At 37.7% G+C, this 72,089-nt stretch overlaps 2 protein-coding genes and 1 pseudogene across 3 annotated transcripts; 2 read left to right on the top strand and 1 right to left on the bottom strand.

The window, feature by feature from the left end:
- The first annotated feature begins 31,498 nt into the window (after nucleotides 1–31,498).
- Nucleotides 31,499–34,419, top strand: LOC110733891 (annotated as a pseudogene).
- A 2,451-nt stretch (nucleotides 34,420–36,870) lies between these two features.
- On the top strand, nucleotides 36,871–37,959 carry LOC110733890. 2 transcript variants are annotated; one of them, XM_021913966.1, is made up of 3 exons: nucleotides 36,871–37,195; nucleotides 37,381–37,410; nucleotides 37,545–37,959. In XM_021913966.1, exons 1-3 carry the CDS (start codon nucleotides 37,081–37,083, stop codon nucleotides 37,715–37,717), a joined length of 318 nt encoding a protein of 105 aa, XP_021769658.1. In that variant the 5' UTR covers nucleotides 36,871–37,080; the 3' UTR covers nucleotides 37,718–37,959. The 2 variants fall into 2 exon arrangements, with proteins under 2 accessions (XP_021769658.1, XP_021769659.1); XM_021913967.1 differs by having other exon boundaries at nucleotides 36,878–37,195; nucleotides 37,384–37,410.
- A 4,158-nt stretch (nucleotides 37,960–42,117) lies between these two features.
- On the bottom strand, nucleotides 42,118–46,189 carry LOC110733889 (ferritin, chloroplastic-like). Its single transcript, XM_021913965.1, has 8 exons — nucleotides 45,771–46,189; nucleotides 43,747–43,830; nucleotides 43,572–43,632; nucleotides 43,357–43,444; nucleotides 43,153–43,214; nucleotides 42,768–42,833; nucleotides 42,595–42,658; nucleotides 42,118–42,446 (listed from the first exon to the last, which is right to left on the bottom strand). The coding sequence occupies exons 1-8, from the start codon at nucleotides 46,067–46,069 to the stop codon at nucleotides 42,412–42,414; spliced, it is 759 nt and encodes a 252-aa protein (XP_021769657.1). The 5' UTR covers nucleotides 46,070–46,189; the 3' UTR covers nucleotides 42,118–42,411.
- Nucleotides 46,190–72,089: the final 25,900 nt, after the last annotated feature.

The raw sequence follows: 72,089 nt of genomic DNA, 5'->3' as shown, positions 1-72,089 counted from the left end.
AACAACCGCTGGTGTCATTACTGTCTACGTGTCACTTTTTTAATAAAATTTTTCCCGCCTAAATGCAAGGATAGTTTAATATTTTTTCCCCCTTTTTTGAGCTACCCTATTTAACATTGCTTTGAAAATTATATTCCAAGATTCTATAGTGATTTGAATGTGTTTATGATATGGTAATTTGATTGTGTTTTTATGTATTTTTTTTAGAAAAAGTGTTTTTATGTAATTTGATTGTTTGTTGATTACTTAATTTTGTGGGAATTTATTTGAATTTTCCCTTTTTAACACGGTTTTAAATTGAATTATAAATATTGGGTTTTCTATGCATATTATGACTTTTGCAAGTAGTTGTTAAAAATAGTTAATAATATATTTTGATTGATTTTCCCTAATTAAATATGAAAATGATGAATTTTGGGAATTTTGTTTTCATATTTAATTATGAAGTAATTAGGAAAAAGGAGGAAACAATTGTCTTCTTTCAATATCTTAACCCATTCAAAAGTGAAAACCTTCAAAATTGGTCAACATCCTTGAGGAATAGTGATATGAGTCTTAAGTCCATGAATTTCACTGGACATTTGGGCAAAATTTTAGCAATTGCCTGCTTGAAATTCATTTCATGCATTTGGTTTTCATTTGTTGAGTCAGCAAACACTTTTCCCCTTTTCTCCTTTTCCATCACTTCCACTCAATTCTGGTTTTAGTACTCCATATTTCATGATTTTCATCTTCCTTTTCTTTCTCCTCTCTCTTTTTCCTTCATCAAAGCATCGATTTCCATTGAAGCAAAGTTTTTTCTCCTCCATTAGAGCTGAGTAAGAACTTCTTATGTTTTTTTTGTCAATGATGAACTACGAGTAACAGTTTGGATTATTGAATTTGATTTTTTTGAATTTTTATATAGATTATAATTATGGAACTTAAGTTTGGGTTTTTGAATAAAAGATTATTTTTGGGCTGAAATGGTTGCTTCAATGTTAGATTAATGGAGAATGAAAAAAAATGCCAAATTTGGTTTCCTCCATTATTAAAGCGACTTTGAGGTAAATCGTCAATTATCAATTTCATTATATAGGGTTTATCTTAAATTTATCTGTTAGTTTAGTCAATTTAACGCACTCGAATCATTAATCCAGATGTTGCAACTTTGAGAAATCAATGGAGGTTTGCTATAAGGTATACAACATATGGCATTCTCATGCTTGGGGTATTGATATTCTTGCAGGCAGGGCCTTCTTTGCTCTGGGTTGGATCATCAAAGGTGGTAACCTTCTTCCTTCTAATGATGTTGATATTCATAAAAAAAATATGATGTTTCTTCAATTGCTGCTTGAAATGAAGGAGAAAAATGATTTTCTGGGGTTAGTACTTGATCTTGGTCCAATTTTGTTTATGATTTTTGTTTTTTGTTTTTTCTTAATTTGTCAATTGGAGTTTTGTTATCCAGAGTATTTTATAGAGGAAATGTTATTTGGGGCATTTTAAATTGGAAGCATCTTGATTTATTGTGATTAGAGTAGGGTTATGTGATGTTTAAAATATTAATATAACGGGAATGTTGTGTTGTTTGCTTGTGAGATTCGTGAGTTAGTGTGAGATTTAGTTGTGGTATTTAATTTAGTTGTATTTCGTTCTAATCCTATTCACAACTAAAAAAATCAGTGCTATTTTGTATAAAATTTTAAATTCACTGCTACATTGACTATATACTTGTATTTCTTACAAGCTTCTGCATGCCCACTAATTAAAAATATATATATATGAGGAAGAATGAGTAGAAATGTGTAGTAATCTGTTTTGCAAAGTTCATATATGTTCCATACTTTTTTGGGTTCATATATAAATCTTCCTCTGCTTTGCCCTGGACCAACAAATTGGTAGGCTCTTTGTGTGCATGGGGGTGACTATTGTTTAAAGATTCTGTTCATAGATAACAAAGAGATGATAGAATTAGTGACTGGGTGAGACAATAGTGAGTGCACGCAGTGTGTACATGTCTTGTAATTGTAATATGAAAGTTATTGGCTAAATTCTTGTGAATGGCTTAGAGAGTTTTAAGCATCTTTTTATGCTTTAAAGGAGTTGATTTAGTTTCATCTATAATGCTTGGTTGAATGTGATACCTTTGCGGACATTATCATACCTTATTCTCATGCATGCAAGACCCATTAACGTTACCTTTCCCTCAAAAATGACAAGGAAGCTACACACAAGGCCAAGCTACCATCTATCTGAATTTGCTTAAGATGTTGAAATTTTCCCCCAAACACAATAATAGGTTGAAAAGATCAAAATCTGCAAATGAGAACTGAACATAAATATAATTAATAAAAAACAAATTTGCTAAAGACACAAAGAATTCAAAGTATGGGCTGGTAATGGAGCCAAAAAATTATAAGCACCAAGTCAACAATACTTATTAACAATATGCAGTCATCTACCTGAGTAAAATAGTAATTTTGCAATTTCCTCCATTAATAGGTACTACGAGTGTTACCATACTCAACTGCATCACATGTATTTACAGAAACTTTCACATCTATATACAACCATGTCAAGGTTTATAAGCACTAACCTTGCAAGCCTTGGTTTGTTGGCCAAGGCTATTGAGAAAAGAAAATATCTTTGAATTTATTCTGATGGTAGCAGACTAGCAGTAAAAAAACTCCAGTATTCTCTAGCTTAATTGTTGCACTTTCATTAGTGGAATAAGTACGAGCTGCACCCACTTTATATTCTATTCTCTAATTATAGCTCTTTGATTTATATAATTAGTGTGAAGGCAAGCCAATCCAAGCCTTTGTGTAAGTTCCTCTCTTTTTCTAGCACAAGAGAAATTTTTACCCCACAGAAGACATGGATTGTGAACGAAATAGATAGCACAACTTTTTTAGTTGGGTGACTTGTGAATTCTAACCCTATTCTAATTTAAAATTTGTTTTTAACATCCATGTCTTCTGTCGTTAAGTGACTTGTGAAAGTTCAGGGTACCCAAATACCCAATGTATATGTGTAAACTAAGTTACTCGGATACAACATGAAGGTTCTAATATAACGATCTTTATGCAGGTGAAAAGGGAAGTTGTCGACATTGTTCCTAGCTTAACTAGGCCTGAAGATGGAATGCAGTCCCTTGCCCAATATTCCAACGTGGTTTTGCAAAAACAATCTGACATTTTGCGGGATCCCAAGTTGAGGTTGCTTTCTCCCTTGACTCTTAAGTCTTTAACCTTTTTCTTTGATCCTCTTTAGAACTAAAGCTTTCTTGGTGTATTGTGAAAGCTAAATTATGGAACAATGGAAGATACCTCTCCAGTAGTTTAGGAGATTACATTGAAGAATTAACCAAATTATATAATCTAGAGCATGAGTCCACTTCTGAAATACTAATATGCTCATGTTATCCTCTATAAGGGTATACACGGTCATTTTTACTGATTAATGTTGAGCTATTTAGGGAGGATTATGAAAATGCATAATCATAGTGTTATAAATCATATAAAGAAAAAGAGCATAAAAATAGTTGGGAAAATGTGAATAATCCAGTTGTTAGTTTTTGCAAACAATGATATCTTATTTGCTGCTCTAGTCATTGTTGTATTTGATTTGATTTCTTGATTCTCCATGTTTCATAAGAAAAGATTTCAATGATATTGTCATGCTTTTGATTTCTTGATTATCCATGTTAAATTTTGATCGAGTTTCTCTAATTTTTGGTAAGATCTATAAGCAGAAGAAAACATGTATGATAAAGCCATGTTGTGTTTTGGATTGGCCTAGACCTGAAGCCATCAACAACTGATGTTACCACCATATACGTAACTTTTTGCATCTATGGACTTTGTTATGGATCTGCTTATTTCACTCTTTGATGTCCATTGGAATCCTTATATATATATATATAATTGTTTTGGTGCATAAAATGTCTTAATTATATTTTTATATACTATCATGCTTTAATACTGCATATGAGCATATGAAATGATCAATCATTCAAAAGAAAAAAAAAACGATGATGATCAAAAAGGGCAATTGTGAGAATTAGAATGATGATACTGCCTATTTAAAACTCCTTTTTGATTATGCTATACTATACTAAGTAATTCTCGTAGCCCACATTTTATAATTTGACTCTTCCACAAATATGTCACTTTTCTTCTACCAAAGATAAAAAGGAAAAGAAAGAAGAGTTGCTTTTCATGCTATTTCCAATAAAGGGTTGAGTATGACAGAGGAGTCAACACTTTTTCTTTGGATGGTATGGAAGTTATATGCATGTTAATGTGACTTTCTGGCATGTTGGGAGCTTGCTCATATATGATTACGCTATTGAAGTGACACTGCCTACTAAAATTTGCTTGTAATTGTGCTGATTTCTGGTTTCCATATGTTTAGGAAGCCAAGACAAGAGTTGGGTTTAAAGGACAAATTGAGAAGAGGCAGTAGGAGAGAGATGAATTCCAGAAAATGGCTATCGGCAACCAGGTTAGAAGCCTGGAAGGCGGACACCCACCCTTCTTATATTCAAGCCCTTTTCTGACACTGATTTAGGGATAAGATTTGAGTTTCTCTATTTTGATGTGAGTATTAGTGAAAAATTGGGGAAACGATTACTCATACTTTATCGATCGGTAATTGAAATTAGCTTTACCTTAAGACTTTCTGTATATGGTAACAAAATGGCTGATTGTAATACCCCATATTTTAATACGTATTTTAGCTTAAATAAGTATTTATTAAAGTATTTAAATAATTTGAAATGAATTATTTATGGTGTTTTATTAATTTAAAAAGAATTATTTTAATTAAAAGTTTATTTTTAATTATTTAACAATCTTGAAAATATTTTATTTCATGCTTTGGAAATATTGGGGCATATTATTTTATAAAAAGGTAACTTTTAAGGTCAATGGTATTTAAGGAAAGTCAAGATACTAGTTTGAATAGGAAATGGATCACTAAGGGTAAAAAAGGAATTTAAGTTTAGGAGGGTTTTAGAAAGGGAGTAGAAATACCCATGACATGGACAAATTAAACTTTGCCCAAGGTGGAGAATACCCAAGGTAACACTCTCTTTCTCTCTCCTCTTATTTTCTCTCTTTTTCTCTGATTCTCCCCTTCCCCTTTATTTTATTTTTGGTTCATCACTACCCACACACACACCACCACCAGCACTCGCCGGCAGCAGCGGCCACCAGGCGGGCGTGGCAGCAGCCGGCCTTGTGGTCGTGCGCCGGTGGTCGAACAAAAAAAAAACTTTTGTTTTAAATCCTAAGCTAGCCTTTAATTAATTGTTGTTTTTGGGTTTTGTGATGATTTTTATGATGTTTGATAATAAGTATTTTGTATATAAATTTTCAGATTTGGTTTTGAATTAAAAAGCCCCAAATTATAAACTTTAGGTTTCTAGGTTTATGTATATTGATGGAAATTGTTTATGAGTGATTTAAATCATTGAAATAAGTGTTTTAAAACACAATTACAGCAATTTTGAATGATTTAATAAAGCTGAAATTTTTATATATAAGCTATAATTATGTTTCTTGAAAGGATTTTTAATTACCCATTAATTGGGAATAAAAGTAAGGGTTTTAAATTAAATTTCAGCTTGTTTTACAGGATTTATGAGTGATTTAAGGAGTGTATATATTGCTGGAAATTTGTGTGGAATAAGTATTAATGCCTCTTTGTGATTTTTGTTTGTAGGAGGTTTCCAAGTGAGTGATTTTATTTAGTCATGGCGATTTTGAGATCGTATTCAAGGTACATTCACGTACTTGGTAATTATTTGAATATGTAGAAGCGTGCTAGGCTTTGTTTAATTAATTCCAAGTAGTGTCATGATAGGTGTTGGTTGGAATTCGTTGATTGGATTGATGTAGGTAAATGATTTGTGATGTATGAATTATTTATGATGAATTGGTGATTGGAATTAATTATGTTGGCATGTTGAATATGAACCACACTTTTATCATTATCATAATGGAAGGCATGTTTAATTAAACTAAATGTTTAATTTGGTTTGGAATATGAAAAGAAAATTTTATTATGGTTCATATAATTTTTATTGATGTTATAAGCATGATGAAGGAGTTATTTAAGTGTCTATGTACATGAGGATTAAATTATATTTTGGTGCCTAAGTGCACTTAAGGTGTTCTAAACACCGAGGGATAGGATTTGTGGTGCTTTATGCGCTTAAGATGTTATTTAACACTGAGGTAGTTTGAAAAGGATTCAACATTTAATTTTTGTGGTCACTAATTATTCAAGAATTAATTGGTATGTTTGTTTGCTTGAATGAATTATAATGTTTGATTGTGTTATGGTTTGATAATCATCACCAAGTATAATAACATGTAAAGCAACGTAAAGTGAAAGAGATTACGCACCAAAACTCTTGGAACGTATATACCTTGAGTATGAACATATGGGGGGAGTTATACGACTTTATATTTGACCATAACTTCTATTGGGAGTACAGGACGCTGTATATTCCTTTTTTATTATGCGCAGGAATTTCGCCACTTACGAGTGATTCTTTTATACTGGCACGATTAGCTCCCGTGTTAGTACCTCTTTATTGGGGCAAGTTAAGGGGAAAACTCGTTCGATGCGTAATCAAATTAAATGGACATCGGTATTTGTCTAGTTAAGTGTTGAATGTCTTGTATGCTTGTTTACAGGTGCAACAAGGTAAGTTGTGTGATGATAGGATGAAAGCGTGTTAGCGTGTTTTTATCACGCTTATGTACTCAGCATTGCTGATTGTGTGTTGTATGTTTGTTTGGCCTTGTCTTTACCTTGGCCCTACGACGACCCATTTCTAATGGCGAGTAGTGGGGACAAGTAGAGAGAAGTTTTTCAGGTGATGAAGCATTTTCATGATGGGCATGAGTGAAGAGCGAATCATGCTTAGTTTTTATAGGAATATGATGTGTTTTATTTGCTTTGAATATTATTTATTTTATTATGCTCATGAGACTAACGTAAAGGTTTTCAGTATTGTTCGGTTTTAAGGGCCTACAATGGTTCCAAGTTGTAGGTTGACTTTGTTTGACTTTACTTTCTTTTGGTTTGACTTTTAAGTTGACTTGTTTTGAGTAGTTTTAAGAGATAGTCTTCCGCTGTGTGTCTTTGATATTTGCCTTAGCCGTTTTCAAGGTGGCGGTGATGTCTTAGATTTTCCTATTTCGTGTTTTAGAAAGAGCAAAACAGGAATTTTAAAGGAAAGGAATTTCTAGGGTGTTACATTGATAATAGTCAAATACGAGCTATAATTTAAAGGATTTTTAGTGTTGTAAATGTTATTAAATCTATTAGGGTACCTCAAAAGATTGGAATTTCCACTATTTTCTTGGATGTGACTGATGATCTGCATGCTAAAAATAAATTCACAAATCCTTAGATGAATATTTTTCTATTGATTTTCTTTCAGATAATTGAACACCAAGATTATTTATAAAATTTGTTTAATATAATGCAATGATGATGTATGAGAGGTAAGGTGAATGAATATGCTTTGTGCCCTATCTCTCAATCTCTCCTCCATTGAAGTAATTGAATTCTCCATTGAAATGGCTTGTGACTTTGTGAGCTTTCTCTCCTCTATTGAAGGAGCTTTTGAGGTGAGATGTTTATTAATCAGCGAATATCAGTTTCATAATATAGGGTTTATCGTTGATTAATACCAAGAATGAGGCAGGGAGAGGTCATGAGAGTTTCCCGAGGACCGTTTTGCCCCTCTCCTTAGATGACATTGGTTACGGTGGTTGTCCTTCACCCAGACACTATTAAAACGGTCTTCGAACCATTGGATGCAGAACCTTAGCTGCTTTATCTGTCTCTGTAAGCTGTGATTGTAACTTTGCTTTCTGCATGCTTCTTGATCTTCTAACCAAAAAAATCACCAACCATTAAAGGCTATGATGAGTGTACACCATTCAAAGTAGTCAAATGTCATCTGGGTTTGGAGAATTTTTCGATGTTTTGGGTAATCTTTTCTATTTGGCTTAGCAGAAAGATCAATTGTTGGTTTATTCTATACGAAGTACTATATTATTTAGCTTGGCAGAAAGATCAATGGCTTGGCAGTTTCTTTTTATGCTTCTTTTGCCAGAATCCCCCTGCTGGCTATATAAAGGTCAAAATCCTATTCAAATCATCTATAGCTATTCATAATTTGATAACTTTGAGAAATATTAAGTGAGATAAATGTTTTCTATTTTGCAGAAAGATAAGATCTAGGCTGCCGAGGTTTTCTCAAAGATTTATGACCCATTTAGGCTGGAAGACGAGCTTGATCTGCTTGCTGTTGCTGCTGAGGAGGAACGTAAACAAAAAGTTGTCAGTATTATGGGTGTGTTCACAATTAAATAAGTTTAGCTTGCATTTCTTGTTGTTAGTGGGGGGCTTCTTGTTAGTTCAAATTCAATTGTTGAAGCATGTTGCTTCCATTGTGCATTACTTTTTCTTCTAGATCTCATTAATATCCTATGAATAAAGATGAAAAATTATGGACTAATGATGGTTTATTATCTGAATCAGAAAAAGATGAGAATTTTGAGAAGTGGGATTTATAATGATACGGGTTTAAGACTCTTTTTTAGTGAAAATAAGATGATAATGGAAACTTATATGCTAAAAAAAGGAAAAAGGGAATGCATGGTTGATGCAAAATGTGGTGATTAAGGAAATAAAAGTGGAAGTAAATGATATTAATGAGTATAATTATGTAGAAGAAGGGTCAGACGGTCAGCACTTGAGAAGAAAAAGGGGTGCTTTTTGAGTTGTTCAAAATAAAGGTTTTGGTTTTTACTTCTTGACACTTAATCAGCAAAAAATACAGAAGGTTGACAACAACCTCGGATGGCACCAGTTTTCCTTCCTTCTTAAAATTCCTGAATAATTTTTCTATCTAGCGGGAAGATTCTCAAATGAAATTTGTTACCATGAAGCAAAATCACCGCAAAATAATGTTTAAACAAAAAGTTTACAAGGTCTAATCTATTGCAAAAAGACAAATTCTTTACTATCATAATCATTGTTTCCATGGAGCATAAACACAACAAAATAATGTGGAATACGAAGTAAAAGTTAACAGCCTCTAATCTACTACAGAAAGACAAATTCTTTACTATTATAATTCCAAGAGCACGTAATTTAATCAAATAACTAAGGCACATCTGAGCTTAGTGTGATTATGATTAAATTATAGTTGTAATAGGAGTGAGTTAGTGATGCTTGAGTTAATTCAGATTTCTTGCCTATATAGTCAAAAGTATTGATAATTTTGGGAGAAATTTTGCTATTAATTTTATTACCTCTTGTTCTGCTAAGATTGGGGTACTGTTCTAAAAAATAGGAATTATATATGTCAATGAATAAGTGAAATGTTGAAGTTTGAATCTATTTAATTGTTGTATTTGTAGTGATTAGGGGATTTTGCTCCCACCAATCGGAATGCGCCACGTGGACCAATCAGGTCCTGCCAAGTGTCCCCTAGTTGGAACTGTCAGGGCTTGCCACGTGGCATGCACTTATTCGTCCACCTTGGACCTGTTATGTCACGACATGTGGCATACTCCATGCCTAATGGATAAACCGGCCACCCAGGCCCAACTTCCGAGGGAAGCCCAATCGGCCCTAGGTTAACCTAAACCTAGGATGGGCACGTTTCCCAAGGTTATAAATACCTCCCTTAATCCTCATTAAGGGGAATTACAAAAAAAGAACACGGAAACATTACGGAGAAAACACATTAATTACACACAGTAATAACCGGCTGATCTCGCTAACCAAGCAGATTACCTACGTTAATCACTCTCACCTAGAGAGACCTAATCACTTTAATTTCCGCATTAATTACTCCTTAATCAGGTACTAACTTGACCGTTGGAGGCGGAGCTCACAGGAGTCTCCGTTATTTTGCAGGTACAGGCGTCCGGTTCCAGTCTCGGAATTGTAACTCTCCCGCAGGACATCAGAAAACCCCGAAACATTTGGCGCCGTCTGTGGGGAGAGTACTTCTGAGATGGCATCCAAGTCTGTACCGACTCCTGAAGAGAGGCGTCCCCTAGACGATCCTCAAGTTCAGTCGGACCATGATACCGAAAGTGAATTCGAAGTTGTAGCTCATACAGCTTCAGACGGGACCCTAAGGGCCCGACGTACCCGTCATACCGAAAGGAGGGAACGGGAACATCTTCAAACAGGAAGCGAGCCAGCAGGCACACCGCCTGTTCGGCAACAGCCGACTGATGGGTCTGCTCCCATCACAAGGAACGAACTCATGACCTTCATGAGGGACTTCAAGGGAGAGATTCAAGAGTTGATCAACAAGAAGCCGCCTGCTCCAGTCAAGGAGCAGTCGGCCAAGAAACCCTCCACTTAACTGAAGAGGAAGCCAGTTCAAGGGCGAGAGGCGACTCCTCATCCTAAATCTAGGAAGCGGGAGCCACCTGCCCTTGATTTCACAAAATTCCGTTATCCTACAGGAAATAGGAAACCTGTTCGTCATATTCAGGCGGACGGGTCGAAGCAAACATTCACAGATGCTCGGCTACTGCTAGAGCAGAAGAAGAGTGACCGATTGTCAAAGTCGGCCTCTACTTCAAACTTTCAAGACAGTTTGCGAAGTGCCTCGATGAGGCATACTCAGTCGTACCATGAGAGTCAGTCATGTGGCACCTCCCGTCAGTCCGGCTTTCATAGTGACCAGGCGGTACCAAACTTACCATTTGTGCCGCAACAACAGTATTTTTTGCAGCCACCTCCGTTTGGTGGACCTGCAGCAAAAAACGTCCAACCTATGGACTGGCAGCTACGGTTGCTTAGACTTGGTGAACAGCCGTCGGCCTTCTCCAAGGAAATTACTGAAGCCGCTCAGCCGGCCAAAGTGAAAAATGTACTAGTAGGCGCCTATGACGGCACTACTAACCCAGAAGACCATCTGATGGCATTCACCAACCTGATGTACCTTCAAGGGTTGGATGATCCCACTTGGTGCAAGTGTTTCCCAGCGACTCTCAAAGGAATCGCACAGCAATGGTTCGGCCACCTGCCGACTGGTTGTGTAAATAGCTTCAGGACGCTTGCTTACTTATTTGCCTCCAACTTCGCCATGAACATCCCTGCGAAGAAAACGACCCTTGATTTGGGAACAATTCAGCAGGGCGAGAAGGAGGGGCTTCGTTCTTACATCAGGTGGTTTAACCTGATGAGAATACAGATTCAAGGGTTACCGGATGAGGTAGCTTATACTGACTTTTTCAGAGGTCTCAAAGACGGGTCTACCTTCAAATTTGATTTGGTTCGAAAAAGGGTGGCGACTCTTCAAGAGGCCTTGATTGAAGCAGAAGCCTATATAAAGGCGACTGATCTTTGTACGATAAAACAGTCGGACGGGAAAAGGTTCGACAAAAGAGAAAGACGACAGAAACAGTCGTCAAACAAAGATGAGAAAAGAAAAGAGGTCTGGGCGGCTGATTCCTCTAAACAGCCGGCCCAGAAAAAGAAAAAAGAATTCAAACCATACTCCCCAAAGTATGCGTTTAACAAGGATAACCAGTTTATCCTAAAAGAAATCAAGGGACGGATCTCAATTGAGAAGCCGGTCCCCATGAAGGGTTCTGCAAACAACCGGAACCAAGATAAATTCTGTGCTTATCATGATGATGTTGGTCATCACACCAATGACTGCATCAGTCTCATGCGGTATCTAGACCGCCTGGCTGAGCAAGGTGATCTTGACACTTATGTCAAGAAATCTACGGGGAACACTTCCTCAAAAAAGCAGTCGGCCAAAAAGCATCAGCATGCCGACAGCTCTGATACAGATGATGCAGTCGTCTACACCATTGCAGGCGGCTTCTCAGGAGGCGGCCCCACTATTAGGGGCAACAAAGATAATATAAGGCGGTTAGATGTAAATTCCGTTCACCAAGAACGGCCGTCCAAATATACATTTCCTGAGATTGTCATCACTGAAGAAGATCTAGGAGGGGTAAGGGGGCCGCATGACGACCCTCTCGTTATTGAATGTAAAGTGGCCAACCAGAGAGTTGGCCGAATCCTCATAGATACCGAAAGCTCCTCAGATCTCATAAGTAGCAAATGTCTGTCGAAACTGAAATATCAGACTGATTGCATACATCCGGCCTCCCACCCTTTAGTAGGGTTTGGAGGAGGAGTCGTCCACCCACTGGGACGATTAGATTTACCCATTCGCCTGGGCGAAAAAGGGGAAGGACGACACATGGTAGTCCGGTTCCTAGTAGTAGAGGAACTCTCGGCCTACAACATGATTCTGGGTCGACCAACCCTGAATAATTCCAAGGCTGTTATAATCCCGTCTCTTATGTTGCTCAAGTTTGAGAGGGATAATGGAACAGTCGGCTCCCTAAGGGGAGATTAGAGGATGGCCCGAGAGTGCTATCTCTCGGATGTTAAGCCCACTGTTATGGCCACTGGGTCAAGTGGTGAAAAAACAGACCTTGACAATGTCAAGGAGAGTGCGCCTGTTCAAGAAGCAGGCGGCAAAAAGAGAAAGGCGTCCCAGACAGGGGCCGCAAGAAAAGCAAGAAAATAGCAATCATTGGCAGAGGAGCGGCCGGATGAGTTCCGCCCTCAGCCGGCTGGTGAGCATGCGGACCTGATCTTAGACGACTCACGTCCTGACCGAACAGTCAAAGTTGGGACGACTGCTCTGAGAAACCTTGGTGACGACTTTCACAACCTATTGAAAGAATACAAGGACATCTTTGCATTCGAAGTCCATGAAATGCCAGGCATTAGTCCTGATCTGGCGGTACATAAACTCGCCGTGGATCCGAAAAAGAAGTCGGTACGGCAAAAGAAGCGGAACCATGGCGAAGAAAGAAGTCAGGCGGCAGCCGCCGAAGTTAAAAAATTACTTGATGCAGGGTTCATTCGGCAATGTTACTTCCCAGACTGGGTTGCAAATGTGGTGCTTGTTAAAAAGCCGAATGGCACCTGGCGAATGTGTGTAGACTACACAGACTTAAACAAGGCGTGCCCCAAAGACAGTTACCCTCTGCCTAAAATTGATAACCTGGTCGACTCAACAGCCGGCCATGCCTTGATGAGTTTTATGGACGCCTATTCTGGTTTCCATCAAATTCCTTTATGGAAGAAAGATCAGGAGAAGACGGCCTTCGTCACTGATCAGGGGTTATACTGTTACACGGTCATGCCGTTTGGTCTTAAGAATGCCCCGGCTACCTTCCAGCGAATGATAAACACTGTGTTCTTTGATCAGATTGGGAGAAACGTCGAGGCATACATTGATGATATGATTGTCAAGACTAAACTTCAGAAAGATCATCTGTCGGACCTCCGAGAAACTTTCGCCACACTCAGGCGGCACCATGTCATGCTCAATCCCAAGAAATGTGTATTTGGAGTTGAGTCTGGGAAATTTCTCGGATTCCTTATCAATCAGAGAGGAATAGAGGCGAACCCTGAGAAGGTGCAGGCGGTCATTGACAAGCAGTCGCCTCGTACCATCCGAGAGGTTCAGAAGTTAACAGGTTGTCTGGCGGCCTTGGGAAGATTTCTAAGCCGATCAGGCGACAAATGCCTATACTTTTTCCAGGCAATTAAGAAAAAGGCAAGGTTTGAATGGGGGCCGGATGCTGAGGCCGCCTTCCAGAAATTAAAAGTTCACTTGCATTCCTTGTCGAGGCTAGTCAGCCCTTTGCCCAAAGAGGTTCTCTACATGTACCTGGCCGTCTCTGATCATGCGTTAAGCGCTGTTCTCCTTGCTGAAAGAGACGGCTGTCAGCTCCCGGTCTACTTTGTCAGTCACGTACTGAAAAATGCCGAGTTGAGGTATCCCCTAGTGGAGAAATTTGGTCTTGCACTCTTCATGGCTGTTAAAAAATTGAAGCCCTACTTTTTGGCACATGCAGTCGTCGTGTATACAGACCAACCTATCAAGCGGCCACTGACCATCATGGAGTCGTCAGGCCGAATGATCAAATGGGCCATAGAAATACAGAGCCTCGAAGTTACTTTCGAGCCTAGAAAAGCAGTGAAGGGGCAAGCCTTTGCTGACTTTATTGTAGAGATGACTCGTCCTCCTGACTCTCAAGTTCCAGACCAAGTATGGAAGGTATATGTGGACGGAAGCTCTACTTCAAATGGTTGTGGAGCAGGCGTTATATGTCAGTCGCCAGAGGGCGACAGGTACGAGTATGCTCTACGCTTCAGTTTTCAGGCTTCAAACAATGAGGCAGAATATGAAGCTTTACTAGCCGGGATCCGCATGTGCAAGGCGGCAGGGGCAAGAAAAATAGACGCCTGTTCCGATTCACAATTGATAGTGAGTCAGTACAATGGCGAATACGAAGCAACCCATCCGGCCATGATCAAGTATTTACAGGCGGTCCGACAAGCAGTCGGCTCCCTTGAGGATTTCCATCTAATCCAAGTGCCGAGATCAGAAAACAACCAGGCGGATGCACTGTCGAAATTAGCATCATCCGCCTCCTCCGATACTCCTCGAACTGTTTTTTGGGAAGTAATGGAGAAGAGAAGCATCGAGGAAAACCCTATTGGAATTCTAGACAGAAGCTCAACCTGGATGGATTCAATCAGGGCATATCTGACAAATGGTACCCTGCCGGATGATCCTCAACAGGCGGCAGCACTGAAAAAACGAGCCACCTGTTTTGAAATGATAAAGGGAGAACTTCACAAGAGGGGGTACCTTCAACCCTTCTTAAAGTGTGTTACTCCAGAAAAAGGACGAGAGATACTAGATGATCTTCACTCTGGTTACTGTGCTTCTCATATAGGCGGTAGGACGCTTGCTCAAAGGGCAAGGCGGCAGGGCTACTTTTAGCCTACTTTGGAAGCAGATGCAATGGAGATGGTGAAAAAATGTGACAAGTGCCAAAGGTTTGGCAAACTAATTCACCGTCCGGCTACTGACCTCACTACCATTCACAGCCCACTACCGTTTGCTAAGTGGGGCATGGACATTCTGGGTCCATATACGCCTGCTACAGGCGGAAGAAGGTACATACTTGTTGTCGTCGACTACTTCACTAAATGGGTAGAGGCGGAGGCTGTAAAGGGAATCAAGACGAAAGATGTAATTTCATTCATTTGGAGAAATGTCATCACTCGGTTCGGGGTTCCCATGTCTATGGTTTTTGATAATGGTCCCCAATTTGAGACGCCTGTTCTCAAAAGCTGGTTGGGTGATCAAGGAATTGCAAACTACTTTGCATCTGTCGGCCGTCCACAAGCAAACGGCCAGGTAGAAGCCTTTATTAAAATCATCTCAGACGGTCTCAAGAAAAAGATTGAACGAGCAGGCGGCCTATGGGCGGATGAACTACCACACGTTCTCTGGGCCATTAGGACGACTGAAAAAGGGGCGACTGGAGAGGCTCCATTCCTCCTAACTTACGGTGCGGAAGCTGTTCTTCCAATAGAACACTACGAGCCGACTCTTCGACTAATGTTATATGACGAAGAGGCAAACTGGGAAGCCATGCGCCTGGCATTAGACTCACTTCCTGAAAAGAGGGGCAATGTTGTCTTGCGCCATGAGATCTATCGCCTGAGAATGACTAGATCATACAACAAAAAAGTACACAGGCGTCCACTCAAAGTAGGGGACTTTGTACTTAGAAAAATGGAAGCAGTTGGTAGGGCTAATGAGTCTGGCAAACTAACTCCCAACTGGAAAGGACCCTACCAAATCTATGAGGAAGTCAGGGACGGTACCTACCGTCTGGAAACACCAGACGGACAATCGTTGCCTCGAACTTGGAATGTAGATAATCTTAAGAAATATTTCTTTTGAATGATGTAAATAGTCAAGAGCTACTTAATAAAAGTGCACTTACTATTCAATTTTGTACTACGAGGGGCATGCCGTCTGTACCTTTACAGTCGGCTACTCTCCATTGAGTTTTTCACTCTATCTTCAGAGGGGCATGCCGTCTGTACCTTTACAGTCGGCTACTCTCCATTGAGTATTTCACTCACAATAGGGGCATGTCGTCTGGGCATATAGTCGGCTACTCTCCATAAGAAGATGGCCGACTGGTTCCAAACACATAGCCACCCCCCTAATACTTAGCTAAAAAGATTAGGGCCTGGCCGACCCTGTGCCTAACAGGCGGCTACCCTCCTTTTACTTAGCACCTACGTTCACCAAGAACTTACCAAGGCCACAGGCCGAATGATCAGACCAGGCGCCAAGCCAACTGATCAAATCTACAAAACTAATACGACCTGTCCCAACATCATAGCAGGCGTCCGACGGCATCCCTCCGGATGAAATTCGTCGCAGAGAGCAGCTCCCTTTTGGGTGGAACATTGTTCTATAAACTAATTACACGGCACCTATACGACTGTCCCCAAGGGCAACCACGTAGCCGTTTTTGAGACAAGGATAACTCTATCACTAACCAAACCAGTGGTAGCAGTTGACATCTGAGTCAGATGACCGCCTGTATTACTTGGGATAAATGCAGGGGGTACCTCTTGAGTTAATAGCCAACAAACATTGGCGAATCAAGGGGTCTAGCCGGCCTACGCCGCCTGGTACCTCTACTTCTCAAACAAAAGTGACGGCGACTGAGTAACTCCAACGTTAACTCATAGTCACTCCCTCAAATTTGGTATGGAACCTAAAAGGTTTGAGTCGTCCGCCTGTTTTTAACAAACAGGGGCACTCAAACCCCTATTCCTACTAGGTAACCTATTGAGTTAATAGCCAACAAACATTGGCAAATCAAGGGGATCAGCCGGCCTCCGCCGCCTGGTACCTCTACTACTCAATCTAGATTGTGACGAAGACTAAGTAACTCCTATGTTAACTTAATAGTCACTCAAACTTAGTATGGAGCCTAAAAGGTATGAGTCGTCCGCCTGTTTTTAACAAACAGGGGCTCTCAACCACTACTCTTGCTAGGTTAACAAATTATGAGTTAAAAGCCAACAAACATTGGCAATAAAGGGAAACAACCGGTACCCGCCGCTTGTTATCTCTACTACTCAGTTCCTTGGCGACTAGGTAATACTCTATTTACTTGGTCAGACCACTTTCCTACTTGGTTAAATTTACAATTGACAGGACCGCTTGCCTAAAAAGGATCCAGAAAAAATAGTTCGAATACTGATTGGATAAATGGTCGACTGATCGTCTATCCTGGAAACAGAAAACCAGTCGTCCAGGGGCATAGGCGGCGTACTAACTCTCCGTACCTGTCTGCAACGTTCGGCCATGTAAAAGAGTCGGTCTAGTGAACAATTGGATATTAGATATGGAATACTTAGACAAATTTGAAGCAAGACAAAAATTCATTAAAAATAAGCCGGTCATTAAAGACCAGCAAAATATTCAAAGCCCCGGCCCCCTGGCCGGGTAAATACAAAGCAAACGGCACGCAGGCCGTGGAAAGAATACATAAAGCTTAAGAAGGGGGCAGTTCAGTATTAGCAGCTGCCGCCTGGTCAGCACTCTTCTTGCTGGACTCGGCTTCAGCTGCATCCTTTTTTGATGCCTTACCCCCAAGCGGCAAAAGCGCCACTACCGGCTCCTCCTCCTCCTCCAACGCTTCCCCCAACGCCTCTTCTTCAGCAGCCGCCAGGATCTCTTGATTATATGTTTCCGAACACTGGCAGTACGTTCTTTCCCAAGAGGCAAAGTCGGCATTGGGGAAGAGGCGGCCCCAGGTCATGCGCTGGATTTGAGCGGAGTCTTCCATCATCTCCCGGACCAGCTCTTTCTTCTCTTGCTCGGCCTTTTTCGAGAGCTCTTGGGTAAGACTCTTCTCCTGGGTCACTAGGCGTTCCTTTACGCTGGCCAAGGATTTCTCCATGGCTTCGTAAGAGTACATTTTCAGGCGAAGAGGTTTCAGCTCGGCCTTGAGATTTGTGATGGTCGCCTCCAGCTCGTCATTCTTCTTCTGGGCCGCCTCTAACTGAGCCCGAACAGCAGCGGTAGCCTGCGCCTGATAATAAAGAATATCAATGGTCAGTACTTCATTTTGGGCAATTTGAAACATTGCCTTATCACAGTCAGAGGCGGCCATAGCTTTTGCAGCCTTTACCTCTTTGTTCTTCCGATCAAGCGGCTTGCGAAGGCCGTTAACTCGGAGCAGGGCCTAAGTACAAAAAAAACAGGCGTCAGTTTCCAAACAAAAAAGAAAACAGGCGTCCAGAAATTCAAATACTCAAAAATATGCTAAGTATACCTCAGCAAGGACCCCTGCAATCCCGTCAAGGTCAAGGGTGCCGACACCCCTGACCGCCTCCCTTTCAGCTGGAGGAACTGCCCTGATCATAGACTTGGCCATCTCTACCAAGTCAGGCTCCTAGGGGCCGGCTGCATCAAGCATAAACAAACGGATTAGACTTAGTAACAAAGGGAGCAAGTCTAAAATTTACAAGGACAACTTCATACCTCTAGGCGGCCCAGTTGGAGTTTTAGAGGAAGTGGCCGGCTGTTTCTCAGCCGCCACCTGTTTCCTGGCAGAACCAGGAGAGCTCCCAACAGTCGTCTTCCGGGCCTTGGGGTCCGGCTGTTGAGAAGATGAAGCTCTTGGAGCACCCGTCTAAAAAAGAAGAAAAAAGTCAGTATATGCATAAACACTCCAAAAAGAGGGTGAAAGGTTCGGAGCTCACCAAGGGTGCCCCCTTCTTGGGGGAGTCGGTCGAAGCTTGTTGCATAATAGAGGCCCGCAACATGGCCGCCGCAGTCTTGGAGGCGGTGATTTTGCTCATGGCGTCAGCTGCAAAAACAAACAGCAAAGTTAATAAAAGATAAACAACAAATGTATTGAACAACAGAGTATTCGACAGGCCGACTACCTCTTGAGCACCGACTGCTGAGGCCGCAGACGGCCAAAAAGTACTCGTCATAGAGCCACTTGAAGCTTGGGACGCAGTGCAGAGGTACTTGCTCTCGTACCCCTGAAGTAGAGTCGACCCTCGACTCTACTTTAAAGAGTCCTCTATCAAGGATCTCTTTCTTAGCCTTGGGGGGAACAGGCGGCATGCTACGGCCGCCTGCAAGAAGGGGCGGATTCATGTTCCACCTATTGAAGCGCTTGTTCTGCTCAATGTCGGAACTCTCAATGATGAAGAAGGTGCTCCGCCAGTCCTTCCACTTGTTTGCTTTACCTCTTGTCATGAGGTAGCCCCTGTGGCTTGTCAATTGATACCAGCCGGTACCGCCTGTCTTAGGGGTCCGGCTGAGATAGTTCATATGGGCGAAAGCCTCGAAGCTCGGCTCCACCCCGTGCAGTTCGCACCCGGCCACATAGCCGAGTACGTTGACCCAGGAGTTTGGGGCTAACTGCCATAACCCCAACTCATACCCATCTAAAATCCGCTGAACAGCCGGATGTAATGGGAAGCGAAGCCCTGCCTTGAGGGCCGCCTCGTAGCAGCCAAAGCAGGAGCTTTCATAACTGGAACCAGCCGGCCAGACGACTGTGTCTTCTAGATCCGGCACAAACACTAGAAAGTCGGGGCCCATGGTGTGGTTTGCAATAAAGCTCTCCACTTTCTCTTGCATGGCTGTGATTCGGCCTCGAGGTACCGTGCAGTAGTAGGGGGTATTTAGCTCTCGGTAAGAGGCGGATGGTTCCGCCCAATTGTCCCCCTTCTCAACTGCGTGAGAAAGTCTCGCCTCTTGCAGGCGGCTGTTTTTCTCTTCTGTACCCAAAGAAGCATGGCCAGAAGAGCTTGACTCGGAATCGTCCTCCGACGAGCCTGAAGAGGACGACTCCTCCCCTCTCCCGGAGGGGCCCGCCTCCTCTCTTTGAAAAGGAGCAGATTTGTTAACTGTTAAATGGGAAGGGGTCACTATGACTCCCCCACAGAATTGCCGGCATCCAGGCCGCCTTGTTTCACTTCCACATCTGGCGCCTGGTCAGATGTTTCACTAATCGGCACCCTGTGGGAGGAGCCGTCTGAATTTGAGATCCTAGCTGTCTTTTTCGTTCTGGCCATCCTGCTCTGCATAGACACAGATACAGTCGGACTTTGTATAAAGGGCAAAGATGGGTCCGGAAAAGGGCAGGCGACACTCCTAGTCCTAGATTCAGCCGTCCCCGGTGACCGGCTGATCACTAACCTAGGTCGTGTCGTGTGCTTCCGTGGTGCCATTTCAGAAAATAAAAAGAAAATTAAGAGTAAGAGAACTGAGTTACCTGAACGAGTGACGGTTGATGAAGTTCTGGAAATCCGGTGCAGTCGGCTTGTCAGAACAGGCGGTAGGCAGAAAAGGTCCAAAATGTCAGAGCAAGTTCAGGGGTCCGAATGTTCTCAAATAGTTCTCAAAGTGTGAAAATGACTCAAGGCAACTCTCCCTTATATAGGCGAAGTGAGAAGGCGAAGGGTCACTTTCAGAATTCAAAATTTGGGCGGGAAAATCTCTCGTCCTTTCGCCGACTGACACCTGTAGCAGGTCGTCGCCCGTTACAGTGCGACACCTGTCACAGGTAACACGTGACCAATCACGTGCCACCTGTGAGGGGCAAATGATTAGGGGATTTTGCTCCCACCAATCGGAATGCGCCACGTGGACCAATCAGGTCCTGCCAAGTGTCCCCTAGTTGGAACTGTCAGGGCTTGCCACGTGGCACGCGCTTATTCGTCCACCTTGGACCTGTTATGTCACGACATGTGGCATACTCCATGCCTAATGGATAAACCGGCCACCCAGGCCCAACTTCCGAGGGAAGCCCAATCGGCCCTAGGTTAACCTAAACCTAGGATGGGCACGTTTCCCAAGGTTATAAATACCTCCCTTAATCCTCATTAAGGGGGATTACAAAAAAAGAACACGGAAACATTACGGAGAAAACACATTAATTACACACAGTAATAACCGGCTGATCTCGCTAACCAAGCAGATTACCTACGTTAATCACTCTCACCTAGAGAGACCTAATCACTTTAATTTCCGCATTAATTACTCCTTAATCAGGTACTAACTTGACCGTTGGAGGCGGAGCTCACAGGAGTCTCCGTTATTTTGCAGGTACAGGCGTCCGGTTCCAGTCTCGGAATTGTAACTCTCCCGCAGGACATCAGAAAACCCCGAAACATGTAGGATTTTGGATAGGTAGCCCTTGCATTTGTCAGCTAGCCCTAATACAACTAAGCTGCAGCAACTCTGACCTCCCCTTCCTTCAGTAGTAAGCTATGCTTTACGCACCTCCTCTGGCTGCTATACTAGCCATTTGGAGAAGATCTCGATAGTGAACTTTCGAGCTCGGAATATGCAAACTATTTTGTGCAGACTATAGGTATCTTAAACGCTTGATAACCAGCCAATTTTTTTTAACGAGAACTATAGTTATCTTATCACTTTGTTGAACTATTTTTTTAGCAAGTGCTAATTTTGAATTGGCTGGTTATTTATGGTTAATTTTCGATACATTGTGCAGGAATGGAGATCCTGTTTGCAGGAATCGAGCCCAATCAACGTGTTCCTTTAATTTAAATATAGAGTCGTACCGCTTTAGCCGTGTACAACGGTGATAGTAGCCGAGTACAACCTTGACACTTTCAAGTCTAGATGTTTGGGTTAACATTCAAGGTAAACCTTTGCTTCCCTCCTCAAAGGATGATATATATTTCATAACTTGAGTGTACTCCTAAACAAACTTCATGATCTTTTAAATATAAAAAGATAGGACAAATAACAATAAAAAGGGTGTAATAAACGTAGATAATTGCAACTGACAAAATGCTAAAAATGCAACATGATAAGGACCATTTCCATTAAATCAGCACAAATTTGTAATGAGGTATAAATGCTAATTAGAGTAAGATATTAGACCATTTTGTTTGGAAAAAAATAATAGACTGGCAGAATAATGGGAACTAAAAAAATTGATGATTGGACCAGTTATCAGCAGCCCATTATATCACAGGGTTACAATTATAAATGATTAAGGTAAGGAGCATAGATGTCTGGGGTTAATATTCACGACTTTACTTTGATAATGTAATTCGAACTGGTAATGTGAGGACTTCATGTAATTTGAATGGATAATGCGAGTTTGTCAGCTAATGTGGAGAGAATGAGTTCTGTATATGGTGACAACATGGTTAATAATAGTCAAATACGAGCTATAATAAATGAATTTTTAGTGTTGTGACTGATGATCTGCATGCTAAAAAAAATTCACAAATTCCTTTGATAAATATTTTTCTAATGATTTTCTTTCAGATAATTGAGCACAAAGGTAATTTATAAAATTTGTTTAATACTTTGTATAATGTAATGATGATGTATAAGAGGTAAGGTGAATGAATATGCTTTGTGCCCTATCTCTCAATCTCTCCTCCATTGAAGTAATCTGAATTCTCCATTGAAATGGCATGTGACTTTGTGAACTTTCTCTTTTCTCTCCTCTATTGAAGGAGTTTTTGAGGTGAGATGTTTTTGTTAATCAAGGAATATCAGTTTCATAATCTAAGGTTTATCATTGATTAATACCAAGAATGAGGCAGGGAGAGGTCATGGGAGTTTCCTGAGGATCGTTTTGCCCCTCTCCTTAGATGACCATTGGTTACGGTGGTTGTCTTTCTCCAGTGATATATCAAGACACTATTAAAACGGTCCTCGAACCATCGGATGCCAGAACCTTAGCATGAGCTGTGACTATGTAACTTTGCTGACTACATGCTTCTTGATCTTCTAACCAAAAAAATCATCAACCATTAAAGGCTGTGACGTATGTACACCATTTAAAGTAGTCAAATTTAATCTAGGTTTGGAGAATTTTTTGAGGTTTTGGGTAATTTTTTCCATTTGGCTTGGCAAAAAGATCAATTGTTGGTTTATCCTACACGAAGTATTGTATTATTTTTATTTTGTGGTTTGGTTTGGTTGGAATCTAGAAATTATTTTCCCTAATTTGATTGGTTGCCACCATGGTTGATTTTACCACCTCAAAATTCTCCACTGGATTGTTTGATGAAATGTGGATTTGAGCCTCTTGTTAAAAAAAATATGGAAGCTGCATTGTGTTTGTTGAGCAAGAGTCCCTGCTGTCTTGTAGTTTCTCTTTATGCTTCTTTTTTCAGAATCTCCCTGCTGGCTATATAAAGGTCAAAAGCCTATTCAAATCACCTTAGCTACTCTTGCTTTAATAACTTTGAGAAATATTAAGTGGGATAAATATTTGATATTTTGCAAAACGATAAAATCCAGGCCGCTGAGGTTTTCTTAAAGATTTATGACCCATTTAGGCTGGAAGACGAGCGTGATCTGCTTGTTGTTGCTGCTGAGGAGGAACACAAACAAAAAACTCAGTATTATGGATGTGTTCACGATTAAAGAATTTAGCTTGCATTTCTTGCTGGTGGTGGGGGGCTTCTGGTTAGTTCATATTTAATTGTTGAAGCATGTTGCTTCCATTGTGCATTACTTTTTCTTCTTGCTCTCATCATAGGTGAAGGCTAAGATGATATATGAAAATTAAAGCGCTTTGAGGAGACTGTTATAGAACATAAAATATCTTTTAATGACATGACAAAAATATAAAATATTAAAAGCGAATATTTTACACATGACCATATAAGATAGATAAGAAGGGGGATAGTAAAATGGAGCAAAGAGAGGTAAGGGAGCAAGTATGACAAACTGTATTATCGAGACTATAATAGAAGAGTGAAAGGGAGAGAAGTATAGGGAGCAAAGGGGGTAAGAGAGAGGCAGCGGATGTGGGAACGAAGGGGTACGGGTAGAAGGAGATTAGGAAAATGTGATGGTGACAGTGCGAGAGAAAGATGGGAGAAAGAGATATGGAGCTTTGGAGGAGGTCAATTATAAAAAGAGGAAGTAATCAATAAACAATATTAAAATACTTTTTCTCATAACCATAAAAGACTCGAGTAATAGAAAAAGTAGGGGGAAAGGGAAGGAAAGGCAATAGGTGGAGCAAGTGATATGGAGTTTATTTTTGTTCTATGTGCTAAATGAAAAGTGGTAGTATAATTTTAGATTTACATAAAAAAAAATAGATATTAATCTATTCTCACTTGAGCAAGTATGATCTTAGATTCACAATAATTAGATAAGGTTCTTCTATGGTGGATTATTCAACTATTGGTTATAATTACTCAATTTGTGAAAGAGATTTGTTTAGGATAGTTTATGAGAAATGCAGTGAAAGAGCTCATCTAATAATTTTTGAGAAAAAGCTTGTAAGGGCTTGAGACAAGTATTTCTTTTACTTGGATATCAAATAAATTTCCAACCATTAATATGGGAAAGTAGAGAGAAGAGGGGGAGAATATGGGGTAAGAAAAAGAGTAGGAGGAGCCGAGGAAGAATTGGGGAGTACCTTAAGAGACCATTTTAGAATGTAAACTAGGAAGAGAGACATAAATCTTTTAGGAGCCTTTTAATTTTCTCACAACCATGAAAGGCGAGTGAGTGAAGGAGGCAAGGAGGGTATATGCAATATTAATACATTGGGACATAGAGATCACATTGAAACGATTTTTTTTATAATATGATCGATTTGATAATGTGACAATAATTCATTTTTCGTTTTGATAGGAATCCAGAAACATTTTTTTACTAGATATTACTCCAAAGTTTTGATCTCAAGTTTATAGTTCGAGATTAGTTTAAGGTTAACATGTTTATTAATCACCAAATTGCACAATCTCAAGCTCATCATTATTTTATTTGTCAGTATAGTTAATTTAGGGTTCTTCTAAGTCAGATCCTTGAACTAACAATTGTAGCCGGTGAAGATATGAAAGATCATATTATTAATTATAATCTTATATTATGCCGAGAAGAATTTATTTGAATTTTGGAACCTAATTTGGTAATTTAGGGTTGAGTTTGAAAATTTTTTCCTCTTTGATAATCAGCTTGGAGGTATTTTTACCCTTGATTCTCTGAGTTAGGAAAAAATAGCAGTTTTGAGGTGATTAGGGTCTCTCTGAGTTAGGAAAAAATAGTTGTTTTGAGGTGATTAGAGTGGGAAGTAATAAAGACATTGTGACTTTGCGAGTGAAATCTCAAATACTTTTGGTGATTTCAGTAACCTTACTTATTGTTACTTTTAATCATGGTATGATGCGTGTTTTGTGAAGTTAATTTTTTTTTTTTTTTTATATGTGGAATTCAGATGATCAATTTTACTATTTTTTGGGGGAAAAGCCTTCATTTTAGGGTTTTGAATAGGATAGTTATTTTAATTGAAAATTTGTGTGATTTTTTTCTTCTAAATTGGGATCTAGAATTTTATCTTTAGTTTTTTCTGCTTTTATTAAGGGAGTCATTATTATTAACACTGGTAAATTATTCTTTAATTCATTTTTTCTATTTTCAGCTACAAATGTTACTCACTACTTAAATTATCCAAATCAATTTGTTCATCTGTTTATTTAAAGGGAGGATTTGTGAAGGGTACTGGATCTGTTATTGGTCGAAGAGCACCATGCTCGGACTTTGTTGATCCACTGACCAGGTCAGTTTAGGAAAAGGGAAGGATGGGTTGAAATGATAAGCGTCGTGCATACCAGGTTGTATATGTGTCGGACAATAAAAAATATGTTGTTATATTACCTATGTTTAAAGGAGTCGAGAAGTATCTTGGGGTACATGCTAAGAAATTGCAATAGTTCTCTCCTCTTTATTTTGTTAATCGATGTTATATATTCTTATTCGCATTCTTGCATAAGATTGGACCCTGGTTGAGGTAAAAAAATAATAATAATAATTGTCTGTATTTTATCTCTTATATATGTGAAAAACTAATGATAGTAAGCAGGATGCAAGAAAAAAAGAACAAGTCAATGAGATTAAAAGTTTAATTTAGGACTAGAATTGTTATGTCTACAAATGGTTCTAAAAAAGAGACCCAGCATTACTATGGTGATTCATTGATTACTATGCCTAGCGTAAACTATTTTATTTACATCTAATCATAATAAACACATACAATTATAATAAGCATTACTATGATGATTCCTTATTGTGGTATGTGTTTTGTTGTGTGTTTTGCTATTATTACAATTTGAACCTTTGCGTTTGGGTTACTTGGATTAATAATATGGTCACCTCCTTTCTTCTTCTTCCTCTTTCCTGGTCTAGGTTGGCTTGCGACGCCCAACCCATTTCCAATTGTAATAATTGTCTTAGCTTAATTCTGATTTATTTTACTTTTTATTATAAATTCTTTATAAAAATTGGCAACATGGATAGACCAGGCAAGACCATTATGATAACATAATTAAAAGAACAAGATATGCAGCTGTTACCATATTTTTTTAAGAATTAGATTTATTATTATTAGAATTCAATTGCTCTATTTTAGTGAAAGGTAGGAGGTCAGAGGTGATGTAAACTAAACATTCTTTCAGCAAATTTTATAAATATGTGATATGCATTCCTCTTATCTATATAGTTGTACAAATCTCTTAACAGATTTTTTGGTGGTTTAGGTGGTGTTGTTCTCATCTAAAATAAGTCCATGTACTTGTGCAGGTTGAGGTAGAAGTACTAGAAGAGTTGAAACCAAGTAAGACAAAAGCTTATGTCTTAAAGAAGAGGGAAAAGCTAGATGTAATATGTCATTGATACATGTAATTCCTTTCCAACATCAGATGGTGAAATAAAACAACAACTTATTTAGGCAATTTGGGTCTCCTTGTGTGTTGGTCATTTGGCTAATTTTTAGAGATTAAGTTAGTCAAATACTCTAATTCAATGTATGTGCCTTTGGTAGAAGGAAACTCCTTTTGGTGATCTATTTATTTAGAAAATTCCCCTCAGTTTAAAATTATTGTCACGTAATTATTAGCTATATTAATAGTGACAGCTAAATCTGGATAGAGTCCTAGGTTGCACCATGGTCCCAAAATGGCAAAGCACTTGTGGATGAGGACCGGCAAAGTACTACGGGGCAACAAAGCATAAATTTGCTAATATCTTTTAACACATAAGAAATAATTTGTGTATGAATCAAACAAGTAGAGCTACAAGGACAAAAAACATATTACCTAGACTTATTTTTGTCGACTGTCTTTCAAATGACTAGCTACGTTATAGGCAAAATGGAGTCAAAGTTATCAATAACATAAGGGTTTTGGTTTCACTGTGAGAAAGAATTTACAATTAATTACTTCCTCCGTTTTTTTTAGTTGTCACGTTTCACACACTCCCCTTTGACTGTGTTTTGTGCTTTGTACGTAATGAAAAATATAGTCATGTAGGACTTGTTAGATTCTTTACGATTTATATTTTCAAAATATTAACTTTTCATAATTTTTTTTATTGGTAATTAAATATATTAATGGTTAAATTTGTACATTGCCAAACGTGACTAAAGAAACATGTCAACTAAAAAGAAATGGAGGAAGTATTTAGTAAATTATAAAGGGAAATTATCAATGATACACTCCAAGTTTTGACTTTTATCTTTGTTACACATCATTAAACTTTGATTATCAGTGGTACACATAAACATTTCCCTAATTAACTACAGTAACTAAAACGCTAATTTAACGTTAATTTTAATTATTTAACCTGCTTGGTCAGAAGGTTCAGATTGAGGTGGTGGTTGATTTTGAGGTGGAGGTGGAGGTGGTGGTTGATTTGCAGGTTGTGGTTGTTGAAGCCCTAGAGCTATTTTTTTTCCTCCTATACTCAATCATGTCAGCATTAGGGAATGTGTTAAACATCCTAATTAAACCACCATCATCATCTAATGGCCAATGTTTGCCTCTATATGCATAACCAAATATAGGGTTCAATATAACTATTGCCAAACTACGTAACCGATCTTCAAATTCTATCATTTTATCCATTAGGTTGCAAGTATTAGAGTCCACTTCAATATCAACATTATGCACCTTATATTGAAATCTCAATACAACATTGTTACTCATTCTGCAAAATTAGATTAAACTACCACAATTTAAGCACAACAAAACATCACATACTCAAGAACAACACATAATTAAACCTAGGTTAAACATTTAAAAAGTAACACTATACCATGTAAACACAAACACACCCATATCGAATTATACATGTACAAAAATACAAAATTAAGAACGCAAACATGATCATATGCAAATCGAGCATAATTCAGAGCAAAATCCAACCACAATTACAACTTGAACTCATAATCCAACAAATGAAACGAAAATACATACATTAACTAAAACCTAACAATTTAAACAAAAAAACTCCAAAATTACAAACAGAATTCAACACTAACCTTTTACAATCCACTAAGTATCGCTAAATCTCCAGGAATTTTGCTTCACTCGAGCGTCAATTAGGGTTTTAGGGAAGAATAGGGGAGAGAGTGAAAGAGATGAACGATCAAAGTTTTGTGTTTAATGTTGACAGTTGGGCTTGGAGGGAGAGTTAATGACTAGGGGGCAATTTAGTCAAGTCAAGTTATCGCAAAATCCCTGTCATTATACCTAATTAAACGTTTAATTAATGTTTTAGTTACTATAATTAATTAGGAAAAAGTTAGGTGTATTGCTGATAATCATAGTTTAATGATGTGTATCAAAGATAAAAGTCAAAACCTGGAGTGTATCATTGATAATTTCCCAATATAAATCAACAATATAACATAATTTATAATTAATCACATCTAATTAAGCTACGAATTACAGCAAAAAGAAAAATGCTGGACTATTGCGCGCAACGCGCGCGATGGGACTACTAGTATGCTAAAAGGCTATAATTCATTTTTTATGTTAAAATCGTACATCGCACGGGATTAACCTAGTATATATTAAAAAGCGTTCCTAAAAAAGCCATGATTTAATATGAATTAGATGTATTCCACATTACCTTTCACATGTATTATATGCAACATCATCCCTTATATTATAAACATGTTTTAAAGGCAATAAAAATGCTTACTACATGGTTTTAATACAAGACTAATAAGAAATGAATTAATGTTCTTACCATCTTTTAATTATGTTTCATGTTCAATTATCATACGAAATACTAAATTTCGTATTAAACATCCATTTGAGAGCACTTATTTAGTTTAATAGTTATTGTTGTTCACTTTTATTTTAATTAGTATATATTTTATATTAATACTCAAAGTAAAACTTGGTGCATTGCCCGGGCTACACACTAGTTTTACTAATTAAAACTTATTTGTTTGAACTGAATATATTTTTGTTTGACTTAGGCTCTGTTCACTTCATCTTATTTTTGCTGAACTGAAATTATTTTTACTGAATTGAAATTATTTTTACTGAATTGATTTTTTTTTTTTTGCTAAACTTCAATTATTTTTTGCTAACCTAAAATTAAGTTTACTAACCTGAAATTATTTTTTGCTCAATTGAAATTATTTTTATTGATTCTCTATTATATTTCTTTTTTATAGCTAAGTGCATCCAAACTATAATTCAGAATGTTGAGGTCAATTTTTAAAAGTAATAAGAAAACAATTGTAAGGTTAAATTATTCAAAATCACCTCTGAATCAATTACAACACCAATCTATTACTCCGTAATTGCAAAAGTAATATAAGGATGAATAGAAAATGTATAAGGGGGAAGTTAATTTGGGGAACATAAGGTACACGATTTTTTTTTTAATTGTAAGGCCCTGTTCACTTCACCTGAAAAAAAAAATATTCAGCAAAAATAATTTCAATTCAGAAAAAATAACTTCAGTTTAGTAAAAATAATTCCAGTTTAGCAAAAATTAGTAACTTTAAAGAAGAAATATAATAAAGAATCTGTTAAAATAATTTTACTTCAGCAAAAATAATTTTAGTTTAGTAAAATTAATTTCAGTTCAGTAAAAATATTAAAGTTCGGCAAATATAATTTTTGTTTCGTAAAGTTCAGCAAAATTAAGGTGAAGTGAACGGTGCCTAAGGGTACAAGTACAACACACTCAACAAAATGACAGAAAAACGATGTCAATGCTTGAAAATTTTGATTTTTTTGCCAAAATAGTACTTGTAGTAGTTTTTTTTTTTCGAAAGAAGTACTTGTATTAGTTTTATGTTATCTTCAACTTATTTTTGCTGGATTGAAATCATTTTTTCTTACATTATTATTCTTTAGATAAATTACTAATTTTTACCGATTAAAACTAATTTTAATGTGTGTTGAATTTTTTTTTTTTTTTTTTGCTAAATTTAACTTATTTAAACTGAATAAGGACGTGAGGTGTTCTAGTGTTGTTTTTAATAGTTTCTTTAAATCAAGGTATTGACGACGAATGGAATTACACTAGTTAGGGAACATATCTAGAGTTGTCAAAACTCACCCGACTCGATCGAAAAAACCATATGTTTCAAAATGTAACCGAGCTGATTCGACCTGAGAATTTAGGACCCAAGCCCGATCTATAACCAACCTAAACTCTACTCAAATCTGATAAGACGACAGCGATTTGATCCGACTTGAACTCAAACCGACACTAGCTTGAATTGACTTGAATTCAACTCGACTCAAAATTGACCCATCAAATACCCAATTCAATCTGATATGTTGTGACCCAACCTAACATTAACCCATCTTGATTGTAACTTGACTTGATTTTAATCTGATATGATTTCAAACCAAACATTAATCTAAACCTAAACCAAGAAATTGACCTTCTATTTTTTTTTTTTTACTTAAATATTTCGATTCATGTAAATGTTTGTTTCATTAATCGTTAAGATTATTTTACTTAAACATAACCCGACCATATGTGGATATCATCTATAAATATGTCATTAGTTCATTACTTATCGTCTCGTTTATATAGCTATGATAACTCCTTGATAATTTTATTTTAATTTGACTTAAAGATAAAACCGATACAAGATTTAATCTAATGAGAAAACTAATACTGACACAATATGGAAAATGACACTTGCTGAATGGCCTGACCGAATAATAAGGTAATAACTTAATAATTACTCTGGTTTAAAATGACCTTATTTTAATATTGCATTTGGTCAACTCGACCCACATTCAACAAAACTCGAAAAGGATTTGGATTGGAATTGACCTAGTACTTGACCCATTTCATCCTAACCAAGCTGAACCGAATCGAAATTAACTGAATTGGAATCAACCCAACCCAAAGTCATCCAACCTGAAATTAACCCAATCAAGTTCATTTTGAACCCGATTCGAATTTGTACGAACCGATCTAAAGTAGACCCGACTCAAACACGACCTTGACTCGACAAATCTTAACCCAACCCGACCTAAACGAGTTAAAAGGATAACCTTGATCCGAAAACACCCGACCCGTCATTAATCAACTCAGATTCGATCCTGTTATCCGAAATGACACCCTTAAACATATCAACAGATCAAAACCAAAAATAAAACCCACAACGAAGAGCAAGTCCATGGGGATGTTAGTTGGGCTAAACTTTAGAATTACATTTCAATTATAAAACGGCCCAACTATAGAAACCCTAGCAAAGCTTTTAATAACAGACTGAAATTAGGGTTTTGGCTGATCTCCCCTCTTTTTCACTATCTTTGTTGTTGAAGAAGCGCGGCTTAAGAGAGACGCACTCCTCTCTCTCCTCCATCCAAATCTTCAACCATGGTTAGTCCTCTCTTTCTCTCTCTATTCTATACAATTAATTTTATGCTCATCGAACACGTTAATATGATTATTGTTCATTGTACAACTGATGTATTTCAAATGTTTTATTTTGTGGATTGTTGTAATTGGATCTGCTCATTTCATCTGTGTTCTTAACTTGTTTGGGTTATTTGTAATTCATGTTAATTTCCATGGTTCTCTAATGGAAAAATGTGAACTGGGTATGTTTTATACGGTAGTTTTAGTGGGTGATTGGGTGGTGAAGATTGAAGAAGTGTGAATTGATCAGAATGCTAATGGGTTTTGTTGGTTAAACTAGTTCGTTTGTATAATCAATTTGATCTATTGATTTTGTTTTTTTGATTTTCTGGATAATTTTGTGTTGGAAAATGGGTTAACTTCTGTATTTTTGGATACATTTTGTGGTGCTTTTGAGTCGAGGGTATCAATGGAATGGTTTTGATGATGGTAATAGCTCTGCCGAACAATGTGTAGTGTGTACAGTATGTGGTATATACGAGGTTGCTCTCGGGTGAGGAAATAGATGGAGAGTGTTTTGTGTACTTGTTTTAACATATTTGTCGAACGATGATGTTTCAATGACTTTGCTGAAGGGCATGTTTCAATGTTTTCGTCGAATGATATAAGTTACATTATTGGCCAAAGTAGGCTTTTTTAATCTATGTTTTCCAAGAAATTGCATGTGACTTGTTACAATGTTGAAATGGAAATTTTCATCACGTATTGGTGTTACAATTGTATCTCCTTTGGTAGTAAAGAGTGTATTATTGTAGAAATTCGATTCAGGTGGGGAGTGTGTAAAACTGTGTCTGCTGGTTAGTATTGATTTTCAGTAACCTTTTCTGCCACTGTTGGATGATGTCACTGCATGGCGGAATGAATTTTCAATAAAAGATCTATAGCTATACTTATCAAAATAGTTACATTATGCCTTAATTACATAGAATAGATTTTGGTTTTTAGAATTTGATCCTATGCTATCGTACCTGCTGTTGTATCATTTATGAAATCAACTTATGCATGTACATGCCCAATTTATGAGTGTTCATCTAATGTTATTCATTTGAATTGCAGGCGAGAGGATTGAAGAAACATTTGAAGAGGCTCAATGCCCCAAGCATTGGATGCTTGACAAACTTGGTGGTGCATTTGTAAGTGATATGACTTTTTTGCCGTGCTTAAATAGCTGTGGCATCACTGTTATTTGTTCTTATGTTTGCTCCAATGTGTTATACAGGCTCCTAAACCCTCATCTGGTCCCCACAAAGCAAGGGAATGCTTACCCTTAATCCTTATTCTGCGTAATAGGTTAAAGTATGCTCTTACATACCAGGAGGTCCAAGCTATTTTGATGCAACGACATGTCCTTGTTGATAACAAGGTCAGGACCGATAAGACCTACCCAGCTGGTTTCATGGGTATGTTCTCTTTCGATATCTGTGTAGCAGTTAATGTTTAAGTCATCTAAACATTACATGACATGTACGTCATTCTGTTAAAGCACATGCCATGTTAAGTGTTTCTTCACATACCCCTGCTGTCTTCCGTCCCCAACTGTTAGCCCCCAAGCTATTTTTTACTTTGTTAAGTTTGGTTGGGTGAAATTCATGAGAGATTGTTGGATAGAGGGAGTATTATACATTTTGTTTGTGTTCAATTGGTACGAGAACAATCTTTGTTACGATAACTAATACCTGAGATTTTTTGTTTGAATTCATCTTGCACCTGTTAAATGGGAAATGGATTTATTTTCAGATGTTGTCTCCATTCCCAAGACAAATGAAAATTTCCGTCTGCTTTATGACACAAAGGGAAGATTTCGCCTGCACTCTATCAGAGATGAAGAGGCAAAGGTATACTGTGTTTCTTTCATAGTTTAACCCATCTAGTTCTTATCCATTTATTTTTGTTTAATATCTCTGATTCCTATATTTCGAGCATCAATGTGGGGGCTATAACTGTTGGAAGAGACTGCATGATGTCTTATATGCCTTTTGTTCTGCAATGGTGCCAACATTTATTCTCTCCCTACTAATTTTCCTGAGAGAGAATAGTTTGGTTGGCTTAAGCCTCTTATGTTTTGTTTAGTACATCCATTCTAAGACTTTGTTTTGCAGTACAAACTCTGCAAGGTCCGATCTATTCAGTTTGGCCAGAAGGGCATTCCCTATCTGAATACCTATGATGGTCGTACCATCCGTTATCCTGACCCACTTATCAAGGCCAATGACACAATCAAGCTTGACCTGGAAGCAAACAAGATTGTTGACTTCATCAAGTTTGATGTCGGAAATGTTGTTATGGTGACTGGAGGGCGAAACAGAGGGCGTGTTGGAATCCTCAAGAACAGAGAGAAGCATAAGGGAAGTTTTGAGACTATCCACGTTGAAGATGCTGCTGGCCATGAGTTTGCAACCCGACAAGGTAACGTTTTTATCATTGGCAAGGGCACCAAGCCATGGGTGTCTGTTCCCAAGGGTAAGGGTATCAAGTTGTCAATTATTGAGGAGGCTAGAAAGAGGCTACAAAAGGAAGCTGCTACTGCATAATTTATGTAATGCTACTGAGGATAGTTTTTCTTAGAAGTTAGACAGCTTCACATAGTTTCCCTAAGGTGAATGCCCCCTTTTTTACTCCTATGTCAGTACAATTTTGGCTTTTAAACTTGCTGTGATAGATGCTCTTTGCTCTTATTGGAGATGAATGTAACTGTAGCTTGAATCTTCTTTTTTATTGCAAGGTTTTGATTCCTTTGCCGAAGGATTTTGATGTTTAGAAGTGTTTGTTATTTGAGTTTGTTGCATTGTGAAGATCATGGAGTTAAAACTGTCATTTTCTGATTTCATTTTATGTTAAACTGTCAATGCCCCAACTTCTGTAGTTTTAACAACCTAAGACAGTTGAGCTCCATTTGTGTTTTAGCTGTATTAAACTAAACTTGTAGTTAACCAAATTTGTTTACGAATTCAAAAGCATGAAACCCAAATTTAATTAAGCCTGAAACTTTGTTAGCTACTGTTGGTTGAATCAAGCTATATGTGAAATGAAATAACATTAGTGTACAAATGAAGGTGGCTATCAAAATCCCTTCTATATCTTACAATTATCACAAATCTACACATATTTTCCTGTTAGTATGGTAATGACATTCCGCGAGTAACATGGAGAACATAATGTGATCTCATATAGTGAATATAATTTGATAGCCAGCGCCTGATGTTTGTCTCTGGGGATTATATGGGGCACTTTTGAACATTTTATGGTTTGAGATTAGCACATGTGTGTAGTGTTGGTATGAATGAATTCCGCAATTTAGATGGTGGACAAAGGTGAAGTAGCTTGATATTGCTCAAATTTGAAGAACTCGTCATCTAAGTTACTCAATTTGCAATTATGCAAATGACCTGATTGCCACTGCTTATCATTGCACGAGAAGAATATCTAAAATGAGTCATAAACCATGTACACTTCCTAACTTTGCTTCTCAATATATTTAATTCAAAAAATTGGTGATTTAAAAATTTAAAGGGGGAAGTTAGAGAAGTGCAACAAACTTCCGTGGCTTTAGTGGAAGTGAAGTGACTAGGAAACATTATCCTCTTCACTTACTACTACCTGGTTTATGAGCACTAAATAGTGGGTAAATATCACATGGAACCAGCATTGCGGTTGTTAATGGTACCCAAAATGTCTCTTATGATTTAATTACATGTTCCAATATAATCTCCACTCATTAAATTCAACATCATTAAGTGAAGAAGCGTATTTTCTCCGTTTCTTAATAATTATAGTTCAACCGTACAAGAACAACACTTATATTTTCAACATGCCAATGTTTATAATACCTCAATAATCTAATAATTATAAAACTTTGATAATATAATTTGCAACAAATTCAAGATGGTGAAAGTAGACCGATGCGAATAGGAAAAGACAAAGTGTTAGAACATTTGCAAGTATATATAAACAGAGATAGTATTATTTTAGTGGAATCTAATTATCTTGATTTATTACCAAATGAAACATTAGAGTGTGAGATGTTTATTTAAGGATGATATTAAGACACCAAAATACAATATTGACTTGGACCTACCTTACCTGAAAACATTGCAACTGGGAATCTTTGGTAAAAGAAAGATAAGGTGGCAAAAGCAAATTCCAAAGGTAATTGCACCTTAGACCTTACCAAATGTTCTTATCATATCCTATGCTTTTTTTTTTTTCGCTTTGAGAAATTCGGTCTTACCTGCATGGCTTGTCATATACGAAATTCTACGTAGGTAGCTTACAAGGAATATAATGGAGTGGTAGATTGTTTGGGGGTATTTTAGTCGCTTTAAGGTATTTTGAAGGGCGATTTGTAAAGTAAACAACCAATAATAAGAGGTATTTTTGAGAAATATTATTACTGTGAAAAAAAAAAAAAAATCACATACAAAACTGTTGGGGACTCCTTAAATAGTAGTATTCGATCTTAATGAATTAACAAGTTTGTGATAGTATTTCATACTCTGTATCATAGTCCTATGTACTACGTATATATATTGTTTGTTATGTGATATGTTCCTAAGATAGCAGTGACTAAGGCTCACAACCTAGCAATTGCGGCTATTGAAAGGAATTGAGGCTAATCTTCTTTGCCTTGTACCATAGTGAGATTCAGCGACAATGATGTAATAAATCTTGGAAAATCTTAGTTAAAAATGATCAACTATTTTTAAAAAATTAGAAATAAAATTGTTCCAATTTTGTAAAATACATCAGGAGTACAATATAAAACACTTTTGCTCACGAATTCTACATTTTGTAGTCACAATATATATGAGAAATTTTATAGGATTAGTATATACTCCGTACTCAATTTTGATGGTACCCTTAGTTATATGAGAAATTCAAACTGTAAAATGACAAAACAGTCCTCTAACCACATCCTAGTGAACTCAAAATTTCATGGTGTGCTTTATACTATGTCATCATTTCACAATCTCAGTACAATGCTTTATGTATTTACTACCAGTATCACAAAACCCCACTAATAACTTTACTTCTTACAAAAATACTATTCTAATATGTAATCTTGGTCATTAGTTGAATTTCAACCAACTGTATGTATCCACTAATGAAGGTGATTAAAAACCCCACTTTAATCATAATTATTTTGGGTATATATCATAATTTGTTGGTTGAAATAGGTTTAACCCTAGAACCTTCAAGCTTATTCCCTTAATATTCTTTTAAGTAGACTATATATTAAGAAATCTTATATTAAAAGTAAAGGGCAAAGTTAGTAAAGAAAAAGGCTTGATTTAATATGAATAAACCTATCTTTCTTACAACTTTTGTATTTTTCTAGGTAATTTGGATTTTATTTTATTTTTGTGGAATGATTTTACAAATAGAAAGAACAACATTTGACTTTGAGAGAATATATAAAAGGAGTGAAAGAAAACATAGTTGTAGCTAAGTAAAATATGGAGAGTCTAAGGAGCTTCCTCTGCTTCAAGACCTCACCACCATCAATAGTCTTTCCAACTACAACCACCTTCTTCACTAAGCTTCCTTTGCGATTTTGGCACAAGGCGAAAGGTAAGCTTCCTCCTTCCCCTTTTTTGCTTAATGACACATTTACTCGTTAGAAACAATCTGAAAACATTGTGAAATGGAATATGTTCTTGTTCACGTACGTTAGATTCATTTCAAAAGTAAAATCATGTTCATATCTTGTTCAATCATCAAGATACCATATTCTAATGTTTTTCTGCTTAAATCAGCAGGATATGCTGTTTTTGGAGCAAAACAAGGTAAATAGAAAAAACTGTATAACAACTTTTTTTGAGTGATGCTAGTTCTGTTATTAATTGTCACAATGGTTTAATGCAGGCTTATAAATTTGTTCAGTTTTTGATAATATACTTTGGTATCATTGATTTGGCAGCTGCTAAAAGAAAAGGGCTTGTGAGCCTTTCTAAAGACAAGGAGCTATGTGAAGGATATGCTGATATCGAAACGATGTGGAAGATGATTCATTCGACCCGTGCTAAGGATATACACAGCAACAGAAACTGCAAGAGACCTCGATATTTAGTAGTCTGTTTTAAGCCAAGTTAAGTGACTTTCAAAAGAGATAATATGGCTTACTTCAGTTTTATTGTTTTGTACAATAAGTAGGTCTAATTTACGGTCTTTAATTCTCTTGGTGTTGTGTTTTGTTATGCCCATCAGGTTCTTCTCTAGATAGATTGAAGAACAATTCTGCAAAGCTGATAGAATGGGAAAATTAAACACGATTATATGTAGACTTCGATTAGTTATAAACTTTTGAGTATATTTGAAGGTTTAACTGTCAAAAATCACATAGCCCAAGAATGTGCAATCAATTTGCATTAGCATAATATATAAATCTCAAGTACATATTTGTATGCAAACATCTCTTGTATTACAGCCATTTACATCCATACTAAAGACCGGCTTACTTAGGTGACAGAATCCTGAAATCCGGAACTAGGGAAAACTAGATAATTGTACTGTTGTAGTATTAGTACAAACAATACTTTCAGATGACCATATCGCTAAAAAAAAAAAAAAAAAAAAAAAAAACTTAGCAGGAAAGGGAAAAAACAGTCAAATTTGTGCTCTTTCGCAGACTAAAAGCAGGGCATACAGCAAGAAAAGATTTTAAGGACACCAATTTACTCCACGTCCTTATAGACATTTTGATCTAGTAACATCATCTAAAGTCTTCTGTGATGCTTCAACCTAAGTAGGAAGGTAAATAACTGAACAAAGATTGATTAGCTAGAAAGAAAACACTATAAAGTAGAAACTGTGAGGCTGCCTAATTCCAAAGACCCCCCCTTTGCTCACAGGAGAAACCAAGCCAAAAAGTACGTCTAGTAGTTCTCTTAGTAAGTTAAAGAGTGCTTTGATTGCTAAAACTTTCCCTGCAGTTTGAGAGCGAATGCATATTTCTTCAAACCAACATAGATTAGCTTCTCTTTAACTATTCAGCTTTAAATTATGTGGAATTTTTGTAACTGGGATTTCTGTGTATATATACCTACTGCAAATTTGAGTACCCATCTCAAACACGGATATGTGTCCAAGTTTTAGGCTTGGTTATATTGTGAAAATTTCCTTTATTCCTTGTATTTGTATGAGTAGTCATATGTCCTTAAACATGTTGGAATGTCGAGGAGCTGACATGGATACTTGAGGTAAAATGAAGAGTCCGAGTGACACAAAATAAAACTTTACCTACCTGGTTTCCTGTTTCAGGGTGAATTGTGACAGTGCAAATTTAATGCTCCATCCATATTGGTCTAATTAGTGGTAAATATTGACAAAAATTTACAGAAAGTAGAGATTCCACTATGATCAAATCAAATGTTCTTCACCAGTCCTTGTGAAAGAGTTAGAATAAAGGTATATAGCATAAGCATAGAGTGCGTCTCCTTTTCCAAAATGCTGAATCTTTGAAGGTGGTATTATTCTCTATTCAAATCCGCTTTACTTAACAGCTTGACTATGTTCTGAACTCCCATTTCAAGTGTTTCTAGAACTTTACGCAGATTACGACCACTTACAACTTGCTAAGCACCTGATTTTATCAGATTCTGGATGCCCTTATCTTTCTAAATTACTTTCAAGTTGCAACATCTAAAAAATGTAAAAAGTGACATCAAATGGAATTATGGAGTAATCTGGAAACAGCATGTCTGAAGGTGTACGTATAGGCGTATAGCAAATCAAAACCAATAAAAGTCATTTAAGTAAAATGAAAATGATCGAAACAGTGCAAAGGTTATCAGCTTATCACTAAACAAAAGCTAGTTAAGGATTACAGAAAGTCAGAAACAACCAACTATCAGATTCGACAATTCAACCCCTCCACCCCTCAGTCCCCAGTCTAGGGTGCTACTGTCTTGCGATAAATAATTAGGGAACATTACATTTCTCCCCCAAAAGATTAGAAGACACATAATAAAGAAAGATGCACTTTGATATCACAATATGAGAGTTTGCCCTTCAAACTAAGCTGAGTGTGCATCCATTTCGTATACATACCACACATACTCATAGTTCGTAAAATCAACATAAGAATCACAAATGACTACAAAAAGAGTCGAAATAAACCATGATTAAAAAAGTTAATGGAATCTTACGTGCTCTTAAATTATAACAGCAGACAATTAAGGACCACCTAAAGGAAAAGAATAGGCAATTATCAAATGCAAAGGGATTGCCATCAAACGATCAAACATGAAAGCAGAGTTTTACAAACTGATGCTATTTTATTGAGACATTTAACAAATTGTTAGTTGACACCCCCTTCATGTCAAAATTATTGTCAAAACCTCATAACTTTATACTGTATTCGAAAAGAAACTTTCCATATTTACCTTTGGTATTAACAGCAACCTCCGCCATAATAGAGTTCTGTTGTCTGTAAAAATCACTCATTCACTCGTAAAAGTCACCTTTATTAGCTTTTTAACTTTGTTGAAGGCTAAATCATCGGCTCCAAAAAGAAAGAGGACAAAATTTAATAATTACTTAACTAATAAACTTTTAAGTTTTGTACATAACATCTATTGTTAATGAGATAATTTGCTAAATGAACTTGAATCAGATTCTAAAACTTAACACAATGTATGTGTAAGACTAAGATTTAACGATGCAAGATTAAATTTTTACACAGATACAGATTAACGAGAAGAAAGTCAGTATTGAATTTAACATTTAGAACATGACCGCAACTCTCATTTCGAGTTTTCTCAGAACTTTACACAGATATAGACCACAAATAACTTGCAAAGTTCCTGAATTTTCCATTTTTTTAGGCGGGCTTGTCATCTTTCTTATTCACCTCATACAAATGATACCGAAATGATACCATATTATGACATTTATTCACTAAATGTAGCGAGATATATATTGTGGAGGTAAAGGTATACAATTAAGGAATGGTCATACCGCCATAGGGTGGACTACACCTCACACAGTCACACTATGAACCAGATGTAAAAAGTTCACTTAAAATTGCGAAAAATGATAGAAAGCTCGGAAACACCCAGCTAAACCGTACAACACGCAACTGATTAAACTGGAATGTGACTGATACAATCCAAGCAACTTTTTCGAGGAGGCATAAGTCAAACTTAAGCCTATACAGTACTTAAATTAAAATCACTTGAAGCTTAAAATAAACTACCTACCATTACATGAATCAGAATCATATGAACTCAAAGTACATATTAGATATAACAAAGTAGATGCAGTAGGACAGTACTCAGAATAAAACATGGCTAAAAGGTTTTAACGAATGCTACATGCTCTTAAATAAATACAGTCGGCAATTTAGGACAGCCCGAGGGAAAAGGATAGACAACTATAATATACAAACTTTAAAGAGAAAATCTTAATTATAAGGCGAGATCCCATCGTTCATGTCAAAATCACTGTCCAAAACTTCACAACTTTGAACTGTACCCATAAATAATAAAATTTCAACAATACTTTTTTTAGTTATAACACCATTACTCATTTAATCCAATTTCCCTCGTACCAGCTATTACACATTTGTAGAAATACCTCAATCCACACTTTAAAACATCAAATTTTGAGGATAAGTATCATTGGCTCAGTGCTAGCAGAGGATAAGTATCTGCTCATTGCTAGCAGCATCACGCCATCACTACTTAACTGGTAATATAGTGACTTGAGAGATATAAATGATTTTAAACTCCAAGCTTTCATAACTATTTATTAGGTCATAATGTTTTATATGAATGCACAGCATCGAACAATATCTACAATCAATTAAAGAAGATTTCATTACAGAGATTTCACGTCTGCGTTCTAGTATTAGCTTCACACCTTCCCTAACCCCAACACATTTCCCTAACCGTAGCTCTCTCTCCGTTCAAATTAGCTGTCACGAATTTAAGTAATGTACTCGTAGTTTTATTCCAAACAACGACTATAAATTCCAGAATACAGACTGTGGTAAAGATAGAATGGAATATGGAAGGTAAGTGGCTAATAAAAGACAAGTCATCTACATACTCTCTCCTATATTAGCTGTCAAAATGTACTCTTTTTTTACGAACATCCTAAAATAGTGTAAATTCCAGACTGAGGTAAAGATAGAAAAAGTTAATGAATTGCAACCACCTCCTGTGGCTTTAGGTGGGAGTGAAGAGGATGAGATGCATTATTATCTTCACATACAACAGGTTTATAAAAACGAAAAAGTGATACATTACAATTGCAGATCACAGCTCTGAAGATGTCTACCATTATCGATAGTAAATGAATAACTTCCTGACAACGCGTCAGATTATTTTGAATACATGATTTTATGAGGGCTTAATCACCCTGCATTCATCATTTCATCCCACTTGTTACTGTCTTTAGTTCTTACCACCAAAATGAAAGTAAAATTTATAATAATATTAACACTGGTTATAATTCAAGGGTATTATTAATATTAACAAACACATAGGGCATCTTAGAACAAACCAAACGATTTAACAATAGAGAATATGTTAGAGAATAATTTAGCAAGTAACTTCAAACATCAGCTACAATCCTCATTATTCAGATATCAGACGAAATGTGGAGTGGCTACCTACAATTATCTTCTTAAACATCGACTGAGATACATACTTTATACAAGCTTCCTATATTCTAGCCATTCCCATCCAAACTGAAGGCGATTTTTTTTTCTGGATGAGAGATAGTTTACACCTAGAGCTAGGAGAAATCTTCAAGTTCGGATCAGTACAGAGCAGAGCTTCCCCCTAGTTAAGGAGCATTTGATCAAAGTGCCAAACTCCTGCAAAAGCGAATAGGTTGCTTTCAGAGTCTACATCTCTAAAAATCCATAACTATAGCAAAAATAAAAAATACATGTTCTATTGCAGAATAAGAGTAACAACGATGACAATTAGCAAGTGTAAAAATATTGAAAGAGTGATTCATACCATGTCCCTTGCCAACCATTCTCAATTGAGTGACATAATCTGCTATCTTCTTAATTGCCTCAACCTAAGTAAGATAGAAAACAAGGTTAATGAGCCATTAAGAAAAACTTAGAATGAAAGGGGTAAAGAATTTTCTCAAATGATTGAAACAGCATGTAGTAAAACAAATTTACCTGCTCATTCAGAAATTCGCCTTCGACAAATTCCTGTAACTGGACATCATTGTTTCGCTCAGCCACCTGTTGGTCAATATTTAAAAAAAGAGAAAAAAAAATGAATCACAAAATCTGCTGAATTTAATTTACAGAAAACATGATAAGCTTAAAATCTATGGTCAATAATCATATAATATACACAAGATAAAGATGGCTAGTTGCTTAAGGTGCAAGATGGAATTGTTCAGTATAAAAAATTTATGTGCAATATGAAGTGCCATTAATTTTTTCATAATTTTTTAATTTTTGCCTAGTTGTATTAAGTAAGACAACATTGACAAGTATCCATTTAGGGATCCTTTTTTTTTTTTTTTGGGGGGGGGGGGGGGCGGGGTTAACTTACACCATGCAAGTTCAGCAATTTCTCATTCACAAGCTTCTCCAATGACAATGCCAGCTCCATTGCTGCCACAAGATATATTTCAAAATTAGAACTGAATGAATGAGATGTTGCTCAAAATTTTATACAGAGATATGTATATTACAAAACACGTCGATGTTCACTGCCATCTTGATAAAACACTATGGAAATAGGTAAAGGCCTTACCATAAAGTGCATCTCCTTTTTCAACATGCTCAAACTCTGATGGTGGCATCAGGATCGAAAACAGCTTCACCCTTCCTCCTCTCATGTTCTGAATCAACAAATACGAAGCAAATAATAAAGATAATATCATGAACCACCCCGACTACAATGATCACAACCATTTCAAAGTTACAGAACTAACAGACAAAGTGACACTATAAGACGTTGCTATTCACCTGATACTTCATTAACTTCTCAGCATGTTCCCTTTCTTCTTCACTTGACTCTCGGAAAAACCTAAAGATGCCAACACGACAATATATGGTAAAGACTTGCATCCCTTCAACTAATGCAGCTAAATTTTACAAATCACAACTGAATGGTGTTGTAAAAGAACCATTAGTAACTTACTTGGCTAAGCCTTTTAGAGCAACATTGTCCCTGTCAAAGTAGGCAAACAGCGAATGGTACACATAGGATGCACTGTACTCCACACTGTAAATCATACCAGGAATAAAGTTAATATCATACAAAATAATAATTACTTGACAAAGATTAATGTAAAGTACAAATCATAGTATTTGAAGATTAAGATTCTTATTTTTGCAATCCATCTTTTTCCTTTGTTTTTTTTCCTAAGTACAGGATGTGATTGATAAAATCAAAATTATGATCATGAACGAGGACTATTTGTTGACGATTCACATACTTAGGTAGTTTGGCACAAGGGAACTTAATCCACCCAATAGCAAGCTCATATCAGTATATCACATATCTCAGCTTGAGTCATATTCAGCGTTCCACATCTTTTCTAATTTGGACTCATCACCAACTTAAAAACGTTTTTCTAATGTTATTGGTGCATATTAATATAGTGGTATATTTATAAATAATGGGGTATAGGATGAGACACACAAGAGTTATATGGATTTCTTTTTCTCTACTACAGTACTTCCCAATATCTCCCCAACATCTTACTTTTGGCAGCTTCTTTGATGCATATTAAAAAGAACTAATTGCAAGACTAATGTGGCTTTTTTTAATTACAAGGGTTACCATATAAGGGTTAACTTTAATGTCTTGCAATAATTTGTTGTAAATCCACTTTACAATCTTACATAACATGTTCTTACCATATACTCATTGTATTCAATTATAGGCCTAGCTTGTTGATTGATTAAAGCTAACTGATCGAAGAACAATTAAGTCATCTTGAAACAATTTTTTTTTGCTAACTACAATTAAGACTCTTCTCTAAGCTTACTTATGCTTATACCAATACCCTTTGGTCCTTTTCAACAACTCACATAAGAAAACATTAGCCACCTTATATACAACTTCTTCTCCCGCCCTTTTAAATTATAGAAGGTAACTTGCTATGCATCCCCCACTGAAGTAAATACTAGTAGTACTACACAATTATTCTACAAGGACCATATTAAGCAACTAAAACCTCAAATAAGCAAATAGTATACGGATTTTGTATAAACATAATTATGATTTTGTAAGACCGTCTTGATTACTAAATTTATGTCAAAATCATGAATTGAATAAAGCTATTAACATGGTAATTAGATCCTATATGTGAGTATATGATGCATAGCAGCTTAGTATATCCACTCTTAACTTGCAAATTAGATCCAATATGCGAGTGCATGATGCGCATTTTAGGGCCAAAAGAACTTATAGTTCAAATTAAAGGAACACATACTCAAAAATAAAGAACGTAGTATTTCATTTCTTTTGTCACTATGTCATCCCTGTACTTTTATTTAGAACTAAGTGTGGTATTTTAATATACATTCTTTTATTTTGAACTCACTAACATATATACATCATGCTCTGGTGTGCATAATCTAAGCGATACGCTTCTACAGTAGAAAGGCATATAGTGAAGCTATGAAACAACTATGACGGACAAAAGAGATTACATCAAGAACATGAAGAGACTAAAACCTAATAATCTGACGACATTTTTCATTGAACCATTTTAACAAACAGTTGGTAGGCATCTTCTTTATGTCAAATATCATAGCGCATAAACTTAACATAAAAATTTAAAAAACTTCTACAGTACAATTTATCAATTACTTTTTCACCTTTAATCAACTTTTTCACCTTACTTTTACCCATCATTTAAAATAAAACTCTTTTCACCACCAAAAACATAACTACTTTTTCCAATAAATAAAGAGAAGAAAAGCCAAATTCAGGTAAAAAACAAAGATGCTAAATTAAAAGGAAAAAAACATTAATAACATCAATCAATCTACACATAATTTCAATCATTAATAAATACAAACATTAATAACATCAATGGATGCGTAATTTTAATCATTAATTCCCTATAACCCACAAGGGTTATGGGTACGGCCGCATACATCAAAACCGATAAAAACAAAAACAGAAATAAAGAAAGAGAGAAGAAAGATTACTTGATCTGCTCATTAATGGCAGCTTCACAATCATCAGCAAATTTCTGACGAGCAAGAGAAACTTGAGGAGAAATAGGAACCATGAAATTATCACTCTTAACCTCTTCAAAAGGCTGAAAAACAATCCCAGTCATAGGCTCAGTTTCTTTAACATTCGCCATGATTTTTCCACACCCATTTCTCCTCTCAAACCCCACAAAACTCGACGAAAATCCATGGCAGAAACCATTTTCTTTCCCAGAAACAGGGGATGAGCTAAACAAAGGAGACCCACCTGAAGCAACTGTCCTCAACATCATTTTTGTAAAAATCTGGGTTGAAATTGAAGGAATTTGAAGGTATAACAATGGCGGAAGGGTAAAATGGGAAGAATAAAAGTTGAAGGGGGGAAGAGGTGAGGATGAAGAAGAGGTGAGAAAAGGGGGGAGATTATATAGGAGAAGGACAAGTGTATGAGTGGCATTGGAGAAGGATATGAGCCGTTGGATGAAGTGGTGGAGTGGACGGTTGAGATGAAAAGGCAGGAAAGGGCGTGTGGTGAGCTCGTGTCACATGGAGAATCTGGGAAATATCCAATCCACGTTGTCCTCTATTTTATCTCTTCGTTGTTTATGCTTTTGTCGTTTTTTTAATTTCTTTGTTACTCGCTTTGTTCGGGAAAGATTGGTTACTTGCCTTTTAAATCACCGCCTTATTTTTGGAGAATTTTCAAATTTGGGGGTAGAATTTTGTGGAATTTTTTGAAGTATGACAACTCATGATCATCATCTAGAGTTTACCTAATAGGATAATTTGGATTACAAAACTGTTTTGAAATGTTCACTGTATCTAAATAAGACCATGTTCACCTCACTTTAAAAAAATAATATTCAATAAAAATAATATTCAGTTCAGTAAAAATAATTTCAGTTCAACAAAATTAAGTTAAGTCCAGTTCAGTAAAAATAAGTTCAGTAAAAAAATCAGTAACTTTAAAGAAGAAATATAATACGAAATTAGTAAAAATAATTTCAATTCAACAAAAATAATTTCAGTTCAGTAAAATTAATTTCAGTTCAGTAAAAATAATTTCAGTTCAGCAAAAATAAGGTAAAGTGAACGGGGCCTTAGATAGTAGATACAAGTGGAATACTTTATAACGATATTCACTCTAGGTGCATAAAGGTGAAAATGTTGCAAGTAGTTAAGAACGGGAAAAGTATAAGTTTCTATATAGTTCCTCCGTTTTTTTTTTATTGCATCATAGGGGTTTTGGAGGCAAAATTTAGTAGTGGGAAAAAGTAAGAGAGAGAAACATAAAAATACAAAATTGTCCATGTAATGTAAGATAAAATAAAAAATAAGTGTGAAAAAGTAAGGGTATGTTGGGTATTTGCAGTGTGAACATAGATATTTTTTATCTTAAAAAGGAAATAATGCAATAATAAGTAAACTTCCTAAAGTAGTAAGTGGTGCGATAAAGAAAGAACGGAGGAAGTATATATATATATATATATATATATATATATATATATTATATATATATTATATATATATATATATATATATATATAATATGGTTTAATGTATTAAATCTCAATCGACTTCCACAAAATAACTATCTTGCAATCAGTTTCAATTAGGATCTTCATTAATTTCCAATTAGATTTAATCAAGTCCAATGAGTATAATAAATAACTACTCCATACACTTCAGATAAATTCAAAAGAATTTAGATGAAGAAAACATATCCTAACTGCTTTGTTCTATTTGATTTACTTTGTATAAATTAAACATGTATATTTAAATTGCTTTATATTTATCTATTTTGAAAATCTTCTATTTAAACTTTGTATAAAATAAATTTTTTGTGTATAAAAGTATTTGAAACTAACTTATTTGGTCTATAACATGTTAAAGATGACATGGCCTGTATTGGATCGACTATTAGGACAAAACCTCTCCAAATTAAAACATGTTAAACCTTAATGCATACATCATTTTAATAAATTTACAACACAACTTTGCATATCATTGGTATAAAAAAAAACCTATGATGCAAATTTTCATTAACACTAATCTAACAACATTTATATAACAATACCAATTAGTGAGTAGTCCGGGCATTGCACCGAGTTACTAATTTTTTAGTTGTGCAACTGCTAATTTTTAAGAGCATCTAATAGTTTGTATGTAGTATGTGTCTTCAATACTTTATAGTATAATATTATTTATTGTGCAAGGTTAAAGTATAATTGACAATTAGCCTAGATGGTCAAACAATAACCTTTCTTCTAAGAGGTCAAGTGTTCAAACCTTCTCGTCCACATATTTTTCTAAATATTATTAAAAAAAAAAAAAAAAAAAAAAGTCAAGACTACTATATAAGTTAGGTAAAATGTTATTATGTTAATGTATTGCATGTATATATTAAGGAAAGTAAAGTATTTGGTTAAGTTGGAAATTATCATAAGTAGTTTATGATGGTAATTTTTGTGATGGTAAAAGGGTACGTGGTAAATAAAATGAGAGTGGGGAAAAAAACTGATATGGGCATGAAGACGAGTCTAATGGCAGAAGATGCTTTACCACTTTGCCACTTAGTGCCAATAACAGCCTGTAATGACATGGACTTGTCTTTTTTCTTCATGTTTTTAGTCCTTTCAACCTATTTTATGAGTTGAGAAAAATTAAATGAAAGAAGCATTAATTTTTGATAATTTTTATATGGATCTTGCTTAGTGTTCGGGGCATTAGATAACAATTTAAAATGTTTCCTATAATGATATTAATTTGGGAACGCATGTTAAAATTATACTTATGTTAATCGGTGTACCTAATGTGTATTTCAATGTAATATTTTTACTTTTAGTTATCTTATCGAACGCTTTTGAGGCGTTCATTAACTTTTGTCTTTTTAAATTAATCATATGTGAGAATGTAATAGGGAATGATGTTGCACTTCAAATAGTGTATTGCAAATTGAACATTTAAAAAAAAATAGTGAAATTTTTATTGGAACAAGTAGAATAATTGTATTTTACTACTCTCCCTCGGTTCCTAAATGATGTTTAAGTTTGTCATTTTGGGTTTTCCCTTTATTATACTCCCTCTATTCCACAATGATATTCCTGTTTTTTTATTTCGGGTGTTTCAAAATGATGTTCCTACTTTCTATTTTAATTTCTCACATATTCTCATTATTTTCCTATAATACCCTTATTTTAATGGTCCTAATCCAAAAAAAATAGCCCCAATGTACTTTATTCCAAAATAATAAGTGGTCCCAATGTACTTTTTTCCAAAAAAAGTTGGTCTCATACTCTCTCCGTCTCATATTATAGTTCTTGTTTTTCTATTTTGGAGACTCAAAATGTTGTTCTTGTTTCTATTTTTGGATAGTAAGTAAAGCCCATTATACTCTCATATTTTTTTTAACTTTCTTTATTGTACTTCCTAAATTACCCTTAAATTTTCCACTTGCTTTGTACTTTTTTCCACTTTCTCTCTCTAACTTTTGCCTATAATTGTATTTTTCCTTTTTTTTATTTTTTTTTATTTTTATGTACTTCATTCACTTTTTCCTCTCTAACTTTTGTCTATAATTGTACTTTTCACCTTTCTTTATGTATTTCATCCACTTTCTCCTCCCATTTCTTAAATACCGTGAAAAAACACAAACAAGAACTATATATTGGGACAGAGGGAGTAATATTTAAATGGTCCAAATGTACTTTAACTCAAGATTCTTCCCTTACCTTAATTTACACAAAAGATTTCAAATAGGAACATCATTATAAAATGAATGGAGTATTGGTTATGTTTCAACTCTTTCTGTTTCCAATACAAAATTTTTTTACACATTTTTCCCTCATATGTACTCCGACATATATACTTCCAAAGCAACTATTTCTATTTGCCAAAATATCTGCCTACTTCCAAAGCAACTATTCTAATTTATCAAAATATTTACCTACTATTAGTCCTATTATCAATTTTTTTTTTACCATTTTTTAAGAAATATCATTTTCTATGGTGAATTAAATTAACGTTTTAATACTTGATATATGTGACATCTAATCAATTCTTATGAATTTCATAATGTATGAATTTATTATTTTTAATAACAAAAACAAACTTCATTTTTTAAGAATAAAAATTATCAAAATGTTATTCGCTATCAAATTTCTTGATTGTTCCAAAATGTGCTAACTCATTCGATAGATGACTCCATTTTTACAACACTCTTTTTCATCCTGAGCCCCATTACATATGCTATTGTGATTGTTTAAATCAAATTATAATCTCCATAAGGCAAAATTGGTCTTAATTGCACCAACTACAAGTTGGGTGCACAGAATAGCATAACTTTGATCGGATGCACTTTACATCACAAACTATTAAATTTGGTGCATAAAATATCATAAATGACATTGGAGGACGGGGATTCTACCAGAAAAGTGTATTTTTATTATTTTAAAGTTTTCTAGTGTCATAAATTGAAATCTAATGACACAAATTACACAAATTCATCCAAATAACACATCAATTTCAACAAAATCATCATATCACCAACTAATTCTCTAATTTCATGAAATTATGAAGAAAAAAAAAGAGACAAGTATCAAATGCATATTCAACACAGAGAGAAATCGAGTTTCAAAATTTACCAAAATACAATTTAAAGAATGTCTTGTGTTGATTGATTGCCTAGGATTTTAGGATTGGTCTTCGTCTTCTTCCTCGTTTACCTTGGTGTTTTTCAAGGAGTAGTATTAGTTTTACTAATTGGGGGGTAATGGGTGAACTATAATAAAGGGGCATGTCCTTAGTACAGTTAAGTAATTATATCGGTGATAGAAAATTATGTAAAGGGTGCAAATTGGTTAAAAATATTATAATTAATAAGAATATGTTTTTCTGGCAGAGTCTCCGGTCTCCAATGTTTTTTATGACACTTTATGTACCAAACTTGATAGATTGTGATGTAGAGTGCACCCGATCAAAGTTGTGCTATTCTTTTCACCCAACCCATACTTGGTGCTATTAAGGCCAATTTTGCCTCTCAACAAATGTTACTTATATTAATCTCACATCAATACATAAAAGCGAACTATTCTATTATCAAACCCTTAAAAATAATAAAACTCTCATTACTACTTTTATTTGTCATGTAGGAGAATTCAATTCAATTATTTGCCTAATGTCCATCCATTTTGGCTTTTAATTGTATCAAGTGTTTGATTTAGGGTTTTAAAAACACACTTCTTGTAGATTAATAATCTCTGAATCTTATAAGATAAGTATAATTGTTTATAAGCTCATTTTTTTTTTTCCTTTAACACCCCTTGCCCCCTTGGCCATGCATTATACAAAATCAAATCTAGTAAGCCTAGAAACTACATATCAAACTTTTGAATCTCGCAAGCTTTTCATTGGTTCTACTGCAAAAGACAACCAAACAAAAAAAACAAAATGCAAGAAAGCTTGGGAGCTAGAAGTACCTCATTCATAAAAATATTGGCCAATTTTGTCACTAGGCAAATCAAAACGAGCCATATGGCAACTATCAAATACCAAGTGAGCAATGTCATTGGACAAATAAAGACCTGACAAATGTCAACTATTAGGCATAGAGAACACGGGTTTTGTCATTGGGTGAATCATGGTATGACAAAGAATCCTTCCAAAGGGAGGTTAGTGAGATATGAGTAAATGCATAACGAAAGACATGAGGGTCATTTTACGAAAATGTATATTCTGAATTTAGTAGTATAATTGGGTGATCAATAGTATCACTGGATGATCAAATAGTACCATTGAACATTCAGTGGTACTATGTATGTATGTAGTGATACTATATATTCATTCAGTGGTATAAACTACGTGTAAAAATAGTATCACTACATAGTTCATGGTATTATATAAGCTTTTAGTGGAACATTTAAAAGTGATCCCACTTAGCCATCTCTCTCATCCTTTTTTTCACCCCCATATGCTTTTCAATATTTTAGTATTTGTTATGTATTTGCGAATTCATATCAAACCTACATTAATACTTCCTTGTATGTCAAAAGGCACTTGCTCTGCAATAAAAAGTTTCTAGACTTGCCTTTAACTATTAATATCAATCCATATTTACACATTAAAATTAATAATACGATTATATATGACTAAAAGTTAATAATTTTTTTCTCAAAAAAAAAGTTAATAAAATTAAAGTGAATTTAACAAGAGTATACTTTGTGGCATATGTACCAAAAACACGCAAAATTAAATGTTGCTGAAAATTTCAATTAAATGATAAACAATAATAAAGAATGAAATTTGAGTAACCTACTAGGTTAACTATTCTTATCATTTAATATGAATATATTTTTGATGTATATTATGACCTATTAATTTCGTTGTAATCATGTTGTATAGTTATCATGAAGTACATTTTTATGGACAGTGTGGACGCGTTTCTACGTCCCAAGATTCCTGTGGCCATTTGTGATCAATGAATTCCGTGGTCTATTTCCATTTCTCTCTTTTTATTTGTTAAATTCTTTCTTCTTTTCATTTTTTTTTGTGGTCAATATCGTTGATACACTAACTTTACTTCTTTTGTTCTATGTTTGAATAAGTTTTCAATTTTTTTTTCTTTTTTTTTTTGACAAGAAGAAAAAAGAATATATCTATAACTAATACTAAAGTAATTACCGATGATGACATTACCACTGCCATGTATCAATTTCGTATAAACAAATTTTCCTCCAAATTTTTAAATGACATCATCCTTTTTTTTTTCTTCTCCATTTCAAGATAAATCTAATATCTGAAAAAGATAGATTAATTATACACTTTCCTAAAAGCTTTTATGATTGAATTTACTAACTACAAAAGTTCCTATGGAGTAAAAAAATAATAAAATTGGTAGTTGGTCTCTTTCGTTTTCCTTCTGCCCTCCTATATAGAATTTTTTTTCCCTACATTTTATCAGTAATGGTATGAGTTTGAATTTTCTACTTTTTATTAATTCATCATTTTTTTTAATGAAGCAAAAACCACTAAACTGATATAATGCTAACATTTCATACATTTCATTTTAAATATGAATTTAATTAGAATATTTAACATCAATTTTTTTTTTTTTTTTAATAATTTTAGCTCAATTTTTCTAATAAAAGAGATCATTATTTATTATGTTTTTTCTTAAATTATTCATATTTTATGCACATAAGAGCTAAAGTTTTATTGCTAAAATCGTGCATCGCACGGGACTAACCTTGTTTCATTAATAAAAGATAGCCAAACAACACTTACAAATAATCCCTAAAAAATCTAGAATTCCAACACAAGTACAAATCACCTTAGAACTCATTACGCTGTTGATTCGATCAACGATCACCTTAATAAAAAAACTTCATCCCAAGCCATACAATATGTGAGTTAGCACTAATTCGGCTTGAAATCCACTGATGAATAGTTGTTTCAGTGAAAATACTCGTTGGTCTTCAAGATATTTCCAGAGATTGTGAAACTCTAAATCTTCAACCTCGCCAGACAAACAAATAAAGATATTAAACCTAATAAAATAATCACCATCTGAAAATCAATTAAAAAGAAGTTTTTGGGGCTTACCACTAGTAAAAACACTAGTGGAAGCCCCTACAAAGATTCACAATTGAGAACAGAAGAAAAGAAATGAAAGACAAGGAGAGAAAAGGGAGAAGAGTGAAGGAAAACCTTAAAAAAAAAAAAAAATCTAGCAATGGATGCTACCTTCAATAAGTTCTTGAATTAATTACATCGTCATAACATCAATAACATAATACTAAAACAGACACCAGGAATAACACGTATCACTTCTTGTTGCTGTTTTTTCCCTCCAAAACCCTTTTTATTTTTATTTTGTTTGTCAAAACTTCTTAGAGTTATATTTAGCATAGTATTATAATATAACCTTCCTATTTGAACACCATTATTTTTTATACAATAAAAAAGATTCATGCCATTTATATTATTATAGAAAATATTTCAAAATATTCATATTCTTGTATAAAAAATTTCCATACCTATTATTTCATATTTCGTATTTTATATATTATGTCATATATTTAAATAGGAAAATACATCATATATTATTCCTTCGAATCTCCAATTTTCTAAAAAGCGAATCAGAAATTACATGTGTTTCGACTTTTTTTTTTCCTTTTTTTTTTGTCAAATATTCATTCCATTATATAATCGATCTATAGTATACAGTAACTATTAATTAAAAAGATTGATTATAATTATAACAAAGTAATATAAAAAAATTAGTTAATTTGTATTAAACGTTTTATCAGTCAATGGGTGTCAATAAAAAAAAAGGGACAAAAGATATATGAGTATATAGTATGAGTATTAACCTCATAATCCCTAAATTATATATTTTGTATAAAGTCTAATGCATTAATAAATTAATGTCTTTGTTATGGGTTTAAATTAATTTAAATTGATGTTTTTTTTTCCTACTTTTTTTTTTTAAAAAAAATTTGGTTGGTTAAAATAGCGTATAATAGAGTTAACATTTTTCATTACATAATTTGTAAAAACCGTGCGTGGCACGGGATTTAAGCTAGTATTTTTATATTTTGAAGTTTTTATTTAGTGATCAAATTATACTTATTATATGAATCGGTCAAATTGTAAAAAAAAAAACTAATAATAAACTAATATTTTTTTACTTGAAACACCACAAAATTGTCAGAAATTTGTTTACAATAACACAAAATGTAAAACTTTTATTATAATACCACAAAAAACCTAACAATTGGATTTCACCACTATTTAACGGATACTTGAAGTGAATTTGTTAGTGGACCCACCACGTACACATGTCACTAATCTATTGGATAAAAATAATTATAAAACCTAAACCCTAACCCAGTCACTACCGACAACCCTAACCCCACCTTGCCAGATCCCTCCCCATCCCACCCCCTACCGTCGACACCCCCTCCCTATTCCACCCTGCCTACCGTCGGTACCAGCCCATCTCCACCCCCAACCCACAGCTGGAGAGCACCAACACCCATTCCTACTTGCAAACCCATCCAGCGACCGCCCAAATCCCCACTTGCCAGTGACCCCACCCCTAGCTAGCGACGCGAACCCACCCCAGCCCTCACCAAGACCCAAAAACCCCCTCTCACCCTAACCTAAATCCAAACCCGCACCCAGAAATCGAAACCCAAACCAAATCAGGGCTGGGGGTGTTTTAGGGTTGCTAGTGGTCGGCTGGGCTAATTTCGACGATCAAGGATGGGGAGGGCGTGCCAGTGGTAGGCGAGGGTAAGATGGTGCCGCCGGTGTGGGGTTAGTGTTGCTGGTGGTGTATCCCCTTTTCCTTTTTTTTTTTAAAAATTTTTTTTTAAAATTTTTTTAATCCAATAAATCAGTGACACGTGCGTGTACGACGTGCACATGGTAGGCCCACTAACAAATTCCATCTAAGAATTCGTTAAGTGGTGGTCAAATCTAATTTTTGGGTTTTTTTGTAGTGTTATAATAAAAGTTTTGGATTTTGCGGTGTTATAATCAACTTTTTTACAATTTTGTGGTGTTATAAGTAAAAAAATGCCAAAAACTATTGTCAAACAACTCGTTGATGATTATTAACGTCAAACAAGGGGTATATTGTGAATAATAAATTTAAAAAAACCAAGTGTATTATCAGACTTATGATGATATCAAATACATAATTGTAATTGAATTTATCTAAAGTTAAAACTGATTAGGGGATTTTTATCCACCAATCACCGTCTGACAAGTGGACCAACCAGGTTCCGCCACGTGTCCTTCACGAAGGCCAACAGGAGCCTGCCACGTGTCAATCACAGATACGTCCTCCATGGACCCCTTAAGACACGCCACGTGTCCACCCATGCCAAATGGGACAACCGGCCATCAAGGCCCATTTCAGTCTAGAGGCCCGAACAGCCCTAGGTTTACCTTAAACCTAGAGAGTTGCACGCTTCCCAAGGCTATAAATACTCGATTAATCCTCATTAATCAAGGGACCGAATAATTAAGAGATCAAGCAGAGAAGAACAGACTTATTAACAACCGGCTAATCTCGCTTACAACGCAGATTACCAACACTAAGCACTCTCACCTAGAGAGATCTCATTACATTAATTTCTGTATTGATTACTCCTTAATCGGGTACTAACTTGACCGTTGGAGGCGGAGCTCTCAGGAGTCTCCGTTATTTTGCAGGTACAGGCGTCCGGTTCCAGTCTCGGAATTGTAACTCTCCCGCAGGACATCAGAAAACCCCGAAACATTTGGCGCCGTCTGTGGGGAGAGTACTTCAGAGATGGCATCCAAGTCTGTACCGACTCCTGAAGAGAGGCGTCCCTTAGACGACCCTCAAGTTCAGTCGGACCATGATACCGAAAGTGAATTTGAAGTGGAAACTCATACAGCTCCAGACGGGACCCTAAGGGCCCGACGTACCCGTCATACCGAAAGGAGGGAACGGGAGCATCTTCAAACAGGAAGCGAGCCAGCAGGCGCACCGCCTGCTCGGCAACAGCCGACTGATGGGTCTGCTCCCATCACAAGGAACGAACTCATGACCTTCATGAGGGACTTCAAGGGAGAGATTCAAGAGTTGATCAACAAAAAGCCGCCTACTTCAGTCAAAGAGCAGTCGGCCAAAAAACCTTCCACTTCACTGAAGAGGAAGCCAGTTCAAGGGCGAGAGGCGACTCCTCATCCTAAATCCAGGAAGCGGGAGCCACTTGCTCTTGATTTCACAAAATTCCGTTATCCTACGGGAAATAGGAAACCGGTTCGTCATATTCAGGCGGACGGGTCAAAGCAAACGTTCACAGATGCTCGGCTACTGCTAGAGCAGAAGAAGAGTGACCGATTGTCAGAGTCGGCTTCTACTTCAAATTTTCAAGACAGTTTGCGAAATGCCTCGATGAGGCATACTCAGTCGTACCATGAGAGTCAGTCAGGCGGCACCTCCCGTCAGTCCGGCTTTCATAGTGCCCAGGCGGTACCAAACTTACCATTTGTGCCGCAACAACAGTACTTTATGCAGCCACCTCCATTTGGTGGACCTGCAGCAAAAAACGTCCAACCTATGGACTGGCAGCTACGGCTGCTTAGACTTGGTGAACAGCCGTCGGCCTTCTCCAAGGAAATTACTCAGGCCGCTCAGCCGGCCAAAGTAAAAAATGTACTAGTAGGCGCCTATGACGGCACTACTAATCCAGAAGACCATCTGATGGCATTCACCAACCTGATGTACCTTCAAGGGTTGGATGATCCCACTTGGTGCAAGTGTTTCCCAGCGACTCTCAAGGGAATCGCACAGCAATGGTTCGGCAACCTGCCGACTGGTTGTGTAAACAGCTTCAGGACGCTTGCTTACTTATTTGCCTCCAACTTCGCTATGAACATCCCTGCGAAGAAAACGACCCTTGATTTGGGAACAATTCAGCAGGGCGAGAAGGAGGGGCTTCGTTCTTACATCAGGCGGTTCAACCTGATGAGAATACAGATTCAAGGGTTACCGGATGAGGTAGCTTATACTGACTTTTTTAGAGGTCTCAAAGACGGGTCTACCTTCAAATTTGATTTAGTTCGAAAAAGGGTGGCGACTCTTCAAGAGGCCTTGATTGAAGCAGAAGCCTATATACAGGCGACTGATCTGTGTACGATAAAACAGTCGGACGGGAAAAGGTTCGACAAAAGAGAAGGACGACAGAAGCAGTCGTCTAACAAAGATGAGAAAAGAAAAGAGGTCTGGGCGGCTGATTCCTCTAAACAGCCGGCCCAGAAAAAGAAAAAAGAATTCAAACCATACTCCCCAAAGTATGTGTTTAACAGGGATAACCAGTTTATCCTGAAAGAAATAAAGGGACGGTTCTCAATTGAGAAGCCGCTCCCCATGAAGGGTTCTGCAAACAACCGGAACCAAGACAAAGTCTGTGCTTATCATGATGACGTTGGTCATCACACCAATGACTGCATCAGTCTCATGCGGTACCTAGACCGCTTGGCTGAGCAAGGTGATCTTGACACTTATGTCAAGAAATCTACGGGGAACACTTCCTCAAAAAAGCAGTCGGCCAAAAAGAATCAACAGGCCGACAGTTCTGATACAGATGATGCAGTCGTCTACACCATTGCAGGCGGCTTCTCAGGAGGCGGCCCCACTATTAGGGGCAACAAAGATAATATAAGGCGGTTAGATGTAAATTCCGTTCACCAAGAACGGCCGTCCAAATATACATTTCCTGAGATTGTCATCACTGAAGAGGATCTAGGAGGGGTAAGGGGGCCGCATGACGACCCTCTCGTTATTGAATGTAAAGTGGCCAACCAGAGAGTTGGCCGAATCCTCATAGATACCGGAAGCTCCTCAGATCTCATCAGCAGCAAATGTCTGTCAAAACTGAAATATCAGACGGACTGCATACATCCGGCCTCCCACCCTTTAATAGGTTTTGGAGGAGGAGTCGTCCACCCACTGGGACGAGTAGATTTACCCATTCGCCTGGGCGAAAAAGGGGAAGGACGACACATGGTAGTCCGGTTCCTAGTAGTAGAGGAACTCTCGGCCTACAACATGATTCTGGGTCGACCAACCCTGAATAATTCCAAGGCTGTTATAATCCCGTCTCTTATGCTGCTTAAGTTTGAGAGGGATAATGGAACAGTCGGCTCCCTAAGGGGAGATCAGAGGATGGCCCGAGAGTGCTATCTCTCGGATGTCAAGCCCACTGTTATGGCCACTGGGTCAAGTGGAGAAAAAACAGACCTTGACAATGTCAAGGAGAGTGCGCCTGTTCAAGAAACAGGCGACAAAAAGAGAAAGGCGTCCCAGACAGAGTCCGCAAGAAAAGCAAGAAAATAGCAATCATTGGCAGAGGAGCGGCCGGATGAGTTCCGCCCTCAGCCGGCTGGTGAGCATGTGGACCTGATATTAGACGACTCCAATCCTGACCGAACAGTCAAAGTAGGGACGACTGCTCTGAGAAACCTTGGTGACGACTTTCACAACCTGTTGAAAGAATACAAGGACATCTTTGCATTTGAAGTCCATGAAATGCCAGGCATTAGTCCTGATCTGGCAGTACACAAACTCGCTGTGGATCCGAAAAAGAAGCCGGTACGACAAAAGAAACGGAACCATGGTGAAGAAAGAGGTCAGGCGGCAGCCGCCGAAGTCAAAAAATTACTTGATGCAGGGTTCATTCGGCAATGTTACTTCCCAGATTGGGTTGCAAATGTGGTACTTGTTAAAAAGCCGAATGGCACCTGGCGAATGTGTGTAGACTACACAGACTTGAACAAGGCGTGCCCCAAAGACAGTTACCCTCTGCCTAAAATTGATAACCTGGTCGACTCAACAGCCGGCCATGCCTTGATGAGTTTTATGGACGCCTATTCTGGTTTTCATCAAATTCCTTTGTGGAAGAAAGATCAGGAGAAGACGGCCTTCGTCACTGATCAGGGATTATACTGTTACACGGTCATGCCGTTTGGTCTTAAGAATGCCCCGGCTACCTTCCAACGAATGATAAACACAGTGTTCTTTGATCAGATTGGGAGAAACGTCGAGGCATACATTGATGATATGATTGTCAAGACTAAACTTCAGAAAGATCATCTGACGGACCTCCGAGAAACTTTCGCCACACTCAGGCGGCACCATGTCATGCTCAATCCCAAGAAATGTGTATTTGGAGTTGAGTCTGGGAAATTTCTCGGATTCCTTATCAACCAGAGAGGAATAGAGGCGAACCCTGAGAAGGTACAGGCGGTCATTGACATGCAGTCGCCTCGTACCGTCCGAGAGGTTCAGAAGTTAACAGGTTGTCTGGCGGCCTTGGGAAGATTCCTAAGTCGATCAGGCGACAAATGCCTATACTTTTTCCAGGCAATTAAGAAAAAGGCAAGGTTTGAATGGGGGACGGATGCTGAGGCCGCCTTCCAGAAATTAAAGGTTCACTTGCATTCCTTGCCGAGGCTGGTCAGCCCTTTGCCCAAAGAAAATCTCTACATGTACCTGGCCGTCTCTGATCATGCGTTAAGCGCGGTGCTCCTTGCTGAAAGGGACGGCTGTCAACTTCCGGTCTACTTTGTCAGTCACGTACTGAAAAATGCCGAGTTGAGGTATCCCCTAGTGGAGAAATTTGGTCTTGCACTCTTCATGGCTGTTAAAAAATTGAAGCCCTACTTTCTGGCACATGCAGTCGTCGTGTATACAGACCAACCGATCAAGCGGCCCCTTACCACCATGGAGTCCTCCGGACGAATGATCAAATGGGCCATAGAAATGCAGAGTCTCGAAGTTACTTTCGAGCCTAGAAAAGCAGTGAAGGGGCAAGCCTTTGCTGACTTTATTGTAGAGATGACTCGTCCTCCTGACTCTCAAGTTCCAGACCAAGTCTGGAAGGTATATGTGGACGGAAGCTCTACTTCAAACGGTTGTGGAGCAGGCGTCGTATGTCAATCTCCAGAGGGCGACAGGTTCGAGTATGCTCTACGCTTCAGTTTCCAGGCTTCAAACAATGAGGCAGAATATGAAGCTTTACTAGCCGGGATCCGCATGTGTAAGGCGGCAGGGGCAAGGAAAATAGACGCCTGTTCTGATTCACAACTGATAGTGAGTCAGTACAATGGCGAATACGAAGCAACACATCCGGCCATGATCAAATATTTACAGGCGGTCCGACAAGCAGTCGGCTCCCTTGAGGATTTCCATCTGATCCAAGTGCCGAGATCAGAAAACAACCAGGCAGATGCACTTTCGAAATTAGCATCATCCGCCTCCTCCGATACTCCTCGAACTGTGTTTTGGGAAGTAATGGAGAAGAGAAGCATCGAGGAAAATCCTATTGGAATTCTAGACAGAAGCTCAACCTGGATGGATTCAATCAGGGCATATCTGACAAACGGTACACTGCCGGATGATCCTCAACAGGCGGCAGCACTGAAAAAACGAGCCTCCTGTTTTGAAATGATACAGGGAGAACTTCACAAGAGGGGGCACCTTCAACCCTTCTTAAAGTGTGTTACTCCTGAAAAGGGACGAGAGATACTAGATGATCTTCACTCTGGTTTCTGCGCTTCCCATATAGGTGGTAGGATGCTTGCTCAAAGGGCAAGGCGGCAGGGCTACTTTTGGCCTACTTTGGAAGCAGATGCAATGGAGATGGTGAAAAAATGTGACAAGTGCCAAAGGTTTGGCAAATTAATTCACCGTCCGGCTACTGACCTCACTACCATTCACAGCCCACTACCGTTTGCTAAGTGGGGCATGGACATTCTGGGTCCATATACGCCTGCTACAGGCGGCAGAAGGTATATACTTGTTGCCGTTGACTACTTCACTAAATGGGTAGAGGCGGAGGCTGTAAAGGGAATCAAGACGAAAGATGTAATTTCATTCATTTGGAAAAACGTCATCACTCGGTTCGGGGTTCCCATGTCTATGGTTTTTGATAATGGTCCCCAATTTGAGACGCCTGCTCTCAAAAGCTGGTTGGGAGACCAAGGAATTGCACATTACTTTGCATCTGTCGGCCGTCCACAAGCAAACGGCCAGGTAGAAGCCTTTAATAAAATCATCTCAGACGGTCTCAAGAAAAAGATTGAACGAGCAGGCGGCCTATGGGCAGATGAACTACCACATGTTCTTTGGGCCATTAGGACGACTGAAAAAGGGGCGACTGGAGAAACTCCCTTCCTCCTAACTTATGGTGCAGAAGCTGTTCTTCCAATAGAACACTACGAGCCGACTCTTCGAGTAATGCTATATGACGAAGAGGCAAACTGGGAAGCTATGCGCCTGGCATTAGACTCACTTCCTGAAAAGAGGGGCAATGCTGTTTTGCGCCATGAGATCTATCGCCTGAGAATGACTAGATCATACAACAAAAAAGTACACAGGCGTCCACTCAAAGTAGGGGACTTTGTACTTAGAAAAATGGAAGCAGTTGGTAGGGCTAATGAGTCTGGCAAACTAACTCCCAACTGGGAAGGACCCTACCGAATCTATGCGGAAGTCAGGGACGGTACCTACCGTCTGGAAACACCAGGCGGACAACCGTTGCCTCGAACCTGGAATGTAGATAACCTTAAAAAATATTTTTTCTGAATGATGTAAAGTAAAGAGCTACTTTAAAAAAGTTTGCACTTACTATTCAATATTGTATTACGAGGGGCATGCCGTCTGTACCTTTACAGTCGGCTACTCTCCATTGAGTTTCACTCTTTATCTTTAGAGGGGCATGCCGTCTGTTCCTTTACATTCGGCTACTCTCCATCGAGTATTTTACTCACAATACTTAGCTAAAAAGATTAGGGCCTGGCCGATCCTGTAACTAACAGGCGGCTACCCTTCTTTTACTTAGCACCTACGTTCACCAAGAACTTACCAAGGCCACCGGCCGAATGATCAGACCAGGCGCCAAGCCACCTGATCAAAACTACAAAACTAATTCGACCTGTCCCAACATCATAGCAGGCGTCCGACGGCATCCCTCCGGATGAAATTCGTCGCAGAGAGCAGCTCCCTTTTGGGTGGAACATTGTTCTATAAACTAATTACACGGCACCTATACGACTGTCCCCAAGGGCAACCACGTAGCCGTTTTTGAGACAAAGATAACTCTATCACTAACCAAACCAATGGTAGCAGTTGACATCTGAGTCAGATAACCGCCTGTATTACTTGGGATAAATGCAGGGGGTACCTATTGAGTTAATAGCCAACAAACATTGGCGAATCAAGGGGTCTAGCCGGCCTACGCCGCCTGGTACCTCTACTTCTCAAACAAAAGTGATGGCGACTGAGTAACTCCAAAGTTAACTCATAGTCACTCCTTCAAATTTGGTATGGAATCTAAAAAGTTTGAGTCGTCCGCCTGTTTTAAACAAACAAGGGCACTCGAACCCCTATTCCTACTGGATAACCTATTGAGTTAATAGCCAACAAACATTGGTGAATCAAGGGGTCTAGCCGGCCTACGCCGCCTGATACCTCTACTACTCAATCAAGATTGTGACAAAGACTAAGTAACTCCTATGTTAACTTAATAGTCACTCAAACTTAGTATGGAGCCTAAAAGGTATGAGTCGTCCACTTGTTTTTAATAAACAAAGGCTCTCAACCAATACTCTTGCTAGGTTAACAAATAACGAGTTAAAAGCCAACATTGGCAATAAAGGGAAACAACCGGTACCCGCCGCTTGTTTTCCTACTTAAATTCCTTGGCTACTAGGTAATTCTATTTACTTGGTCAAATTGAATAAAGAGTTCGAATACCGATTGATTAAATGGCCGACTGATCATCTATCCTGGAAACAGACAACCAGTCGTCCAGGGGCATAGGCGGCATACTTACTATTTGTACCTGTCTTAACGTTCGGCCATACACAACAGTCGGTCAAGTGAGCAAATTTCAAATACTTAGACAAATTTGAACAAAAACAAAAAATTTGATTAAAATGAGCCGGCCATAAAAGACCAGCAGAATATTCAAAACCCCGGCCCCCTGGCCGGGTAATTACAAAGCAAACGGCACGCAGGCCGTGAAAAGGAAAAAAAAATACTTAAAGCTTAAGAAGGGGGCAGTTCAGTATCAGCAGCAGCCGCCTGGTCAGCACTCTTCTTGCTGGACTCGGCCTTAGCTGCATCATCTTTTGATGCCTTACCCCCAAGTGGCACAAGCGCCACAACCGGCTCTTCCTCCTCCAACGCAACGTCCAACGCCTCTTCTTCAGCAGCCGCCAGGATCTGTTGATTATATATTTCCGAACACTGGCGGTACGTTCTTTCCCATGAGGCAAAGTCGGCACTGGGGAACAGTCGTTCCCAGGTCATGCGTTGGATTTGGGCGGAGTCTTCCACCATCTCCTGGACGAGTTCTTGTTTCTCTTGCTCGGCCTTGTCCGAGAGCTCTTGGGTAAGACTCTTCTCCTGGTTCACCAGGCGTTCTTTTACGTTAGCCAAAGATTTCTCCATGGCTTCGTAAGAGTGCATTTTTTGGCGAAGGGGTTTCAGCTCGGCTTTAAGTTTGGTGACGGTCCCCTCCAGCTCGTCAACCTTCTTTTGGGCCGCCTCTAGCTGAGCCCGAACAGCGGCGGTCGCCTGCGCCTGATAATAAAGAAGATCAATGGTCAGTACTTCATTTTGGGCAATTTGAAACATTGCCTTATCACAGCTGGAGGCGGCCATAGCCTTTGCGGCCTTTACCTCTTTGTTTTTCCGATCAATCGGCTTGCGAAGGCTGTTGACTCGGAGCAGGGCCTAAGTACAAAGAAAAACAGGCGTCAGTTTCCAATCAAAAGAGTTAACAGGCGCCCTGGAACTCAAAAGCTCAAAAAGGTGCTAAGTGTACCTCAGCTAGGATCCCTGAAATTCCATCGAGGTCAAGGGTGCCGGCACCCTTGACCGCCTCCCTGTCAGATGGAGGAACTACTTTAACCATAGACTTGGCTACCTCAACCAAGTCTAGACCCTGGGGGCCGGCTGTATTAAGCGAAAAAAAAAAAAAAAAAAACAAGTTAGATCTAATCAAGAAGGAAGCAAGGGTGAGTTTTTTACAAGTGAGGGTCCATACATCTAGGCGGCCCCGCCTGGGTTTTTGAAGAAGTGGCCGGCTGCTTCTCAGCCGCCACTGTTTTCCTGGAAGACCCAGGAGAGCTTGCAACAGTCGTCCTCCGGGCCTTGGGGTCCGGCTGTTGCGAGGAAGAAGCCCTTGGAGTGCCAGACTGAAAACAAAAAGAGTTAGTATATGCATAATACAACTAAAAGAAGGAGTTTTCAAAGCTTACCAAGGGTGCCTCCTTGCTGGGGGAGTCGGCGTACGACTGCTTCATTAGCGAAACCCGCAGCATGGCCGCCGCAGTCTTAGATGCTGTTATTTTACTCATGGCGTCGGCTGAAAGAAATAAACAGCAAAGTTAGTAAAAATCCCAAGTAAACAAGGCGTGAAAAAACAGAGTATTCGTCAGGCCGGCTACCTCTAGAGCACCGACTGCCGAGGCCACAGGCGGCCAAGAAGTACTCGTCATAGAGCCACTTGAAGCTCGGGACGCAATTTAGGGGTACTTGCTCTCGTACCCCTGAAGTAGAGTTCACCCTAGTCTCTACTTTGAAGAGTCCTTTGTCTATGATCTCTTTTTTAGCCTTTGGGGGAACAGGCGGCATGCTGCGGCCGCCTGCGAGAAGAGGCGGATCCCTGTTCCACTTGTTAAAACGTTTGTTCAGCTCCGTGTCTGAACTCTCGATAATAAGGAAGGTGTTCCGCCAATCCTTCCATTTGTTTGCCTTACCTCTCGTCATGAGGTAACCCCTATGGCTTGTTAATTGATACCAGCCGGTACCTCCCGACTTAGGGGTCCGGCTGAGATAGTTCATGTGGGCGAAAGCCTCAAAACTTGGCTCCACCCCGTTCAGTTCGCACCCGGCCACATAGCCGAGTACGTTTACCCAAGAGTTGGGGGCTAACTGCCATAACCCCAGATCATACCCATCTAAAATCCGCTGAACAGCCGGATGTAATGGGAAGCGTAGTCCAGCTTTGATGGCCGCCACATAGCAGCCAAAGCAGCCGTCACCATAGCTGGTACCAGCCGGCCAGACGACAGTATCTTCTGGATCCGGCACAAACAGTAAATACTCCGGGCCCATTTTGTGGTTAGCAATAAAGCTCGCCATGTTGTCTCGCATTGTTGCGATCCGGCCCCGGGGTACCCTGCAGTAGTAGGGGGCGTTTTCCTCTCTGTAAGAGGCGGACGGCTCTGCCCAATTGTCCCCCTTCTCCACTGCATGAGAACTTCTCGCCTCTTGTAGGCGGCTATGTTTTTCTTCTGAGCCAGAAGAACTATGGTCAGAAGAGCTGGATTCGGACTCGTCCCCTGACGAGTCCGAAGAGGACGACTCCTCCCCTCTCCTAGAGGGGCCCGCCTCCTCTCCCTTAGAAGGAGCAGAAGGAAAATTAGACATGTCCACGGTAAGGTGGGAAGGGAACACCTTGGTCCCTCTCTCAGAACTGTCAGCTTGACAGTCGCCTCGTTCTACATCTGGCGCCTGGTCAGATGTTTCACTAAGGAGCACCCTTTGGGAGGAGCCGTCTGAGTTTGATATCATAGCAGTCTTTTTTGTTCTGGCCATCACGTTCTGCATAGACACAGATTCAGTCGGACTTTGTATAAAGGGCAAAGATGGGTCCAGAAAAGGGCAGGCGGCACTCCTAGTCCTAGATTCAGCCGTCCCCGGTGACCGGCTGATCACTAACTTAGGGCGTGTCGTGTGCTTCCATGGTGCCATTTCAAAAAATAAAAAGAAAATTAAGAGTAAGAGAACTGAGTTACCTGAACGGGTGACGGTTGATGAAGTCCTGAAAGTTCGGGTCAGTCGGCTTGTCAGAACAGGCGGTAGGCAGAAAAAGTCCGAAATGTCAGAGCAAGTTCAGGGGTCCGAATGTTCTCGCAAAAGTTCTCAAATGTGAAAATGACCGAAGTCAGCACTTCCTTTTATAGGCAAACTGAGAAGGCGAAGGGTCGCTTCCAAATTCAAAATTTGGGCGGGAAAATCTCTCGGCCGTCTGCAAGGTGACACATGTAACGGGCCGTCGCCTGTCACCGTGCGACACCTGTCACAGGCGACACGTGACCAGTCGCGTGCCACCTGTGAGGGGCAAATGATTAGGGGATTTTTATCCACCAATCACCGTCTGACAAGTGGACCAACCAGGTTCCGCCACGTGTCCTTCACGAAGGCCAACAGGAGCCTGCCACGTGTCAATCACAGATACGTCCTCCATGGACCCCTTAAGACACGCCACGTGTCCACCCATGCCAAATGGGACAACCGACCATCAAGGCCCATTTCAGTCTAGAGGCCCGAACAGCCCTAGGTTTACCTTAAACCTAGAGAGTTGCACGCTTCCCAAGGCTATAAATACTCGATTAATCCTCATTAATCAAGGGACCGAATAATTAAGAGATCAAGCAGAGAAGAACAGACTTATTAACAACCGGCTAATCTCGCTTACAACGCAGATTACCAACACTAAGCACTCTCACCTAGAGAGATCTCATTACATTAATTTCTGTATTGATTACTCCTTAATCGGGTACTAACTTGACCGTTGGAGGCGGAGCTCTCAGGAGTCTCCGTTATTTTGCAGGTACAGGCGTCCGGTTCCAGTCTCGGAATTGTAACTCTCCCGCAGGACATCAGAAAACCCCGAAACAAAAACTTTGCAAGATTTCTTTTTTTTTTTTTTTTGAAATTTTTTGCTTATTCAAGTAAAATAATAAACTATGTAATGCTATGTTTAGTTTACCTTATCTTTTCTTATTTGATTTGTTTTGATCTTTTTTTTTTCATGATTTGATTTAAACTTTTTTTTTTAATCCAATCTTATTGAGTGTTTGTTTTGACTAAAATTTGACCTTAAAAATACGCTAATACATAAAGAAATCATATATCAAATGAGGTTAATTAGATTTGTATAAATGTGTATGTATTTCATTAATATGTAATTTTCATAATTATTTTTATTACATAATTAAAGATATTTTGCAGTTAAAAATTGCACATTAAGCGATAAAATATTTTAATAACATATTTTTTCTGATCTGAATTTATTTATTTTTCTTTTCTTATCTAAAATAAGTAATAAGTCTTGATATAAGGTGAACTATAGCCTAAACTCTGCATTGTACATTAGGGTAATATATAGTTAACACTCGAGCATTCACTTTGTTCCATAAACATAGTCCATTATTCTGCTTAAAGTTGTTTTATACCCATGTTCTTGATGATAATAAAAATTTTCTTTGTTTTACCCTTCTTTATTACCCCATTATTTGAGTTCACTTTATCTTACATATGGTTGATGATATTTCTTACATTATTTGAGTACACTCATAACAAATTAGATCATGCCAAATTTTCATATTATAATTTCATCTTCAATTATGTATATACATAAATTAAATGTTTGAAAATTACAAATTAAGAAGAATTTAACAATATCACAATATCTTAAACTACGTACATTTTGATGTAAATATATGTAATTGAGGGAGATCGGATGTGATTAGAATATTATGAAAAAAAAGACCAACACATACTAGACATTTAGGTAAAGAGCATGGACTAAACATGCTTTATTTTGTATAAAAATACACCCTTTCACAAAATTTTCCCTTTTTCTACCCTATTGGTTAATATTTCCTGTTTGCACTTTATTTATTTATATTCATCTTTCGATAATAATGTTACACTTCTATGTAAAGAATGACCCTTCTGATATAGTATTTAATATCTCTCTCTTCTTACTACGAAAGACATTTCTTTATTTTCTTTATCAATTAAAAAGTTAAACTTCATAACATAATAACCAGAGATGGCTATCAAGTCAATAGGATTGGGCCAATTTGTTTCAGGTTTGACTAGCTTATGTCGATTTAGTTTTTAGGTCGGTTCATATCCAAATAGGTCATTCTCGGTCATACTGCCAATATGCCTATTTTGATGAAGCAATCATTATAAGACACATTGATTATCGGATTGGGTTAGATTGGTTCATATTGGGTCAATTTTGGGTCCAATAATTTCGGGTAGAAATTGGTTTCAATTTCGGATATTTTGAGCCAAGTAATTGAGTGTGGGCGAATCAAATATGGTTGGTTCATATCATGACAAGAATGAGTCAAGTGATTTCAGGTAGGGTTTGAGTTTTAACTTCGTATTAAGTACTCCATCTGTTTTTATTTAAATGCCCCAATTTGACTTTGACACTATTCACATGCACCTTTTTTTTTTTTTTTTCTCTCTTCTTCTTCGTGAAATGCTGAGATTTTATTAATTCAAGCTCAAAACATCAAAAGTTAAAGCATTAATAGCACTAACAGGGATTTCTTCTAACCAGACCCGCATAGAATCATAGTTCTTACTAATATGGGCTAGTCTATGTGCTACCCCATTCCCTTTCCTCCCTACATGAGTGAAATTAATCCTAGAGCAAGAAGTTAGCAAGAGAAAGAATATCCTTGACAATCAAGCTAAAAGCTGAGTGATTAGATTTGCTGCTCTGTAGAGAACGGGCCAACTTCAAACAATCAGTCTCCAAAGTAATCTGACTGAAACCAGCTTCAATAGCAATTGACAGGCCATGCCGAGCTGCCATAGCTTCACCAATCTCCACTTCAAAATCTCCATGTATAGCCCAACAAGTAGCTGCCATTACATCCCCAACCGAGTCACGAACCACCCCCCCTAAGCCAATTGTTCAATCACCAAAGCATGCAACATCAGTGTTAAGTTTATTGGATCCCACCAAAGGTGCAGTCCATTTATGAGGCACGCTGCTACTGTTGTTCAGTTGGGTAGAGTTTGCTTCATTAGCCTTCTCAACTTCTCCAATTAAGCTTAGAGCTTTGTGTATCACCTTCTCAATGGGAATACTTTTTTTTCTCAAAGCACCACGCATTTCTCTTCAGCCACACACTCCATAAGAGAGACTCCATAGAATATCCCACTATTCCCCTTTTGTAACTTCTTTTGGCATATCTGAACAGAATTCCTTAAAAGACAAGGATGCACTCATGTTCACAGTCAGCCGTAAAGGAGAGGCGTACCAAATTGCCTTAGCAGAAGGGCAAAGGAAAAGAGTGTGCATCAGCGTTTTAGAAGCTTCACCACACCCAGGATAGACATCCTCACTGCATATCCCCCTCTTCATTAAACGGTTACGAACTGGTACCCCGTTATGCAATGCTCGCCAACCAAAGTGCTTTACTTTGGGGGGTACATTAGCTTGCCAAAGTGTTTTCCACATTGTTCCAGGCACCCTCATTCACCAATTCACACACTCTCCTTGGTGCATCATCATCAATAACTTGTCTTGGCAGGGCTTTGAAGTGAGGCAAATTAGGAATCCATGGTGAAGGTTCAATGGGCACTCAAGAGGGGGGGGTGAATTGAGTGTTAAGTAATCGTTGGCTAATTTTGCTTCTTTTCGGATTATGTGTGAGGAACCAGTTGTGCTGGTTCCCGTACGCAGCGGAATATAAATAAGCAATAAAGAAGACAACAAATTTAACGAAATAAAACAAAGCAATAAAGAACACAACAAATTTAACGAGGTTCAGCCAACTCAGGCCTACGTCCTCCTATCCTAAGTTCTTTATTAATCTACTCCGAAAAACAAAGACAAAGAACACTCTGCTGTTCCCTACTCCGGGAACCAGCAAACCCCACACTCTACTCCGAGTGTGCTCTCGACTTACACTCGTAAGCCCAATGTGTTTGAACTCACAAACACTCACCCAGCCTTTAACCCCTTTGTTAAAGACTCAATACAAGAATCAAGAACTCTCCTTTGATCTCACTTCTACGAAGCTAATTAAGAGAAAAAGTTTAAGTACTAGAATGCTCTTGTATATGACTTGATGAATGGGATTAGTGCTTAAGTATATGCTCTCAAATAATTGCTCTTTTAATTTCTGGAGAGGCTCACGAAATATGTGAAATAAGATGAGTTTATATAAGCTTAGATTCCTAAAACCTAGTTTCCTTAAATCACACAATCTTAGAGAATAAGATATAATGTAATTTTAGGAAAGTTTTTATCTTATTTGATTTAATCACAAAGATAGAATCAATTAAGATAAATACTCCTAGTTTTTAGGTAACCAAGAATATTTCATCTTATTTCCAGCTGCACAAAATATTTTCAAGATAATCTTTTCGAAAAAATCTTTTTGTAAAATCTTTTTCCAAAACGGCAGCTCGAATACAGTGAACCTGGTTCCCCAACCTGGTTCCCTGAATTGAAACATGTTATGAAACCTGTTCCAACTTTGTACCAGATTTCATATCATACTTCAATATACTTTTAAGCACTTATATACCCAAACATGCAAGCATACTACGGAGCATATTACATGAAAACCTAGATAACATATTAAAGCATAAATCGTCTTTTCTTCATGTAATCTTCAAGACTTGAATCTTCCTTGAATACTTCTATTATGAGCAAACAATCTTTCTTCGAAATATCTTCGAAAGGCTTCTATGCTCCAAGTCTTGGAATCAACTCAACTACTGCACATGTAACATGGTTAATGCACAATAAAGAGTATGTGACTGCTTTACCACGTAGCAACCATGGAAACAGTACATACTGGTTTCCTACCAGTACATAACACTTTTATCATATAACTGTTCCCTGTATAAAGACAAGTTAGTTCAATAAGAAAACTCATGTAAGTAATAACTTGTCTGGGGAAACAGTGTTCTATGTTAGCTGGTTCCCCTAACTGTATCGAACACTTTCAAGGACCTGTTTCCCTTGGCTGTTTGTCATCATTCAAAACTATCAATCAAAACCTAAGGGACTCAACAAATTCCCCCTTTTTGATGATGACAAACTTTTGAAGTTCCTGAACCTGTGAACATGCTCAAAAGGAAAACCGTCAAAAACTTCAAGGACTCAAGACTCTTTGGAACAAGTCAGTTAGGCCAACTGGTTCCCTAAACAGAAAATAGAAAATACGAAATAAAAAGACTCAAACTGACTCAATCTAAACTAGCTAAACCTTAGGCTTCAACTTCAGACTACTTCCCCCTTTTGGCATCATTAAAAAGTATCCACAAGTAAAAGCAATGTGCACAAGTTAATGTGCTTATCCATATAATGGCATCAACCACCATTCAAGCATTATGCTGCAAAAAGAGATTAGTCAAAACGGTTCATACCATAGCAGAGTTAGTAGTTCATACAAGCCAACAAAGTTCAACCAAAGAAGCCCAAATCCATCCAAAAAGAAAGTTCATGGAATGGAGAGAAGTAGACAGACCAACAAAATCAGTTATTTTAGAATAAACATGAGGGTGAGGAAACAAGAACAGAAACAGCATCACTCCTCATCATCATTCTCGTTCCCTTCCTCCTCCTCGAACTTTGCAACATCTTCTGTATTATCATCTGGTTCCTCTTCATCCCACTCAACCTTGTCATCATGCTCTACTTGAACCAATCTCATTATCTTACTAAGCATATTCTCATGGTTCTCCAATCTGTTTCAGAACCATTTCCTGACCTGCTGGTTCCTCTATTTTTTTTTTTTTTTTTTTTTTTTTTTTTTTTTTTTTTTATAAATCATGAGAGATATGTACTGATTCAGAATGTTCTCCTTGTTGCATAACGAGTGCAAAACTGTTCTCCTTGTTGCATAACGAGTGCAAAACTAGCATCACATCAATCAAGCAAAGAGGTTCTTGCTGGTACCCTTTTTCTCTTGGTTCCTGGAACAGCGTCA

Source organism: Chenopodium quinoa, unplaced genomic scaffold (genome assembly GCF_001683475.1).
Source record: "Chenopodium quinoa cultivar QQ74 unplaced genomic scaffold, ASM168347v1, whole genome shotgun sequence".
Lineage (NCBI taxonomy): Eukaryota > Viridiplantae > Streptophyta > Magnoliopsida > Caryophyllales > Amaranthaceae > Chenopodium > Chenopodium quinoa.
Note: the sequence above shows the minus strand (reverse complement) of the source record. Positions and strands in the feature narration are given on the sequence as shown.

Coding starts and splice junctions, on each gene's coding strand:
- LOC110733889 (XM_021913965.1), bottom strand. CDS start 46,069: ATGATGTTGAGGACAGTTGCTTCAGGTGGGTCTCCTTTGTTTAGCTCA. Junction 43,445..43,571: donor AGAAGTTAATGAAGTATCAG/GTGAATAGCAAC, acceptor TTGTTGATTCAG/AACATGAGAGGAGGAAGGGT. Junction 42,659..42,767: donor GCGAATTTCTGAATGAGCAG/GTAAATTTGTTT, acceptor TATCTTACTTAG/GTTGAGGCAATTAAGAAGAT.
- LOC110733890 (XM_021913966.1), top strand. CDS start 37,081: ATGGAGAGTCTAAGGAGCTTCCTCTGCTTCAAGACCTCACCACCATCA. Junction 37,196..37,380: donor ATTTTGGCACAAGGCGAAAG/GTAAGCTTCCTC, acceptor TGCTTAAATCAG/CAGGATATGCTGTTTTTGGA. Junction 37,411..37,544: donor TGTTTTTGGAGCAAAACAAG/GTAAATAGAAAA, acceptor TTGATTTGGCAG/CTGCTAAAAGAAAAGGGCTT.